The sequence below is a fragment of the Tripterygium wilfordii genome, chromosome 14 (assembly GCF_013401445.1).
Source record: "Tripterygium wilfordii isolate XIE 37 chromosome 14, ASM1340144v1, whole genome shotgun sequence".
Lineage (NCBI taxonomy): Eukaryota > Viridiplantae > Streptophyta > Magnoliopsida > Celastrales > Celastraceae > Tripterygium > Tripterygium wilfordii.
In genome coordinates, this window is record NC_052245.1 from 9561867 (window position 1) to 9616655 (window position 54789).

The 54789-nt window shown below is 36.5% G+C and overlaps 2 protein-coding genes and 2 non-coding genes across 4 annotated transcripts; 2 read left to right on the forward strand and 2 right to left on the reverse strand.

The window, feature by feature from the left end:
* Positions 1-12085: 12085 nt before the first annotated feature.
* On the reverse strand, positions 12086-20482 carry LOC120014197 (ribonuclease 1-like). The gene is made up of 5 exons (XM_038866118.1): positions 20392-20482; positions 12735-12976; positions 12616-12666; positions 12459-12510; positions 12086-12330 (listed from the first exon to the last, which is right to left on the reverse strand). Exons 1-5 carry the CDS (start codon positions 20480-20482, stop codon positions 12086-12088), a joined length of 681 nt encoding a protein of 226 aa, XP_038722046.1.
* Positions 19860-19966, forward strand: LOC120015799. The gene has a single exon (XR_005471819.1). It is a non-coding gene; the product is annotated as a small nucleolar RNA R71 (small nucleolar RNA).
* Positions 20483-23187: 2705 nt separating the features above from the next.
* On the forward strand, positions 23188-24255 carry LOC120014198. The gene has a single exon (XM_038866119.1). It carries the CDS (start codon positions 23188-23190, stop codon positions 24253-24255), a length of 1068 nt encoding a protein of 355 aa, XP_038722047.1.
* A 14675-nt stretch (positions 24256-38930) lies between these two features.
* On the reverse strand, positions 38931-39037 carry LOC120015802. Its single transcript, XR_005471821.1, has one exon. It is a non-coding gene; the product is annotated as a small nucleolar RNA R71 (small nucleolar RNA).
* Positions 39038-54789: the final 15752 nt, after the last annotated feature.

Genomic DNA, 54789 nt, shown 5'->3' on the forward strand with positions numbered 1-54789 from the left:
GAGTGTCTCCACTCAGCACAAGATCCACTTTTTCTATTTGGCACCCGCTCGTCCGCTTCGTGGGGAGGGCTTTCGTGGGTGCTATCCCTTTCACTTGACTTTAATGAGCCTTTGTTGCAAGGACTCGAGATACTCCGTTATGCTTCGGATCTCCGCTTCCATTTGTTCTTCAGTTGGTATTAACCCTTTTGCCACCACATTAATTGCTGGCGGATTCGCATCTACGTCAACGGTTGGATGACCATTTCCTCCATTTTCATTATGGTTGTTTCGTTGCTGGGGATTGCTTCCCTATGCTTCCAACCCAATTTCAGATCTCACGGTGGTCATATCAAAATTCCAACTTGATTTTTCATGGAAACAGATTGCTTCCACTGTGGTCACCAAAATGTAGTGAACAAAAATTGATCACCACGTTGGTCGAACACTCCTTGGCGTTGCTGGGGATGTTCGGCTACTTGCTCCTCCATGATTCGACTGCCCTCACTCTGAAAACAAAGGTGGTCAGTGAATCGATGATCGTTTTGCCCACCGAAGACACTCCGACGCTCAAGTTAGTCTTCAAGATAATCACCAGCCAAATGAATCACAAAATAGAACTTAAACTTTACCTTGAGGTCTTGCCATTCTTTATATAGTGGAGGAGTTTCATATTTTCACAACTCATTTGAATATTTGAAGAGATTTCCCTAAATCAATTTCGTGATTTAGTGGTAGGCTAATCCCAAAATAATGGGTATGTGGTTAATGGCAAAATCAACTAATTGGAGTGACCAATAAGATTTTACCACGTGTTAGTCTTTAGATATTCCTCACAGATACAGATTTGATTGTACATCTCGTGCGATGAGAATTGTGGAATCTGAGAATGCAAGGTTCCTTGAAAATGATGAGATTAGTGGGAGTAGTGAACCTTGAAACTTAGTTTTTGAGGAGGATAGCAATTATGCACCTATTTCTACATCTTCACATAAATTGGTTGAGTTCCATGATAATCATCAGGATTTGATAACTCAAGATCAACCAATTGTTGAAGTACAAAATCATCATGAGGAAATTCCTATAGATCTAGTAACTCAACACTCTCAAGCTAAAGATGTTGATGTAACATTAAGAAGATCTTCAAGAGTTAGAAAACCTACAATTTCTTCAGATTATGTCATGTATCTACAAGAATCTGACATGGATATTGGTGCTAAAGATGACCCCTATTATGTTTTCACAAGCTTTGAATGGAAATAAATCCACATTATGGTATGATGCCATGAAGGATGAATTGGATTCAATGGCTAATAACTAAGTCTGGGATCTTGTTGAATTGCCTAAAGGGGAATGGCCATTGACTGTAAGTGGGGTTTTAAAACCAAAAGAGACTCTTTAAACAATATTGAAAGATATAAGGCAAGACTTATAGCCAAATGAAGCACTCAACAAGAAGAAATTGAGTATCATGATACCTTCTCTCCGGTTTCAAAGAAGGATTCATTTCGGATAATCATGGTATTAGTAGCTCATTTTGATATGGAGCTATATCAAATGGATGTGAAAGTCAATGGAGACCTAGAGGAAGAGGTTAACATGAAACAACTCGAAGGTTTCATTTGAAAGAGAAATGATCACTTGGTTTGTAGGCTTAACAAATCTATTTGTGGGCTAAAACAAGCCTCCTATCAATGGTATTTAAAATTCCATAATATTATTTCTTCATTTGGTTTTATATTATTTCTTCATTTGGTTTTATGCAAAATATTATGGATCAATGTATATACCATAAGGTTAGTGGGAGCCAAATAATTTTCCTAGTCCTATATGTATAGACGATATTCTACTTGCTGCAAGTGATTTGGGTTTACTTCATGAGGTTAAGCGTTTTCTCTCAATGCAATTTGATATGAAAGATATGGGCAACGCTTCTTATGTCATAGGCATAAAGATTGTGAGAGACATATCCCTAAAGAACATTAGGATTGTCTCAAGAAGCCTATATCAATAAAGTTTTAGAGAGATTTCGTATGAAGGATTGCTCTTCTAGTGCTACACCTATTGTCAAAGGTGACAAGTATAGTTTAGAACAAAACCCAAGAAATGATTTGGAGAGGGAACAAATGAAGAACATTCCTTATGCTTCTGTAGTAGGGAGTTTAATGTATGCTCAGGTTTGCACCATGCCTGACATTGCATATGTAGTTGGAATGTTGGGCAGATTTTAAAGTAAGCCAGGTTTGGATCATTGGAGAGTTGCAAAGAAAGTCATGCGATACCTTCAAGGAACTAAGGACTACAAGCTTATATATAGGCAATCTGATCATCTAGAAGTTAGTGGATATTTAGATTTTGACTTTGTTGACTGCCTTGACTCAAGAAAATCAACATCAGGATATATTTTCTTATCATGTTTTGAAGCAACATCATAGGCTGTGTGGTTGATGAGTTTCATTTCAGGGCTTGAAGTTGTTGACACAATTTCCAAGCCTTTGAGGATTTACTATGATAATTCCACTGTAATATGTTTGGTGAAAAACAGTAAGAGCGGAAGTCGTAGTAAGCATATTGACATTAAGTATCTAGCTATTCGTGAACATGTCAAAATGAACAAAGTGGTGGTTGAATAAATCAGTACTAGATTGATGATTGCTGATCCGTTGACAAAGGGTTTACCACCTATTGCTTATAAAGGACATGTTGAGCATATGAGACTCAGTTCTATTATGTAATGTTTTATGTGATTGAGATTCTTGTTGTGTTTGTATTGCATTTTGTTGACTTGCAAAACTCCATTAATTTCATATTTGTCTTCTCTTATTTAGTTCTATACATGAAGTTTAGAGAATGACATCATATATGTTTGAATTTTGTTTGGTGACTCTGAATGAGCATTTGGAAGTTCATTCATAAAGATATGTGCCACATATGGTTCTCATTCAAAGGAGATAGTTGCATTGGGTATAAGAATATTGTATTTATGGAAAAACTTGGAGAATGTATCAGTATTGAATTCATACATATTAAGTGATGAATGGGCAAAGTGGGAGAATATTAGTTATGTTTTATTTTCTAAATTAAAATGTTATTTTGTAGCCCATTATCCATTTAATTCTTCACATCAAGTAGTCGTTTTCTAAGAGATTGCCTTGCATAGCGAGTTACCATCAGTTATAACCTCTCTTCTTTTGATGGGAATGAATTTTGAGGATTATATAAATGTGAAAACAAGGTCATCTCTAGTCTAACAAGAAAGTCTGTGATTTCTCCGTCAACTACATAGATTAAGGTCTTGGATAGACTAGACAAAGACTTCTCAATTCCTTTTCTAAAACTTGATATTGTGTTTTTTTTCTCATACTCAGAATCTGATTGCTATGGTTGGAGGTATGTATTATTGGGCTTCCGCTTTATGTTCATTGAAATAATTCATAATGATATTGCTTACACTATTTATGAAGGTGATATCATCCGGTAACATTAAAGTACAAACAAAATGCATATAAGAGAATTGCATACTTTATTTCAAAATAAAATAAAAACTTTAGGAGTTAAGAGTATCATACATATATGATACTTATTATTTCATTTCCACAATAAAGAGAAGAAACAAGGAAAATGATGTTTTAGTTTTTAATTATCATTAGCCTTAGGAAACCTTATTGAAGGATTTTTTTTGTCTCTCACATTTGGACATCTAGAAAATTCACTTGGGCAGTTTCTATTATATCCGTTGGGCTTGAAGCACATTGCAATCTCATCTAGTTGTGTATCTCCATCAGCATTTGTATTGCAACGAGTTTGAGGGATTGCTCTTAGAAATATGCTTAGAACATCTCTAATCTTGTATCCATGATAGTATTGATTATCGGCAAAAATGAGTGCTGTTTCAAACAAGAAAAAGGTTAATATGGGATGGGACACATGGTTAGCATAGGTGAAGTTAGGACTTAATGTGAGGGTGGTCGTAGTGACGGAAAAAGGATTTTATGTTATCTATTCATTATATCTTCGAAAGCACAAAAAAATAACACAAAAAAATAAAAATTTATAAAATATAAGAACTAATAATTGTCACATGTCTTCTTAATTATTTCAACCATGACCATGATTTTTTTACAACAAGCCCCCAGTTAAATGTAGCATCGACTCTGATGGTTAGGTTATGGGAATTTATTTAGACAATGATGATTAAATATGATCAAGCCGTTCAATAAAATTGAGAAGGGGGTTTAAATACGGTTATGGCCATAATTGAATGAAGATTACTTTAGCAAGAAAATAAATTTGTTGTGAAAAAGTTATAATAGATTGTTACCATCTTCGAGAGTTTTAAGAAGATCATTTGTTTCTATGAAATGTAAGCCAACCTTGAAATAACATAATGGTTTGTTGGGTAGTCAAACCACATCTCATGTGATCTCCACTCGTTCTTCCAAAAATCTTTGTTCCGTGTTCTATTTTTATAGTTCACAACATCTGGCCATTATTTCTCCATTTGAGACATTATTCCATTTGATAGGAATAGTTCTTCCTATTCACATCAATATTAATGTAAAGAAAAGAAAATTTTAGCGTAGATTGAAAAACGACATAAATTACATCTCCATCTTTGACCGTAATAGTATTTGGTTCTGCTAGTTGGATGTTGTTGCACGCTTTGTTTTCATCATAGGAAGGTACTGGAATATCAGGATAATACATTGGCCATATGCTGTGGATAGTAAAATTTCCTAGGATTGGTTTCTGACACTCAATTCCGTCATCAACTAATTTAAACCTAGAACAATATGATTTAGGCCATCGAAGGACAAGCTTGAAGAAGTCATATAGACATCCTTCTGCAATTTGATATGAAAGATATGGACAACACTTCTTATGTCATAGGCATAAAGATTGAGAGAGACATATCTCTGAAGAACATTAGGATTGTCTCAAGAAGCTTATATCAATAAAGTTTTAGAGAGATTTCGTATGAAGGATTGTTCTTCTAGTGTTGCACCTATTGTCAAAGGTGACAAGTTCAGTTTAGAACAGAACCCAAGAAATGATTTGGAGAGGGAACAAATGAAGAACATTTCCTATGCATCTGTAGTAGGGAGTTTAATGTATGCTCAGGTTTGCACCATGGCTGACATTGCATATGCAATTGAAATGTTGGGCAGATTTTAAAGTAAGCAAGGTTTGGATCATTGGAGAGCTGCAAAGAAAGTCATGCGATACCTTCAAGGAACTAAGGACTACAAGCTTATAGATAGGCAATCTGATCATCTAGAAGTTATTGGATATTTAGATTTTGACTTTGCTGGCTGCCTTGACTCAAGAAAATCAACATCAGGATATATTTTCTTATCATGTTTTGAAGCAACATCACAGGCTGTATGGTTGAGGAGTTTTATTTCAGGGCTCGAAGTTGTTGACACAATTTCCAAGCCTTTGAGGATTTACTGTGATAATTCCGCTGTAATATGTTTGGTCAAAAATAGTAAGAGTGGAAGTCGTAGTAAGCACATCGACATTTAAGTATCTTGCTATTTGAGAACATGTCAAAATGAACAAAGCGGTGGTTGAACAAATCAGTACTAGATTGATGATTGCTGATCCGTTGAAAAAAGGGTTTACCACCTATTGCTTATAAAGGACATGTTGGGCATAGGAGACTCAGTTCTATTATGTAATGTTTTATGTGATTGAGATTCCTTGTGTTTGTATTGCATTTTGTTGATTTGAAAGACTCCATTAATTTCATTTTTGTCTTCTCTTATTTAGTTCTATACATGAAGTTTAGAGAATGGCATTGTATGTTTTAATTTTGTTTGATGACTCTGAATGAGCATTTGGAAGTTCATTCATAAAGATATGTGCCACATATGGTTCTCATTCAAAGGAGATAGTTGCATTGGGTATAAGAATATTGTATTTATGGGGAAAACTTTGAGAATGTATCAATATTGAATTGATACATATTAAGTGATGAATGGGCAAAGTGGGAGAATGTTAGTTATGTTTTATTTTTTAAATTAAAATGTTATTTTGTAGCCCATTATCCATTTAATTCTCCACATAAGTTATTTATTTTCTAAGAGATTGCATTGCAGAGTGTGGGGCATGTAGGAAGAGGTAATTGCCCATCAGTTACCATCAGTTATACCCTCTCTTCTTTTGATGGGAAAGAGTTTTGAGGATATATATAAATGTGAAGACAAGGTCGTCTCTAGTCTAACTAGAAAGTCTGTGATTTCTCCATCAACTACATGGATTAAGGTCTTGGATGGACTAGACAAAGACTTTTCAATTCCTTTTCTGCAACTTGGTATTGTATTTTTTCTCATACTCAGAATCTGATTGCTATGGCTGGAGGTATGCATTCTTGGGCGTCCGCTGAATGTTCATTGAAATGATTCGTAATGATATTGCTTACACTATTTATGAAGGTGATTTCATCCGGTAACGTTGAAGTACAAATAAGAATGCATATAAGAGAATTGCATATTTTATTTCAAAATAAAATAAAAACTTTAGGAGTTAGAGTATCATACATATATGATACTTATTATTTCATTTTCACAATAAAGAGAAGAAACAAGGAAAATGATGTTTTAGTTTTTAATTATCATTAGCCTTAGGAAACCTTATTGAGGGATTTTTTTTGTCTCTCACATTTGGACATTTAGAAAATTCACTTGGACAGTTTCTATTATCTCCGTTGGGCTTGAAGCACATTGCAATCTCATTTAGTTGTGTGTCTCCATCAGCATTTCTATTGCAAGGAATTTGAGGGACTGCTCCTAGAAATATGTTTAGAACATCTCTAATCTTGTATCCATGGTAGTATTGATTATCGGCAAAAAAGAGTGTTGTTTCAAACAAGAAAGTGGTTAATATGGGATGGGACGCATGGTTAGCGTAGGCGAAGTTAGGACTTAATGTGAGGTGGTCGTAGTGACGGAAAAAGGATTTTATGTTAGGATTTTAGGTTATCTATTAATTATATCTTCGAAAAGTGCAAAAAAAACACAAAAAATATAATTTACAAAATATAATAACTAATAGTTGTCACATGTTTTCTTAATTATTTCAACCATGAACATGATTTTTTTACAACGTTGGGGTCTAAATTGAAAATTCAAGGGGTCTTTATGCAAATTATTATATAATTAGGGTTATTAAAAAAATTTAAGGAGCTGCCCCCAGCTAAACGTACCTTCGCCTGATCGTCTCTGATGGTTAGGTTATGGGAATTTATTGAGACACTGATGATTAAATATGATCAAGCCGTTCAATAAAGTTGAGAAAGAGGTTTAAATGCGGTTATGGCCATAATTGAATTAAGATATATTAATTTAGGAAGAAAATAAATTTGTTGTGAAAAAGTTATAATAGATTGTTACCATCTTCGAGGGTTTTAAGAAAATCATTTGTTTCTATGAAATGTAAGGCAACCTTGAAATAACGTAATGGTTTGTTGGGGTAGTCAAAACACATCCCACATGATCTCCACTCGTTCTTCCAAAAATCTGTGTTCCGTGTTCTATTTCTGTAGTTCACAACATCTGGCCAATATTTCTCCATTTGAGACATTATTCCGTTTGATAGGAATAGTTCTTCCTGTTCACATCGATATTCATGTAAAGAAAAAAAAATTTAGCATAGATTGAAAAACCACATAAATTACATCTCCATCTCTGATCGTAATAGTATTTGGTTCTGCTGGTTGGATGTTGTTGCACGCTTTGTTTTCATCATAGGAAGATACTGGAATATCAGGATAATACATTGGCCATATGTCGTGGATAGTAAAATTTCCTAGGATTGGTTTCTGACACTCAATTCCGTCATCAACTAATTTAAACCTAGAACAATATGATTTAGGCCATCGGAGGACAAGCTTGAAGAAGTCATATACACGTCCTTCTGCTCTGCCGTCAAATGCTATAAGAAAGAACATGAATACAAGAATGCACGTAAGAGAAGATGATTTTTGAGCCATTTTTCAACCAAATTGAGGTATGCATTATTTCTTAAATAAAATACTTCTTTTATAGCATGAAACCTTGCATCTTTTTCATCGTCCATATTGTCTTCTCTATTTCTTTCACATTATTGTCTTTATTAGCATGAAGAAAATGTCTATTGGATTTCAAAGAGGATAATGTGGCGTCGTCATGCATGACGCTTAGAGAGCTACAGTGTCATTATTTTTCAAAATTTTGTTTTTTGTTGATGTAATTTTTCTTTTTATTTTTTTTTGTTGTTTTTGTCTTGATTTTTTTTTATCTTCATTATTCTATATATGTATATATTCACGTGTGGAAAATTTGAAACTAGAGAATGGGTGTGCCCACTAAAGTACAAAAATAAGGGATTGTTTGTCCCTAAGTATTTTCCTCCAAGCTTCTGTTGAGAACGATGATTACAATAATTAGGAATTGATTTGTTGAATCCGAGTCCATGAACCCTACACCATGGAGGCTCTTTTACCTCATGAATGAGATCCTGTTACTCCAAAATATCGTTCCGTGATCATGGGGGGTAGAGTTTTGCCATACAAAATATTTTCTTCTGATTTTATATTTGCATTCTCCTTGCTAGAAGTTTGATTTTTTTTTTCTCTTTTTCTGAATTAATTATGTATTAAATGGTAGTTAATAAACTAGATGGCTGGTGAATCTAGACCCGAAATCACTTACAACTATTTTTTTTTCCTGTAGCTTTAATTATGAACTCTTTTTGGCCCTTGATGAGAACACGAAAATAAGGTGCTGAGGTGCATCAGCCAGTCAGATCAATAATTTGCCGCAGTCCATAGTACATGTATATATATTTGTTGGGTGTTCGAGGTAGGGAAAGACATTCAGAATTTCTAAATACATTCCATTACATTCTTTGTGTTCTCTCTGTTTTTAGGAAAATCTCACATCATTAAAGTAAAAATTTAATGGATAGGTTATAAGCCCATGATTTTCTTGAAATAAAAGCCATGAGCACTAAAATGCCCTGGAAGGTCCTCAAAGACTTTGAAAGCCTTCTATGATGGGTTAAGCTTGAACTTGAGCTTGAGAAAGTGGATATTATCTTACAATGATAGTTAAGTTTGTGCTAAAGAGTCCATTGTTATTTCCTAACATTTGGATAAAGCAGTATGAAAATATTAAAGAAACTTTTGCCATCTGTCTTGACGTGACTCCAAGGAAAAGTAGGCAGTAGAAAAATCATCAAGATAAAATTGAGTAGAAAGCAACTCGAGGAACCGACCAAGTAGTCTTGAAGGAAAGATGCTCTCCATCCCTAATCAGAACCCGAACAAAAAAAGAAGTAGTCTTCCAATGCTTGATTGAGAAATTTTAGTAAGTAGACTTAAAACCTTTCTTGAATTTAATATAGTAAAGATCGGGAGGATGAGAATTTTGGCACAAAGTAAGAAGGTGCTGAAGCACCGAAGAAGAGATACCAAGGTGGTGCGCCCCGGTAAGGCAAAGAATAGTTCTGAGAAATAGCCAAGAATTAGGTGTAATAACAGTAGGAGATAAGTTAAATTTATGGAAAAAGAAACTAAAGCATGGGGAAAAGAAATCCTAGCCCAAGATTGCAAGGCCCGGTATGAAATAACAAATTCACCAGAGCTCGAAAGAAATGGAGATTCGTCTCCAGCAGTTGGATGACAAGGCCAAGGAATTTTGTACTTTTCCCTGGTTGCATCTATTTTCTCCTGAGATCGAGTACAAGTAGGATACTTCGATTCTGATTCCTCTGGATTATCGTCCTTTGTCCAAGCATTGGGGGAGGAAGATCCCGAGGAGCAAGCTTTATGGGGAACCCAACAATAATTGGGTTGGCTGAAGAGAAAAAACCATCAACTCGAGGTGGTATGCTAATTCCAATGATTGAGGATGAAGACGAAGCTGAGTTATCGATATCTGATGTAGACGCACCAGAATCATTAGATGAAGAGGACATCTTAACTTACTTGGTAGATTAGAAGAAAACAGATATGTCGAAAGAAAAGAAGAGCTCAGTAAATCAACAGAACGCTGTGAAAGGTAAGAAATGAAAATTTTACTGTACTATTTATAATGGAGATTGAGATCAGATCTACGATCAGAAGAACATGCCTCTTCAGATTATTCCATCAAGAACGTTGGTCTCACCTTTCGACAAAGAGCCGCTGACTAATGAGGAGTAATGATGACATTATTTTATCTTAGCCAATCAGGCTACCCGAGTTAATAGAGTAGGGGACATGTGATAATACAAAATATTCCTCCAATGTGACGTTGACACATGTGACCATATTATGCGAAGAAGAATAAATTGGATCAGGGAGCACCTCGATCAGGCTAAGTGTCACCTCGGTAGAGATTTCATCGGATATCAAGAAGATTGCTTTATCGAACATACACCATATCTCAAAGAGAATCAATAAAAGATTCCAAAGAGATCTTAAGAGGATTCTTAGAAGATTCACCCCCGTAAATCTCTCCCACAATATCATAGGAGGATTCGTATTTCAAGACTCACATAAAACGGACCTTCACTCAAGCAAAACTCTCCCACTTTTTTCGCTTCGACTACTAGCTAAAGAGAGAGCTCTTAATACCGAGCTATCTCATTAGCCTCTTTTTTTGCCGAATTGACTTAAGCGTAGAAGTCTCCCCCTGAGGTACACCTCAAGATCCCGTAATTCACGTTCGTTACATGTGTAGAGAAGAATAGCTACTTTGTGATTCCAAGTATGATCCACTAAGGCTATAGCATATCTGAACAACGTACTTTTGAGCAACTAGTCAGCTAGTCTGATTCTGCACGTCATCAATTATATTTGGCAAATTCAGGTGGACCTTCAATGAATCCAAAATGATTCCATACAAAGGAAATACGCGTACCCCTGCGTCCACTTGGCTTTGGAGGGTTGTCTTATAAAGAACATTTATATAAGAAAATATATATTTAAATTCAATAACTAAAATTTATTTGCTGCTCTTATAAGCAACACTAATTAATAAAAGAAATATTTAATTTACTAATTTATGGCGCTTATAAAGCGCCGTAACTAAATCAAAGAAATGGCGTTCGGTCAACCGGGAAATCATTTCCACCATTAAATATCATACATTTTTTCAGCGATTTAAAGACTTTATGAAGAGCCATAATTATTTAAATTAACGAGGTTTTATCTACAGTGCCATAAATACATTAATGACACCATGTATTAACAATGTTTATGCAGCGTTTCTCAAAGCGCCAAAAAATTTATAGCGATTTTTGTGACGGTCTGATAGCTCCGACGCTGAACCAACTATTGCAGTGATTGATCCATGGCTAAGTAGGAAAACATCATGTCCTGTTTGCAAGTTATCCATAACTTGATTGCAATGGTCTCGGAGCTTTGGAAACCATGGAGCAGCTTTATGTCCGATATGCGGACCATATTCTCAAATTAAAGGTAATTATTATTGTTATTCCTACATTCAAAGCTATGTAAAAGAAATAGCAAATGACAGGTACAACTTTTTTGTTTTAAGCTTCTTTGATTACGTTGAGGAGATTGATTTTACGGAGTCAATAGTTTCACTTTTTGTAGTGATTTGTGATCTCCAACTCAATAGAGCTTCTAGATTTGGTCGAAACACTGGTTTTTGGGAAGCAAACCTCAAAGCCTTTTTATAATTTTGAATATGTTTCAGTGTCGAGGGATGACATCATTTTTTTTTTTGAACACGGAGGGGGGATTCGAACCCTAGTTATTAGGTTGATACACATGCACTATTCCTACCACTTCGACTAGTATCTCGGGTGTAACGCTTGTAAGTGCAATTTATTTTGTAGCGCTTGGGGCATTTTTTTTGTCAATGAAAGAGAATGCATACTTTATTTGAATATAAAAAACTATACGATTATTATACATATATGATTCTTATTCATGTCCACATACTTTATTTGAAAAAAGAAAATCATATATAGGAGTATCATACATATATGATACTTATTCATGTCCGAACTTTCTTTGAAAATAAAAACCTATATATAGGAGTATCGGACATATATGATACTTATTCATGTCCACATTAAGGAGAAGAAAGATGGAAAATGTTGTTTTATTGTTTTACCACCAAGGCTTGGGGAACTTTATTGAGAGTTTTTTCTTTCTCGCATCTGGACATCTAGAAAAATCATTTGGACAGTCTATATTCTCTCCATTACGGTGGAAGCATACTCCAATCTCATATAGTTGTGTATTTCCATTAGCATCTGTATTGCAATAGATTTGAGGGTCTACTCCTAGAAATGTTCTTAGAGCATCTTTAATCTCGTATCCGCTATAGTAATTGTTATCAGGAAAAATATATGCTGTTTCAATTTTCAAATAAGAAATAAAGTTAATGTGGGACACATGGTTAATACATATGATCAAATTCTTCAATTACGTTAGCAAGATTATAAATTTGTTGGGAAAAAAGTTATATACAGATTGTTACCTTTCTCGAGTTCTTTAAGGAGATCATATGCTTTTATGAAACTTAAGACAGTCTTAAAATAATATAATGGTCGGTCAGGTTTGTCAAAACACATCCCATGTAATTTCCATTGGTGCTGCCAAAATGATTTGTTTTTTGTTCTATTTTTGTAGTGTACAATATCTGGCCAGTATTTCTCCATATCAGCTATTATTTCATCTGTTGCAACCTGTTCACATCAATATTAATGTGAATAAATTGAAAAACCACAATGATTACGTTAAACTACACACTCACCGGAATGGTATCTGGTTTTGCTGGTTCGATGTCAGTGCACTCATTGTTTTCCTCGTAGGAAGGTACAGAATCGTCGGGTTCATACATTGGCCACAGACTGTGGATGGTAAAATTTTTTATGAATGGTCTTTGACAGCCAATTCTATTACGAACTAATGTAGAACTCGAACAATATGATTGAGGCCATCGAAGGACAAGCTTGAAGAAGTCATATTGACGCCCTTCTGCTTTGCCATCAAATGCTAAAACAAATAACATGAATACAACAATGCAAGTAACCGATGATAATTTTTGACCCATTTTCCGACCAAATAAGGTATGCATTGTTGCTCAACTAAAAACATCTTTTATAGCAGACAACCTTTCACATGGTTCATCCCCACATCCACATCTCTATTTCCGTCACATCAGTGTCTTTATTGGTGTTAAAAAACATGTGTATTGGATGTTAAAGAAAATAATATGATGTCATGCATGACGTTTAGAGAGGACACCTTGTCATCATTATTATTTTTTAAATTTCATATTTTTTGTTTATGTAATTTTTGTTTCTCTTCTTTTCCTGATCTTATCTTGATTCTTTTTATCTTCACTATGCAATATATTTAATTTAATAAATGAGATCAATCTATTAGTATTTTCCTCCAACCTTTTAGCAAATTATGCATTGTTACTTAAATTTCAGGTATATGGTTGCTTAAATTTCTACGTTTTGCTTTTTGTCTCTTGTCTATTTTTGTTCTCTTTTTGGGTATACTTTGTTTGTACACTTTTATTTTAATCTCTCAATTCTTATCAAAAATTGTTGTAACTTAGTACATATTTCTCCGTCATACTACATTGAGGGGGTTCTTTTTATAAGAGCAAATTAAACCCCACATTTTTCATACTCCACATCGACACTTATATTTGTGCCACATTTTTTTTATTTGTTTACATGAAAAAGCTACATTTGGATATTAGAGACAATGATGATATAATTCGTGTCATGCATGACGTCTAGAAAGATAAATTATCTTCCATTCCATTTCTATGTATCGACTATGACTAACGAGAAGTTGTTTTTCTAAAAAAAAAAAGGACACTGACACTCAAAAAACTGTTTCCATTTAAGGTATAATATACCAAAATCGTTTTGAAACTTTTTAAAAATCATTTAAATTTACAAAACCAAAACCGTTCCATAATCTTTTACCACCGGGTACTCGTTTACCATTTAACTTTAAATAATTTTTTATTTTTCATTAATGGTCGGAAAACCATTTCTAAACAGCAAACCCAAACCCTAACCCGTCCCAACGTAAAACGCAAAACCCGAATCATGTATTAAAAACATAATAAAATAACAAAATTAATAATTAATTATGATTTTATTAATACTAAGTATGACTTATCTTGCAATGTTATATCATTTGGACACTTCAAATTAGTATGATTCTATAAATGTATATGCTTTATCATGTTATAATTTAGTATCCTAGTTGTATACCTTTATATAGATGATTTATACTATTATTACTATAATTGAGTTTTTTATTATATAGTTCAGATACCCTAAATCTGACTCCAAAAATCAAACCTAATCCTAAAGCGTGACGAGTTTGAAAATCAAAATCAAAATCATTTATTTGGAGTTGCCATAGACAAGGATTCATTGAAGCTCTCTCCACTTCTTTTTTCTTTTTCTCGCTCGATTTTAAATTCGAATTCAAGATTTTGTTGTTGTTACTGATAAATTTTGAAGAGATTTGATGCACATCTGCATTCAAAAAACTGCACCAATTCCTATTATTAACATGTATGAATGCCCTAATTCATTCCCCTTCGATGAGAAGAGCTGCTGCTTTATTGTAGGTATGATTTGGGCATTTTTGATGGGTTCTCGACTTCTTGGTTGTGATTTCTAATGCAGAATTAGTTCATTTAGTGATTGTTAAAAAAATGTCAAAGGTGATAAAAATACTCTCAATGCGATATTGCCTAACATTCATAGTAGGTTATATGATCTTGTGTGAATATTGGTGAATAAAAAGCATCAGTAAGAGAGTCGCTCGAGTGACAATTCTGGGCGCTCAAGCGACTATGGCCTGATGCAACAATTAAAGACATAGAGTTTGTTGCTCAAGCGACTTTTCCAGTCGATCGAATTAGGCTGCAAAAAACATTAGATATTGAGTTGTAAACACTGGAAAAACGCCGAAAACATAGAGGGAGTGAGAGAGAGCTTGAGAGAGAGAGTCTCAATCCTTGTAATTGGTGAGTTTCTTAATTGTAATTTTCTCCAATATGGTGAATACTCAATCTCAATTGTCCATGGATGTAGGCTTTTGTTGTACACATAAATCTCTTGTATTCTTTATTGTTTTCATTTAGTTCTTTACAATTATTCTAGCTTGGATTTGTCTATTTGTTTGGTCAATCTATTGTTTTCTTTGTCTATGGGTTGATTTATGCACAATAAATTGGTATTAGATCTTGGGTTGTGATTCTCATTTGGGGATTTTTGCGTTCATAGTTTTCATTGGTTGTTTCACACATGAGTTTTGTGATTTCTACTTTTCGATTGATTGAATATTGGATTGGTAGGAACATGACTGAAGAGAGTAAGTCTAAGACTGCGCAAGATGCAGCGACATCTCCTACATCTGGGTCATTTTATGGAGGTGCTATTTCCAATGCTAGATTTGAGGTAGAGAAGTTTGATGTTAAGAGCAATGATATGGATTTAATTGCAAGTGCACTAATCGCACAAGTAATAAAGAGATGAGTAAATTATCATTCCCATGAGGATATGTTGGCAATAGAAATCAATGTCAAATCAAGTAACAACTATGTAAATTGGGAAGCACTAGGGTACTTAATTTCACCTCACATATCCAATTCAACTCCCTTGGTCCCTTAATCCCTAATTCATCTCTCAATAATGACAATCGATTTCCCAACCTATTCAATGTTCTATTCCTAGATACATCAAACGTACTTTCAATATAAATCCATGTTATTCCTAACAGTCAGATTAATATATGAAAAACCCATTAAGAACTATGGAAATCATGTAGCGATTCCATAAGTCACAAACTTATATTCCTATGGTTCATGCACCCTATGTCATCTATGGCTTGAGGCAAACCCTAGATATCTCCTTCCAGTCTCAATCTAGGCAAGAAAGCTTTTAGATGGTGATCAAGCATCCAAAAGTATTAAGCACACCTATAGACAATCAATAAGAGAGAGAAATCAAGAAATAAATAAACCAAGTTTATTGAATCCTCAAGGTTTGGTTACATTAAGACCCTAGAAAAGAAATCTAGCCACTCAAAGAGTCAAGATACATCATCGAGCAATGGAAATCAACCATAAAAAATAAGATAAAAGAGGAGAGAGAAAACCTCATTGTGAATCATCTTCTTCTCCAAGCTCCAATGGTGGCCTCCAAGGTAGAGAATGAAACTCAGCTCCAAAAACTTCCCCAAAACCCTATTTTATGCCCTTTTATACTTTCTCAAACTCTTATGTCGTTTCCCAAACAAGTTGGGGGCGTTTTGACTTAAAAACATGTGAATTCAGAACTTTTTCGTGAAACAGCGCGTGTTGTGAATAGTAACTCCGATCGATTGGCACAATGTTCCGATCGATCGGAAATGCAATCTGTCTCCACAAATTTAAAGTTGTTTTGGTGGGTCCGATCGATCGGGAATGGCTCCGATCGATCGAAAATCGGTTTTGGAGTCCAAATCTTCATTTTGCACTCTTTTCCTCCATTTCTTGCCTTGACACCTACAATATGCAAATATAGCTTTCTTAGGCAATATCAACTCCTAATCAACTCAAAATGGGATGAACTTATATGTAAAGGATGCGCAAATGTATGTATATATTTGGTACGTCAAGCACCCCCCCACTTAACCTTTGCTCGTCCTCGAGCAAATTGAGAATGAATAAAGGAGGGAAAGAGTATTTTCTGTTAAGCTCAAATGAAAAATAAAACAACTAAGACCTACTCTAAATAACAACTAATCTATGCCACTTTCGCAGGGCTCACGATGTCATCAACAAGAGTATAAAATGGATTCTCAATTGCAACCCGATCCACACTAACAAACCAAGCATTAGGACATTCAAACCAATAAAAGCATTCCTTCAAGAATCTTATCTCATCCACTTTGCTTAAAAATTCAAGAATTAAAGCACATAATGGATTTCACTTGATATTTGGCTTCAAAGTGACATAAACAATGGCCATGTAGTCTTCCAAGAATCAAAGTGACAACAAGAATCAAAGAGCAAATACAATGAGCATTAATTCAAACTTCATTCTTGTTCACATTTTTTTTTCTTTCCTTTTCTTCTCAAAGGTGACTTGTGCAATGTTCAACCTCCTTAAGCTTTCTAAATGACTCATGTAATGAGCTTTCGACCAATGACTCCCAATTCAATTGGCTTAGGGCACTAGGTGTTAAAACACCCCAACGAATCTAATTACCCGAGTCAAAAAGGCTACGAGGTTAAACTAGTCACCAAGGTACTCTAACATTCATTTCCTACCTTCTTACGCGAAACTCATTGCTTGCTAGACAAGAGGTCCGGTTACTCAGCAGAAAACTTATGAAAGAAACCATTTATTTCATAAACACAATTTTTTTTTCTCTTTTCTATTCTTTTCTTTTCTATATATTTTTTTTCTTTTTCATTGCTCAAGTAGTGCTACTTAGAATCAAATTGATCTCAAACAACCACAAATGCCAAAGTCAAGTCATATTTCATACCCCACAATCAAGTGTTCCATATCACAAAAACACAATGGACAAAACAATTTTCAAGATAGGAAAACTCAATTGGGAAGAATGTCCATAGCAAGATCCATCCATGCTTCAAAGATCACAAAATTCATCCAAATACACTCAAGAATGACATGACATAAGGCATTTGAAGTCAAAATTTGTTATTTCAAGCAAAAACTAGAAAAACCTAAATTCCCACCCCCACACTTAAAATATGCAATGTCCTCAATGCATAGAATAGGTGAAAATAGAAATAAAAAAATAGAGATAGAACAATAAAACCTGGGTTGCCTCCCAAAAGCGCTTAGTGTCATGTCATGTAAGGAGCATAAGCTTTCATTACCACCGTTTCCTTAGGAAAGACATGTTTCTTCATTTTCTTAGTCTTCATCTTCTTCTTTTTCTTGCTCTTCTTTTTCTTCTTCTTGAGATCTGCAACTTGAGACTTTTGACCTTCAATTTCAGCTTGGGAGGCTGCCTTGAGAACGTCATGTTCAACTTTTGAATCTTGGCATAGGAAAACTTCCATCGGAATATATGGAGCTTCCTTCTCAAGAGTGTTGGGAATGACCATATCAATATGCTCCACTTGGAGGCATTGTTGAGAAACCTCCTCTTGCCTTCTATTGCCAAATACTTTAAAAGTGATTTGGTCACCTCCCGCACCTCTCAAAGTACGCTTCCCTTTTTCAACATCTATCAAAGCTCTCCCGGTGCTCAAGAATGACCTTCCCAAGATTATGGGAGTAGTGGGGTTGACTTCCATATCCAAGATAAGAAAATCCACCGAGAACATAAGCTCACCCACCTTTACAAGAACATCCTCTACTATGCCAAGAGGGTACTTTATAGATCTATCCGCCATTTACAAAGACACCGTGGTTGGACTAATCTCCTTCATCCCAATTTGCTTCACAACCGACAATGACATCAAATTGATACTAGCTCCACGATCACACAAGGATCTCTCAATCAAGGTGTTACCTATAGTGCACGGGATTGTGAAACTTCCTGGATCTTCTTATTTAATTGGGAGCTTCCTTTGCACAATGACACTACACTCTTTGGTTAGTTGTATCTTTTCATGCTCCTTCAATCTCCTCTTTTTAGATAAGATCTCCTTCATGAATTTGGCATAGCAAGGAATTTGCTCTAAGGCCTCGGCGAAGGGGATGTTCACTTGATGCTTTTTGAATACCTCCAAAAATTTAGAGAATTGATCATCATTCTTCTTAGTGCTCTTCAATCTTTGAGGAAATGGAATTAGAGGCACATAAGCCTTGATTGGAGGTGCAGGAAGTGAACTATCAGGCCAATCCAGCTCAACTGCATACTGCGTAGGCATATTTCTCCCATTTTTTTGACTTTTCATCATTTCTGGAACTGGCCGATAGATCGGGATGGGGTCCGATCGATCGAAAATGTCCCCTAGATAATTTTCAGCTTCTTTTTTGCACTTCTCCTCCTTCTGCAAAATTTTTACCTTTTCGGCATCTAGATCAAAAGCATTTTTAACCATCTTACCAGTTTGGAGAGTAATTGTCACGCATTGCTCCTTCTCTTTCCCTTTTGGATTCACCTCCGATTGGCTTGGCAATGTACCTCTTTCTCTATATGACAAAGTGTTAGCTATTTGCCCCATTTGTACCTCAAGATTCCGGATGGAACTCCCATAGTTTTGCATCAAAGTTGCATGAGCTTGTAGAGTGGCATCGATTTTGCTCATGTATTGCTCCGTCCTTGTCATAAATTGGGAGTATGAGTTGTAAGTGTATCTAAGCCTCCGGCTAGCTTTGAGAACATCTCATCAATATCCATTTTCTTCTCTTGAGGCTGCACTAGATATTGAGGATTTTGCACATTTTGAGTATTGCTCCAAGAGAAGTTGGCGTGATTCCTAAATTCCGGATTGTAGATGTTGGAATAAGGATCATTGCGGGATTGATTGAAGTTACTTCCCCCAATGGCATTCACTTGCTCACTAGAGTTAGAAGAAGAAGCAATAAGACATTGCCCCGTAGGATGGCGTCCACAACAATAATCACAAGAAATATAGGAATGTGTGCTTTGCATAGCATGCACTCCTTGAGCTTGATATAGCGTTAATGCCTCAATCTTCTTTGTCATAACAGTCAAGGTAGACATAACTTCGTCATCTCTACAACTTCCCCCTTGTTTTGGATTCCCCCTCACCAAGGACTAAGAGTTAGTGGTCTTGACCACTTTATCAAGTAATTCCCGAGCCTCCTCTTGATTTTTGGTCATAAAAGAACCTCCCGCAGCCGCATCAATAGTCTCCTTAGTGTGCATGCTCAACCCATTAGAGAAAGCATGGTACACCACCCATCCATGATTTGGGCAACTTCGAATAATTCCTTTAAAGCGCTCCCAGGCCTCATAAAATGATTCAAGATCCTTTTGGGCAAAGGACATGATATCCACCCTAATTTGCACCGCCTTGCCCGGAGGAAAGAATTTTGTCAAGAATTGCTCCGCCATCTCATCCCAAGTGGTGATAAAATTGGGAGGCAAGGACATCAATCATCGCTTAGCCTTGTCCCTCAAAGAAAATGGGAATAACCTCAACAATATAGCATCCTTGGAAGCTCCATTAATCCCAAAAGTAGTGCACACATGCAAGAAAGAGCGAAGATGTACATTGAGCTCTTCATTAGGAAGACCATAGAAATTCATTGAGTTAGAGATAATGTTGATGATAGCCGACTTGATCTCAAAATTAGTAGCATTGATAGGAGGATAGCGGATGCTTGAAGGATTTGTGTCCCAAGTAGGCCTAGCACAATCCTCAAGAGAGCGAGGATCAAATTGCCTAGGAGGGCCTTCAACCTCATCACCACCATTTCTATCATTAGCACCTCCACCATTACCATTGCCTTCATTAACATTTACACCACCACCTAGCTCACCAACATTCCCCCTTCCTTGATTATCTCTGACGCCTTCCATTTGATTATTAATAAGCTCCCGTCTAAGATTGAGAAGAATCCTTTCAATCTCTAAATCAATAGCAATTAATTCTGGATTAAGAAAACGTCTTCCCAAGCTCATACAAGAGAAAGAATTCTGTAGAAAAATAAAAACCAATTACGACAATTGAAAACCTAATTTGACACAAAAAACAATTGTCTCAATCCCCGGTAACGGTGCCAAAAACTTGATATGGATTTAATTACAAACGCATAAATTGCACAAGTAATAAAGAGACGAGTAAATTATCGTTCCCACGAGAATATGTTAGCAATAGAAATCAATGTCAAATCAAGTAACAACTATGTAAATTGGGGAAAAGGATTCGTGATTGGTTTTGTTTTTAAACTAAACTAACGCAAAGAGCAAAAGAGCAATTAAGTAATCACAAATCTAATCAAAGATGGGAAGCATTAGGGTACTTAATTTCACCTCACCTATCCAATTCAACTCCCTTGGTCCCTTAATCCCTAATTCATCTCTCAATAATGACAATCGACTTTCCAACCTATTCAATGTTCTATTCCTAGATACATCAAATGTTTTTTCAATATAAATCCCTATTATTCCTAGCAATCGGATTAGTATATGAAAAACCCATTAAGAACTATGGAAATCATTTAGCGATTGCATAAGTCACAAACCTAGATTCCTATGGTTCATGCACCCTATGTCATCTATGGCTTGAGGCAAACCCTAGATATCTCCTTCTGGTCTCAATCTAGGCAACAAAGCATTTAGATGGTGATCAAGCATCCAAAAGCATTAAGCACACCCATAGACAATCAATAAGAGAGAGAAATCATGAAATAAGGAAACCAAGTTTATTGAATCTTCAAGGTTTTGTTACATTAAGACCCTAGAAAAGAAATCTAGCCACTCATAGAGTCAAGATACATCATCAAACAATGGAAATCAACTATAAAAACTAAGATAAAAGAGGAGAGAGAAAACCCCCTTGTGAATCTTCTTCTTCTCCAAGCTCCAATGGTGGCCTCCAAGGTAGAGAATGAAACTCAGCTCCATGAACTTCCCCAAAACCCTATTTTATGCCCTTTTATACTTTCCCAAACTCTTATGTCTTTTCCCAAACAAGGTGGGGCCGTTTTGGCTTAAAAACACGTGAATTCGAAACTTTTTCGTGAAACTGCACATGCTGTGAATAGTAACTCCGATCGATCAGGACACTCTTCCGATCGATCAAAGTTACTATTCACAGCACGTGCAGTTTCGATCGAAAATGCAATCTGTCTCCACGAATTTAAGGTTGTTTTGGCAGGTCCGATTAATCGGAAATGGCTCCGATCGATCAGAAATCGGTTCTGGAGTTCAAATCTTCATTTTGCACTCTTTTCCTCCATTTCTTGCCTTGACACCTACAATATGCAAATATAGCTTTCTTAGGCAATATCAACTCCTAATCAACTCAAAATGGGATGAACTTATGTGTAAAGGATGCACAAATGTATGTATATATTTGGTACATCAAGCAACTTAGACAGGCAATTCAATGTTGAATTATTTGAATGAGTACAACAAAATATTGGTTGACTTACAGAACTTAGATGTCAAAATTCAAGATGAAGATAAAGTTTTACTACTTTTAAATTCGTTGCCTGTCTAGTGTGATCATTTAGTCACAAATACTCTGTATGGGAAAAAGGCTATTAAAATTGAAGAAATTTACAATGCATTCAATAACAACGAGTAAAAAAGAAAAACAAGCAGGTTCAAGAAAAAATAAGACCTTCAAAAGATGAATATGCCTATTGCAGACAGAAGGGGCGTTGGAAGAAAGATTGTCGAATTTGAAAAACAATGAGAAAAAGGATTCCAATGCCAATGTTGCACAAAACAGCAATGAAGATTCTAAAGCGTTTATTGGTTCAACACTAATTAGCAACGTTGATGAGTGGATTTGGGATTCTGGTTGCACCTATCATATGTGCTCTCATAGGTTTTCAAAATTTGAGAAATTAGATGGTGGAGCTATTTTTATGGGTAATGATTAGACTTTAAAACTGAAGGGAAAGGGAGTATCAGTTTGAGACTTCATAATAGAGTCACTAGAGTGCTGCACGATGTCAGGTGTGTCCCTAAGTTGAAGAAGAATCTTAATTTCTTGAGTCCTTGGGAGGCCAAGGGTTATGTAATCACTTTAGAGGGTGGAGCCTTAAAGGTGATTTTTGATTTACTAGTACTGATGAGATGAGTAGGAGAAACAAGGGCGGAACTGGGGGGGGACTGCACTGGGCTGTAGCCCAGTGCAGATTTTTTTTTTTTAAAAAAATATACTTATACATATATATATACATTAATACATAAATAGAGGCTAGGCCCATTAGTTATTCTCTTTCTTATTATACAAGTTATGAGTTAATAAACTAAGGCCCACTATCAATTTCTCTCCCAATTCTTAATAAACCAAGGCCCATGAATGATAACCCATGACCATCTAAGAAGTCCTTCAGCCCTTCACTGCTTCACAGTAACCTGATTATCCATATGCATATTATGTTCATTGTTTTGCCCATCGACTGCAACTAGCATTAGTGGCAGCAGCTAAGGAGATGCCTTGCATTTGACAATTCTTTTCACATTTGACTTCCGTTGTTAATCTTGTGGGTTCTTCTCCTAAACGCATTAGTGAGTTACAATCTACTCAACGGGATGAGATCACTCTCATGTTGGCTACTGGAGAAAGACAGTCTGGTAGAGGAGCTAATCAAATGAGTGCACTTCATCGAGCTGGAGCCACTCGTTGGAGCTCTCACTATGACTCTGTTAGGAGCTTGATAGAAATGTATGGTGCATCATGTAAAGTTCTTGAACATCTCAGTAACGATGGGGCAATTGGATCTATACGTGGGGAAGCTAGTGGTGTTTGTGCTGCAATTATGACCTTTGAGTTCATATTTCTCTTGCATTTGATTGATAAAATCATGGGAATCACAGATTTACTTTGCCAAGCTCTACAACGTAAATCCTTGGATATCTTGAATGCTTTGAGATTAGTTTCAACAACGAAAGCTCTCCTTTCCAGATTTAGACAAGATGAGTGGGATACATTTTTTGAGAAAGTGAAGTTATTTTGTACCAAACATGACATTGATATTCCTGATATGGGTGGTCGTTATAGAGTGCGTCGTTCATGTCAACGACAAGATCCTATTACAATCGAACACTATTATCACTTTGATGTCTTCAATGAGGTAATTGATTTTCAGTTGATGGAGTTAAATAGTAGATTCAACGAGAAATCAGTGGAACTTCTTACTCTAAGCTCTGCTTTGGATCCGAGTGATTCCTTCAAAGCATTTAAAATTGACGACATATGCAATCTTGCAAGCAAATTTTATACTCAAGATTTCAGTTCACAAGAAATCCATGCTTTGAGATGTGAGTTGGAGCATTATCAGTATGATGTAATACTTGATCCTGAGTTTCAAAGAGTTTCTACACTTTCTGAATTATGTCACAACTTAGTTACGTCAAGAAAGTCACATAACTATTATCTGACTGAGAGATTGATTCGTCTAGTATTAACTCTTCCTGTTTCGACGGCGACTACAGAACGGGCATTTTCAGCCATGAAGCATGTTAAGACAGCTCTCCGTAACAAAATGGATGACGAATTTCTTGCAGATTGCATGGTTCTTTACATTGAACGAGAACTTGCTGAGAAAGTCAATTTAGATTCTGTAATAGATGATTTTTATTCCTTGAAGTCTCGTCGGGCACAACTTCAATAGATATTATCTCATATTGTGTAAGGTATTTTGTTTCATCAACTTTAATTGTGTATTTATGCTAATGTTTTACGGTTATTTTATGCGTTAAATAGGTGTAATGTCATAAATAACTCTAAAAAAAATTCCAGGGGCGCTGCCCCTGGACCCCCATCAACTTCTAGTAGCCCCCCCAACTCCAATTCCTGGTTCCGCCCTTGAGGAGAAATAACTTTTATTTCCATAAAGGAGTGTAGTTATTGGTGGAATGGTTGTAGTGTCAACCAAAATAGTTAGAGATTGTTTAGATGCTTCTAGACTTTGGCATATGAGATAAGGGCATGCTAGTGAGAAAGCTTTGCATGGGCTTGTTAAGCAAGGTTTGCTCAAGGGTGCCAAGATTTGCAAACTGAATTTTTATGAACAATGTATATTAGGAAAACAGACTATAGTCAAATTTATTACAACAGTCCATTTAACGAAAATAATTATAAACTACATGCATAGTGATGTTTGGGGACCGATAGATTCCATCTTTGGGAGTTTTATGATGGTTTGCTACATTCATAGATGACTACTCACATAGAGTGTGTGTATTTTATGAATTAAAAGGGTGAAGTAATGGATATCTTTCTTAAGTGGATAAAATTAGTAGACACTCATACTAATGGTAAGATCAAGCGTTTGAGGTGAGATAATGTGAGTGAGTACACATTAGATCCATTTATGCAAATATCTCAGGATGAGGATATTGCTAGGCACTTCAAAGTGAGAGAGACTCTTCAACATAATAGGGGGCCGAATAGATGAATCGTAGTTAGGTTGAAAAGGTGCAGTGTATGTTGTCAAATGTAAAATTGGGCAAATTGTTTTGAGGTGAGGCAGTATGATATGCAAGTCGCCTTGTGAATTTTTTACCTATATCAGCTTTTGAAAGAAAGACACCAATGGAGGTATGGACTTATAAACCTGCTATTGATTATGATTCCTAGTGTGTTTGTAGTTGTGCTGCTTACTACTATGTGAAAGAACTCAAATTGGAACTTAGAGCCGAGAAAATAATATTTCTTGGCTTTAAAGATGGTGATAAGGGATTTTTTCTTTGGTGTCCAGAGTCAAAGAAATTTTTTTTGAGTAGGGATGTGATATTTTCATGAGTTTTGAGATGTTGTCACAGAAGCAGTAGGTTGTTGTTAAGAAGAGTGAGGTTTCTATTATGGTGGAGGTTGAAACCTTGTTAATTGTAGATAGGCCAGATGATAGTATTAATAGGTTAGATGATGATGATAGTTCTCACATCCCTCTAAGCAACAAGCAGAGTCGATTGCGTGAGTACACTCAGGAGGGAGATTAAGAAACTTGTGAGGTTTATTGATATGGCGGCTTATGCTCTTTTAGTTCTTGACAATAGAATTCTAGATGTGTATAGAAAGGCCATTTGAATACCAAAGAGTGATAGGTAAGAAGGCAATCGATGAAGAGATACAGTCTCTTTACAAAAATCAAAATTAGGATTTGGTGCCTCTTCCAAAGGGCAAAAAAGAAATTGGCTGTAGTGGATCTATGTAAAGAAAGAAGGGCCTATTGAGCATAAAGAGTGTGGTTCAAAGCTAGATTGGTAGCTAAAGGCTACGTTCAGAGAGAGGGTATTGACTACAAACATTGTCAAACTTTCATCTATTTGAATTTTGTTGGCTTTGGTAGCACAGTTTGATATTGAGTTGGCATATTTAGATGTGAATACTGTTTTCTTGCATGTTGATCTATAGAAAGAGATTTTTATGACTCAACCATATGGTTTCAAAGTGGCTGAAAAGGAGATTGGTGTTGGCAGATTAAAGAAGTCTTTATATGGTTTGAAGCGGACGTCTAGACAGTGGTATAAGAGGTTTGACAGCTTCATGATTGGGAAAAAATGCATCAAAAATAACTATGATCATTGTGTGTATTTTTATAGACTGGGTAACGATTCCTTCATTTACTTACTTTCTATGTTGATGATGTTTTGATAGCATATAAAAGCAAGGTAGAGATTTGTAAATTGGAGGCGTAGTTGAGTTCTGATTTGAGATGAAGGACCTTGGTAAGGCCAATAATATCTTGGTATAAAAGTTGTTAGGGACCGGATGAAGAGTATTGTTGAGCTCACGTAGAAGTAATGCTTGAACAAGGTGCTACAACGTTCTAGTATGGATTGCAAATCAAAACTTATAAGTACCCCCTTTGACTCCTCATTTAAAATTGATTGCTTTATTATCTCCACAAACAGAGGAGGAGATGGAATATATGAAACACATTCTTTATGCTAGTCTGGTTGGCAGTTTGATGTATGCTATGGTGTGTACTAAGCCGGACATTTCACATATCGTTAGTATGGTCAATAGGTATATGCATAATCCACGAAAAGTGCATTAGCATTCACCTAGGTGGATTTTACAATACATTTTGGTCGCTATAAATGTTGGTTTGCATTTTGAGAGGAATGATCAGATTGGACTGCTATTGATTATTTGTTTACACTTGCAAGAGTACTTTTTGTCGGAGATCGACTTTGTAGTCCACTGTTGCATTATATATAATTGAGGCTAAATATAAGACAGTGATTGAAGATATTAAGGAGGCCATTTTTTTTGTAGGTTTTAGTAAAAGAATTGAGGATTTTTCAATAGAAGATCTAGGTACATTGTGACAGTCAGAGTACGATCTACTTGACGAAGAATTAAGTTCACCATGCTTTTACAAAGTATATTGATGTTCACTTTCATTTTATCAGTTAAATTTTGAATGAAGGCAATATTTGTTTAGTGAAGATGGGTACTACTGATAACCACTTAGATATGCCAACGAAGTTGGTGATTAGGGTGAAGTTTCAATATTGTTTGGACTTGATCCATTTGCAGTAGGCTTGAGCACCTTTGGGTGGATGGCAATGTGGTGTTGATTGGAGGCATGATATTTGTTTGATTGGAGTTGATTATTGTTTGTTGGCATTTTGATTGTCTTGTTTCCCATATTCTCATTGAGGTGGAATTTGTTTGTAGCAATTCAGTAGGTGGCTCGTTTTCACCACGGTAGAGATTTGTGGTAATATTGGTGAATAAAGAGCACTAGAAAGAGAGACATTCGAGTGAAAATTCTAGGGCTCAAATGACTATGGCTGTGTTGCAACAATTAGAGACAAAGTGTTTGTCACTTGAGCAATTTTCCCAATCGATTGAATGACTTTGGTCTATTCACGATTTTAGTTAAAAATAAGTCGCGAAAAATATTGAGGATTGAGTTGTAAACAACTTGGGGAGAGTCGAAAACCCAAACGGAGTGAGAAAGAGCTTGAGAGAGAGTTCAATCCTTGTAATTAGTGATTTTCTCATTTGTAATCTTCTCCAATATAGTGAATACTCGATCTCTGCTGTCCGTGAATGTAGATTTTTGCCGAACCACATAAATTTCTTGTGTTCTTTATTGTTTTAGATTTAGTTTTCTACAATTGTTCTAGTTTGGATTCGTTTATTGGTTTGGTCAATCTATTGTGTGTACTATCTGTGGGTTTATTTTTGCCCAACAGATCTAGCCCAACATATATCCCCATTATGGTTAGCCAAGCCTGGTGGAGTTCGAACCCCATGGGACATACTTTACCAGCCAGCTATTAACATCCATATAACTAGTGCGAAGGGAAATAACTGGAACAAATGTTCCATGCCTAATTATATAAAACTGAATTTGAAGTATCATTAGCGGATTTAGTCAAACAATATCCAAATGAGTGGGCCTATAATTTCTTATAGAGGTTTAAAATTGAAATAATATAGTGTTTGTGCTTTTTTAGAAAAAGGAAAGCAAATCTTTTCTGAATGTCGTGACAACCATTTTCGAATAGTAATTTGGTATCAACACCTTCTCCGCATTAAAATGATCGATATAACCTCGTAGTGGCTCTCCCGGACTTTGCTTGATCTAGTAAAGATCGTCCTAGATTTTTCACAATCTCTTGCTGCTAGCGAATTGTTCAACAAAATATAATTTAGCTAGGCGAAGAAGGATATGGAATTGTTGCGCAAGTATATGAACCATGGTAGTACTGAGCCGATCAGATAACATCTTTTCCTTACTGATGCGTAATTGATGGACATCGACATTTAGGCCTTGAACTTGACCTGAGAGGCTTGCCAAGTCCCTATTGAGCACCAACAAAGTGTCAAAGTTCTGCAAGTAAAAGAAATAATGGAATCTAAGTTCAAAAATTGGTATGATAGAGCGTACAACATGCGATTACCTAAAACATAATTGTTGCGGCAAATCAGGAACGCCCTTCAGTCAAAGCTTGGTGAAATGTTTCACGTCACTTTGGAAAACCATATCGACAGTGGACTTGGGGGATCAATAAAATCATTACTTTCGCTGGGGAACAAGAAAACAAAAGAAACAATTTTAGTCGATATCCTCTCGTAGCAAATTCTTTTCTTACTCTTGCAAACTTCAGAGGCTGGCGGATGGTCGATGACAACAATGGCAAGGTCTGTTGAGCCCTCATTGGTTGGAGGATTTGATGTTTCAGCAAAAATATCCTTCCCAACATTATTTCTTTTTTCCTCATTACCTGAGCTTTTTTTCCTCTCAAAGGCATCATCAGGATTATCAAATGTAACTGGGACAACCATTACATCATCCTCTAATCTGCGCTATTCTAAAGTTAAAAAAAGTGAGAACGAGATTTGGTATCCCAAAAGTTCAAGTGACCTGCGAGAAGTTAATATACTACAAAGGTTATTTAAGTAGGGCATGGGAATACGTTCTTTAATCTACTGAACATGTTACCACAAAGTACTCTAGAGCAACCTTCTTTCACTTAGGATATACTCTCGACCCTTTTCTTTTTCAATCCTTTGGTAAGTTTGGCAAAATGATCTACGAACTTGAGACAAACAGAAACCGACAGACCACAACAAGATTATAAATAAAAGAGAAGCTAAGAAAATTCACTACCTGATTGCCAACAAGAAGGGATCCCATAGGCCTTGTCAAGGCCAAAAACCATCTCTTACCGAACCCAAAAGTATATATTCTTCCATCCGCGATTGTTCGACGTGAGCTTGAGTATCAGATCCTCCCTTTTTGGAAGAAGATTGAACATATATCGCCTCTTCTAAGAGTCATGCTCTTTCAAATAGTAAAAATTCAGCAATTCACGAAGGCCAAAGCAATGACCTCAACGTTGGCAAAGGCATTTGATCGGCAGAAGAATCCTCCATCCATTTTGCATAAGCTGATTGGAGCTATCTGGAAGTGAAGCAACCGATCTTGAAAGAATCTCGTAGCACCAATTGATACTACGATCTCCCAATCAATATGTTCATAGTCCACCGGCGCTCTGATCTCTACATCCTCGGGGAACTTGATGGCATATCTGAGCATGATGATGTCATTCCCCTATAATATCGACAGTTTGATCATTAACAAAAATTTCAAAGGTCTACCCCCACCTCAAAGGAATCTGGCCTATTCTTTGGAAGGGGTAAAGCCTGACCCCCACTCGGACCAGATTGATCGACAACAATTGCCAAAGGTAAACCGAACTGAACGTGGGTAGCACTCAAACGAGTGATGATTCTTAGGGGAGTCGACCAATCACCGCTAAAAATTCCTTCTTCTTGTTCCAATTCTTCACCCCCCACCCAAGTCATGGTAAAAGAACAAATGGGAGACTTTTCCACTCACACAAGGTTCACTCTCACTTGACAGACGAACAACGACCATATCCCTTTCTTGAGAAGAAGATGCAATCGCTGTCGTCGACACTAAAAGAGGCCAAAAAACCTCCGTAACCCATAGACAACTTATCAAAACTCAACTCAGAATGTAAAAACAAACCAAATCTAAAAAAGAACAAGGGAGATGAATGCAAAACTCAAAGAGGAATCACCTAAAAGGATGATTTTCTTTTACGAAGAAGCAACACCAAAACCTAGAAAGAAGAAAATCATTCCCGGAGAAATAAAGTAGTCTCCAAGGAAAAACCAAAGAAAAATGCAAAGTAATAACCTTTACAAAACCCCCTCCTCTTATAAGAAAATAAAGGATGAATCTCAAAAGATCTAAGGCACGACGAGTGACATATAAAAAATGCTTGGAGAAATTGAGAAGTCACGCCTCGATAGACCAAGAGATGCACATCTCACCGCAGAGGAACTGACAAGTGACATGTAATTAATGAAATGGGAAGCCTCCAAAAGCCTAGTTTCTCAAACCTTATGTGAAACGTGGTGCACATTAAGCTCGGCAAAAAAAGAGGCGATCATCATTGAAGGGCTCAATAAACATCAGTATCCTAATGTCGAGCGAAGTTCAATGTAATGGCAACCCATCTTGGCCATAGAAAATTTCTTAGATACAATGTTGGGGCCTATGACATGAGATATTGTTGACCGAATGATCCATTCCAACTATCGATATGTAATTTACGAATGGTACAAACATCTAAACCTCCATTCGACTGGTTTTCATGCGATTGACAAACCGCTTCCGAACCTAAACATTACTCTCAAAGACAAGGTACTTGTCTTCAAGAGTGGGGGACAAATTGTATTGTATGGGCCAAAATTCGCATATGCCATATAGTCGAGTGGATATGCCCACGGCCTATCCTACCTTCTCTGCAAGGTCCATGTGAGCCATACAATTGAGACCACAAGACCACAACCTAGACTATCTTCTCAGCAAGGTCCATACGAGCCATACAATTGAACCCGCAAGATCACGACCTATGTTATCTTCTTGGCAATTCCTATGCGAGCCATATAGTTGAGCCCACAGACCCACGACCTAGGCTATCTTCTCAACAATGCCCATGCGAGCTATACCCATAGGCCCACTATTTAAGCTATCTTCTTAGCAAGGCGCACGGGCCATACAATTGACCTGCGGCTCAACAAACCCACAACCTTGATCACAATCAACTCAACAAGGGTCCATGGCCTCTACTGCATGCCCATGAGTCTTCGGTTCAAGAAGCTCCTTCACCAGCCCGCAATTTAACCAAGGCTAAGTTTGCCAGCTCAATGTCTATGTGTCCACGATGGGTCACGTGAGCCAGAGGTCTATAATATCAGAGGTCCCACCACATTAAAATGATCCAACTTTTGGTGATATCTTGCTCACTCTCTCTCTCTAAAATCTCTCACTTCTCTCACTATAAATCTCTCAGCCACCAACTAATTTGACCGTCAAAGCTTCCCCTACTGGTACCACATTGGTGTCAAGTTTCTTGGTTTGTTTCTAGTGTGAACTTTGCTGGATTCTTGAAGGCTCTGTTGACATTATTTGATTGTAGATTCTCATGTCTACGTAGCTGGGCAAGATCAATTCTTTCTTAATTTCATTATCATCATTAGAAATATTACTTGTAAAACAATCATGATTTCCATCTTCTTGTGAGGAATGATTCATTAAATTAATAAAGATTGCTTTGAAACGACGACTCCTGATGATGAACTGATGTCGACGATGACGATAGATCCATTATCTACTCGTCCATGTACTGTGATGTATTCATGGCACATACAGACACGGGTAGAACGTTGATAGAATTGAGAGAGGGACGATATTTGTGCGCTGGTAAAATAGAGCCAAGAGAGAAAAATATTCTTTTTTTAGTTTACGTCATATAGGTATGCTAATTCGACATGTCACATAGACTTGGGATGGATTGGAATACTTGTTAGGATACATATCATTTTTGTTCTATTCGTCCCTTAATTAATATCAATCCAAGCAGACTCTTAATATTATGAGCTTAAGTTTCGAGTAAATGTTACTTTTGATCATTGACAGATAAGCCTTGTTACACTCAGTCCCTTACATTCCAAATGTTTAAAATTGATCATTGACTTTACTAAGTCGTTTCAGGGTCAGTTTTTTAGTAGCCCAATTAGTCAATATTCTAACGTGGTAAAAAATCATTTTTCAATTAACTTTTGCATAGGTGGAATTTTTTTTAAGAAAATACATATGGCACAATTACATCAACTAACAGACTTTGAGAACTTACAATGATGTAACAAACGAGTCCTTGACATGGATGGAGCAGTGCGTTCTAGTGAAGGCTGGGCTGCGGTTGGTGGTGTTATTAGATTTCTGCTGGGAAGTGGCTAAGTGGGTTCTTAGTTAATATCGGGAGTTGTTCGGTTCTGCATGTTGAGCTATGGGGAGTTCTAGTTGGCCTTCAAAAAGCTTGGGTTCCGCAAGGTCATGTTGGAGGTGGATTCTCAAGTAGTGGTTAATCTTTTAAATGAAGAGATTGTTACTACGAATGTTCACTCTCATTTGCTCATGTGCATTAAAGGTCTTCTTTGTCAAGATTGAGTCATTCATGTGAGGCATGTTTATCGTGAGGCTAATTTCTATGTCGATAGTTTAGCCAACCTTGGGTTCGACTTGGCCCAGGGAGTTCAATCCTTTTCTTATCCTCCTGGTGTAACTATTCCCATTTTACGGGATGATATTGTAGGGGTATTCCACACTAGATTTTGCCCAATTTAATAATATGCTCTTTCTATTAAAAAAACAAAAAAAAGAAAAAAAAAGTCCCTGACAAAATGGAACTGTAACAAAATATTCTATATGACACCTTGTTATCATTCCATAATTGAAATAAACTTCCATCAGATGTTTGAAAGTAGCGTTAGCTTGTTCCAAATATGCCCAATTCACCCACAACCTAAGAAAATCTCCCTGAGCACGGCCTGCAATGGAGCCAAAGGCGGTGGGCATGCTTCAAAGGCTGTGAAGCACGAACACGGACACGACACTGCACGGATACGCCGACACGGTAATTCTCAAAAGGGAAAACTGGGGGCCGGTACACTAGATTGTACTTATTGGTAAAAAGATACAACCATTAAAACATCTTTTTAAAAAAGTCTAATGGAGACATGCTTTTACAAAAATAACCTCATATTTCATTTCCCTCTCACGAAATCTCACCTCTCAAACCGCGATTTTCTCTCTCCTAGATTTCTCTCTCAACAACTGCAAAAAACCTCCATTTCCAGACCTTAAAACCTCCATTTTCAGAGATTTTAGATCCATAACGACGCTACTTTCTCAATCTCGAGTGATACTATACTGATTTTCTAAAAAATGGTAAGTACATTACATACCCAAAGCTTCTTTCGATTAATTGATACTTTGGTGATACTATCTGAAATTTGTGCACCGAAAACCTATGTTCGTTTTCAAATCATGTTTATATGTCTTCATTTTAAAAAATTTTGGTTAATTTCTAATACATTTGCTAGTTAGGGTTTGTTGAACTCTGTTAGGGCTTTTGATACAATAATGTTTTTTTGTGCATTTGAGGCTTTCATGTGGTTAATTTTCATGTATTTTCCTTCAACATTTTCGAATTTTTGTTTGAATAATGTTGTTTTTGGTGCAGAAGCTACTTTTTTTTTAAATTTTGCTAAACTGATAATATAGTGAAAATTTTGTAATTGCCGCAAACAATTGGTACTATAGTGATACTAAATATGTATTTCATTAAATTGATATCAACAAACAATTTGTGAGAATGTAAGTGGTTGAGGGATTTTTGATTTGCTTATTGGTGAATTTTAGGACAGATATGGCATTTTTCTTTGGTATTTTGATGAACTGATACAATAGTGATACTTTTAAACAGAAGATCCAATTTAGTGTTCCATTTATAGCTGTTTCTAATAAAATGATAATAAAAATATTGGAATGAAAACTTGTTTGCATTACATGTCTTGCTGGTTCAATGGTATCATTTTAGTGGATTTTTGTTGTTGGTGATACTATAGTGATACATCTCTGCAGCTGTAAATGTGTATTTCATGCAATTGATATTTATTTTCATGCAATTGTGGTCCATTTGCATTACCTTATACCATTTGTATTACATGTCTTTCTGGTAAAATGGTCTATCTGATACTATAATGATACATAATTTAATGAAATAGTAACCGATACTATACTGATACTATATTGATGTTTTTTTACCATTTCCTGAAGTCATGTCCTTTCCTGAAAATTTAGTTTTATTCAAGGATTTTCTGGTTCAGTGCTCTAATTTTAGTGGATTGTGGTTTGCTAAATAGTGTTTTTTGGTGCAGAAGTGTGTTTTCTGGGAAGTTTGCATAAATGATACTATACTGATACTTTTCATCAATTGGCTATATATCAGACCTTGTATTGCACAACTGATACTATAATTATACTTTTGTTCAGGGGGAAAGACAATTTAGATCAAGCCTCCATGCATTTGTCACACTTGTTGATGACTTAAAGTTAACAAATAAGCACACTCTGCATCTAAAGAAAACACCTTTTTGGCGTCTAATAGATGTAGTCATCAACAAAGAAATTACAAAAGCAGATTGTCGGATAGGAAACTCTTATTTGGGGAGCATCATCGACACATTTGACAAGAAGAAGAAAGAATTCAAGATAATGGAAGGTTTATCAATTTTTCCAGCGATGATTTGAAGAAAGTGTTTGGAATCGACGACGGGACGAAAAAAATTCAAATAGGGAAGATAGTGAAGCAAAGGAAGGACAAGAAGTCTTCCTTCATTACAAGAAGATTGAAGGAAACAGAAAGACTAAACAAGACAGTCATAACAAAACAAATCAAGAAAGCTGTCGAAGGGAGAAACAAGAATGACGAAGAAGACGTTTGTCGATTGATAGTAATGTTTCTCCTATCTTCCTTGTTCGTCCTGAACAAATCCCTCACGTTAACATGGTCATATGTTAACTATGTTGAAGTGATAGATGACATGAAAAAATACAATTGGACTGCCCACATCTACGACTACTTTTTTTCATCACTTTGTGACTCAAGCTCTACAAATGTTGTGGGATGCGTGATTGCATTGCCGGTACGTAAACAACAAGGTTTATTCTTTATAATGCTTTAATGATACAAACTTGAAACACAATAAATAATATTTGCACAACAATCTATTGCAGTTCTGGGTAATGGAGCAGTTCAAAATTGCGGAACCCAAGCTTGAGAAGGCAACAATCTTATGTGCGAAATGGGACGTAAGAGATCTGACCAATGTCTTAGAGAGCAACACAATGCAAAACTGATATTGAAGGAGGTGAGAACAATTTAAAAAACAAAAATTATACATGATAAAGTGATACTTTTCTGGTACTATAGTGATATAATTTTTAGACTAAACTGATACATTATTACACATATGCAGGTTGATGAAGAAAGTGTTGAAGAAAGCCATGAAGAAAGTGATGAAGGAACTCACTCTAGAGATGAGGAAAGTAATGAAGGGCATGATCTAGAAGATGACATTAATAAATTGAAAACAAATTTAGCAACTTCAAAGGAGAGAGAGCAAGAACTACAACAACAGCTCCATGAGAGCAAAAATGAAAACAATAAGTTGAAAGAAAAAGTTGCTGATCTAGAGGAAAAGTTAAGGAAACTGTCAGCTGTAATGGAAAGTGTTTCTAAGGAGAAAAATGAAATCTCAGAGAGGCTAGATACTGAGTTAACGAAGTATGAAGTTCATCAATTTACACAAGCCTTAAGGGCAACAACTCCACAAAGCAACTATGAAGCAGGAACTTCAACAACTCCTGTAAATAAATATATCCATTAAATTCTTTACACAATTATGGTACTAAATTTATATGACACTATACCGATACATAACTAATAGTTGATTTATTAATTTGTCATTGAGTAGGCACCAGCACAAGCTGCAACAACACTTCCACAGCCATTACCTCAATCAAAAGAAGCAAGAACAGAGAAAGAAAGTGGCAACAAACTGTCAGAGGAAGAAAGTTTGGTATTACTTTATAAATATTCTTTTTTGAACTGATACTTTAGTGATACTATTTGTAAATTTTTTCTATTGTATTCTAGTCACAGGCTAATGTGGAAAGCCCAACGAAAATTGTTTCAGAAATCTTAAACCAACTACCAACAGAGGAGAATTTAGTAATTTAAACTTAAACTTTACTCATTGTTTTATTGTTAAATCATACTTTTATGAAAAATGACTGATACGAAATCTTAAATGCAATCATAGGCTATTGTCTCGAGTCCTTTGGCAAAGGCATCACATGAAGACAGTTCAAGAGAAGTCTTCAAAGATAGTGGAAGGGCATTATTTGATGATATGCCTACATTCCAATTGGTATGTTTCATACACATTAATTGGTATTTTCCAATTTACTAACTTTATAATGTGCTTCAACAGTTTTCTACACCAATTCAAATCAGTATACCTGAGGAACAAGCATTAACTGAAAATGTGTCGCCACCATCCAAGATTGCAAGAATAAAGGCAAAGGACAATAGAAACAGAAACAGAAATGATGATTTTAAATACACTTTCAGTTCACCAAAAAAGAAGGCAAAAGCAAGGGTTATAAAGAAAGGAAAGAAACAGGTATAATGTGCTTCGACTGATACTATAGTGATAATAACTGTAGTACAATAACCTCATTAATAAATGTCTTCATTTTACAATACTCTCAATTAAACTTTTTTACAAGTTTACTCAGATGACGATGAAGGAAATGAAGAAAATGACTTCATTGTTGTCGATGTTGGCAACAACAATGAAGACAACGTCAATGTTGAAAAAGCGAAAAAAGTTTCCAAAAATCAACGAAATTTTGACAAAGCACGGTGTACATAAGTACAATAAAACATAAGTCAATGAATTAATTGATACTATACTGATACTAATTTCTATTTCTACAGTGTTCTTATTTTTGGGGAGTAGGGAAGACATTCAGTGCATGTCAGTATGGATGACGTGGCTCAAATCCTCTGTGACAAATGCACATCAAACAATGTAAGAATCTGAAACCAAAAAAATTAAAAACATACGTAAAAAAAATCTGACTTCGACAATTCCAATTTTTTCAGGTGATTGACTCACATGCAAAGATCTTGACAGACAAGTACTATGTCAGACATCAAGACCCTGGAAGAAAAGAAGATAATAATACATTCCATGTGTTTGATTCTTTATGTTGGGTAGGTCCATTTTAACCATAGTTTAATTTACTGATACTTTACTGATACATTAGTGATACAATACTGATTTAACATTGCTAAAATTGAAATGGCAGACATACATCAAGAGGGATGATCAAAAAGGGTTAAGGGAAGAAAAGATAGACAACATTTTGAAGAGTGTAACATTATTAACCCGTTATTTGATCTTCCCAATGAATTCCAATGGGGGTAAATGATTTGGGTATAAATCTTGTGTTTCTATGTTTGATTGCAATTTCTTCATGCTTGTGGTGTTTGGCCAACACTTTAGGTTTTTGGATGAAATTGTTTGGAGAATTTGCTTAGACAATAATATGTCAAGTAGATTATGCTTCTTGAAACACTTGATTATGAATGTGTCTCCCTTTAATTAGGTGACAATTTGTATGAATTCTAATCTCCATAGAACTCCATGAATTCCTATGCATGTTTAGACCAATAAGATGGCTAGAATGTATTTAGGAATATCCGACCTAGACCAATAAGATGGCTAGTAATCGATTTTAGAGAGATTTGGCTTAAGTGCGCTAAAACCGACTTAGGTACGGATTCGTTATGCCCGAATTAGCAAATATGTGTGTGAATTTGTGTCATTGCAAGTTATTTCCCAAGGGGGATTCCAAAGCCTTGGTGTTCATCTCATTCATCTTATTTGCATTAGTTACATCTTTATTCTAAGAAAATACCAAAAACACTTTGCTATTTGCTTGTCTTAGTTTAATTACCCAACCAAACAATCTTGAGTTGAACTTTACTTTTGTTTGCATTGTCCATACGTACATACAAATATACATTTGGATTAGATATAACACCGTCCCTGTGGATTCGACCCTTGCTTATCATTGTGCTGTAGTCGCCGACTAGTACACTTGCTAGTAAGGTTAATTTAGACCCAACAAGTTTATGGCGCCGTTGCCGGGGACGGTTGCTTATATTTGATCCATTCTTGTTTATATACATAGATACTTACATACTTAGTTTAGCTCTTTCTTTCTTGATAATTAGTGATCTTTATACTTTTCTTTCTTGTTTGTAGTTCATGCAAGGAAGGCGTTCTCAAGATACAGAAATTCTTCCTGTTGATCTAGACTTGGAACGTGCACGAAGGAACAAGAGAGACAAGGATCTTCTTGAGGAGAAATCTTCCACTCGTTCTATTTCTCTTACATCCAGCTCTAGTTCGTCTAGTGACAAAATTTTGGAAGAACATTCTGAACAAGCGAGCATGGCTGAAAATCGTGAAGAAGTTGGCAATAATGCCAACAATGCAAATGCTCCTGTCACCATAATGGACTACTCTATGCCACAATTCTCTACTAGACAATCTTGCATCGTATTACCAACTATTCCGCCAAATCTCTCTTATGAGCTTAAATGCCATGTGATTAACATGCTCCCATCATTCTCAGGAGCGGAAAATCAAGATGCTAGTGATCACATTGATAATTTTCTAGAGATTTGTGGCACTCAAAAAATTCAGGGCATATCTGAAGAGTTCATACGGTTGAAACTATTTCCTTTTTCTCTTAAGGAAAGTGCTAAGATCTGGTTCAAGACTTTGCCACCAAATTCTATCACTTCTTGGGATCAACTTTCTGCTAAGTTTATTCAGAAGTTTTATACTCAGTCAAGGACACAGAGGCTTAGAGATCAGATTTTCCATTTCAGGCAGAACAAGGGAGAACCACTCTTTCAGGCTTGGGAGCGATATAAAACTCTATTGATTGGTTGCCCACATCATCAATTCTTGCCATGGCAGATTATATCATACTTTTACCAACATCTGGCTGATGAATGCCGCCATAGGTTAGATGCAGCTGCTGGAGGAAATATTATGGCTAAGGAACCGACTGAGGCCAATGAAATTATTGAGACTGTGGTGGCAAATTCCTCACAATGGGATAATCGTGATCTTGATGCTCCTAGACACATGGTTTATGAGGCTAGTGCTTCAAATTCAGAGATGACATCTGTGGCTAGGAAATTGGATGCGGTAGTGACTTTGCTGAGCAGAAATCTGGAGCCTTGTGGCATTTGTGGAGGCACCGATCATCCTACTCATGTATGTTCTAGAAGTGGGACATTTCCTGAAGCGGAAGTCAATGCAGTTCAACCTTTTCATAGGCAGCAGAATGATCCCTTTTCTCACACATATAACCCAGGATGGAAGAATCATCCCAATTTCTCCTATGCTTCACCCCAGAATTTCAATCAAGGGCCCAGACCTTGGCAAGCTCCACGACAAGAACCACCTTCTCAAGATGCAAGGAAGTTTACCATGGAGGACCTTATTTCCCAGCTTGCTCAATCACAAGTCACAATGCAACATTCCCAAGCAGAGATGAGCAAGTCAATGACTCAGTTGCAACAAACTGTTTCCAGTAATACTCAATCTATCGCAAAGCTTGAAATGCAAGTAGGACAACTTGCTCATGCCTTGAGTGAAAGACAGCCAGGAAAGCTGCCGAGTCAACCTGAGGTAAATCCTAAGCAGTATGAGGATGCTAATGCTATTACTGTTTTGCGAAGTGGGAAAAATGTGGATAACAAGATTGAGTATAAAAAGCTTGAAGGTGAGAATCATGATGAGCCTATAGTGGTGGAGCCAAGTGCTTCCAAAATACCTCATGTTGAGAAGGAAAAGCCGGAAGTAGAAGAGTATGTTCCAAAAGTGCCTTTTCCATCTCGTCTTGCCCCAGCTAAGAAAAGCAAGTATAATCGGGATATTTTTGAAGTTTTGAAGAAAGTGGAGATTAATATTCCACTCATTGAGGCAATTAAGTCTATTCCCGCATATGCAAAATTTTTGAAGGAGTTGTGCACTAACAAAAGGAAGATAGGTGATCATGAAGAAATATTTCTCTCCGAAGAAACGAGTGCTATTTTACAAAAGAAGCTCCCGCCCAAATTAAAAGATCCGGGTAGCTTTACCATTCCTTGTATTATTGGAGAGAAAGAAATTGAAAAGGCCTTGATGGATCTTGGTGCAAGTGTAAATATCATGCCTTATTCTGTTTACACTACTTTGAAGATAGGTGAGTTGAAACCAACTTCAGTCACTCTCCAACTAGCTGATCGCTCTTTAATGCATCCTTTTGGGTTAGGTGAAGATGTTTTAGTAAAGGTGGGTGATTTTGTTATTCCGGTGGATTTTCTGGTGCTTGATATGGAGGGTGAACCTAATCCGACAAGAGATGTACCACTCATTCTAGGCCGCGGTTTTATGGCTACCACAAAGACCATTATAGATGTGGAAAAGGGCATGCTCACAATGACAGTCTTTGACAAGACCATTGAGTTCAAAATCTTTAAGGCTATGAAGAGTCCGGATGTCATTAGAGAATGCCTTCATGTTGATATGGTAGGCCATGAGAGAGTGAATTTATTGACAAAAACGGCTTCAAGTGATGAGGTTGTGGAATATGTGGTTGGTGATAGCATTGAAAGCAAAAGGACCTCATCATTGCCAATATCCAACTAGCTCGTGGCTACTTCTCTTGTTACTAGCAAGCTATCTCCAACTTTCAAAGGCGTGCGGACAAGAGCAAGGAAGTTGAAAAAGGCACGGTCCAAAACAATGTTGAGAGGTAAAGCAAGTGCTCCTTTTGAGACATTGAAATTGTCTATCCATGGTACTTTCACGATAACGAATTCTAAGATAGAGAAAGGGTGGAAATTTGTGGCTCGCCAACTTGAATTCTGTGGGCCAAATGTTTCGGGGATTCTGAATGGAAAGTATCCTATGCACCATCCTCCTTGATTTGTTTTCCAAGAATTGTTGTGAAGGTGTTGAGGCTTGTGGTGATTTCTCCAAATCAGGTTGTCTCTCTCCTTATCTAAAACAAGTGTTGTGTTTAAGCTTTCTCCCTCCCTTTATTTATTTGCATTGACGACCATGCATGTTCTTAAAGTTTGGGGTGAGAGTTTGCTTAAATTGTTAAGTGTTGATGCATACTTGATTGATTTTGTAGGTACAACTACGTCTGGCTGAAGACATTAAACTTAGCGCTACTTGGGAGGCAACCCAATGAAGAAAGTTTAAATTTCTGGGCATTATGTTTATAGCCAGACCACGCCTAGGCGCGTATTGTGCACGCCTAGGCGCGTATTGTGCACGCCTAGGCGCACCTTATACACGCCTAGGCGTGTGTGTTTAAAAAAAAAAAAAAAAAAAAAAAGGGTTCATATGCAAAAGAGGGTGCATGAAGATGTTGAAGAATTGTGGCCAGGCCCGTACCCCAATCCACTCGATGCATGACTCTAACCCCCAGGTTGTATTGTTTTAGCTTGTCCTCTTTTTAGTGCATTATTACATTGTTATGTTTTGCATTGAGGACAATGCATTCTTTAAAGTGTGGGGTGGTGGACTACATATGGATTATCTTGTGCGAAATTTCACATGATTTTTGTAGTAGCTGAATTTTGAAAAAAAATGAAAAATTTGAAAATTTTCAGTGCTTGAATTTTGCATATTGATGGGAGTTTTCTATTGAATTGAGTGCTATACTGAAATGCAGCTGATCTTGGTTTGTGGAACCCATCTTATCCTTCTATATGCTTGTCGTCTACTCTATTGGATAATCACTTGAATTCACTTGCACGAGAATGTGTGCTTGTGGGGTATGACTTGGGTGAATAGGTGTTAAATGTGGACTTTCTCTAAGATGATCTAGAACACCATGTTAGTGATATTCTTGGCATTAGTTAATTACATGCATGTTAAAAAAAAAAGAAAATATAAATAATAAAATGATGATGATTAAAAGCATGTTCCGCTCTTGTGATCTTGCTGAGTAACCGGGGCTCTTGTCTAACCAACTTGAGTTTCGTGTAAAAAGGTGAGGCAATCATGATGAACATACTGGGCTAGCTTAACTTCGAAGCCTTTTCAACTCGAGTGATTGATCCGAGGTGTGCTTTATCACATAATGCCCTAAACCAACTGGTTGGGAGTCATTGGTTGAGAACTCGTTACATGGGTTGACTAGAAAGCTTAAAGGAGTGAGCATTGCACAGTCCTAGTAAGATGAAAACAAAAAAAAAAATATAAAAAAAAAAGAAGAAGAAGAAGAAGAAGAAGAGAAGTATGTATATAAATAAAAGTGCCTTGGTATTACTAATTGACTGTTCTTGGAATTCTTGGAATGTGACTATGTTTGGTGCCTATGAACTCTTGGAAGCCAAATATTTATACATTTCTTCTTTGCACGCACTTAATGTAGTTGAAGTAATAGAGTAGAAGGATAATCTTCACTGAGTATATGGTTTGGATGAAGTGTGGGGTCTCCACATCTTTTTGATTGGATGGCATTGATGTATGTTGTTTCGATTCTAGAGATTTCCCTCCCATATGTTTGATTTGAGTTATCTTGAAACGTTTGTGGGTGTCGTTCTTGTAAGCCCTCAGGAGACAAAACTCCTCCACTAGGGACACCTAGGGGTTTAAAGGCTTGTTGCATATGCTAAATGCAATCGCGATTCCTGCGTTAGTGAGTTAGGATGTTAGTTGGTAGATGTACTTTGTTTAGTTTTACTTGAGTACAAGTAAGGTTTAAGTGTGGGGTGTTTGATAGGTATGATAATACCTATTGTTTTGGTAGAAATATTCCCCTCTTAAGCTTACTTTAAATAAATAATGAGTGTATTTATGTTTTGATTTGTATTTTTGATAGGTTGATTGCGGTTTGGATGAAAAGTGATGAAAAAAGGGCTGAACTGAAGAAAATGTCCACCGACCTTCGTGTGTTCAAATACTTATAACTTTTTGTCACGTTATCGGAATCAAGCGAAATAAAAGGCATTGGAAACTAGACATCTCAAGCTTTCCGTAGACGCTAAAATCGTGCAAATCGGACGTCGTATGGAGATTTTGGAATCATTCCACGCCTAGGCGCAATATTTATGCACGCCCAGTATCACTCCTGCACGCCCAGTCCAGCGAGTTGGGGCGTGAATTTGAAGTTGTGCACGCCTAGGATTGCGCCTAGGCGTGCGCCTAGGCGTGGTGCGCCTAGGCGTGAATACAACGCGCCTAGGCGCACAAGACAGTTTTTGAGATGTTTTAATTCGCGAACTTGCCGAGCCGCACGAGATTTTTTAGACCTAGAACTGATTTTCTGGAGAGCGAAACCAGAGGGGGAAGGCGACTCTTGGAGCTAGGAGGAGAGATTCTTCAGCTCAACTTGGATTTACTAAACTAATTGGGTTTATTCATGATTTTCTCATCTCTCCTCTTGTGTTTTTCTCTTATTATGTGTAACTAAACCTCTTTTGCCAAGGCTAGGATGAAGCCTTGGGTTGGATGACTTTGTTTATGACTTGATTTACATATATATGAGTTGATTTGGGTATAAATTTTGTGTTTCTATGTTTAATTGCAATTTCTTCATGCTTGTGGTGTTTGGCCAACACTTTAGGTTTTTGGATGAAATTGTTTGGAGAATTTGCTTAGACAATAATATGTCAAGTAGATTATGCTTCTTGAAACACTTGATTATGAATGTGTCTCCCTTTAATTAGGTGACAATTTGTATGAATTCTAATCTCCATAGAACTCCATGAATTCCTATGCATGTTTAGACCAATAAGATGGCTAGAATGTATTTAGGAATATCCGACCTAGACCAATAAGATGGCTAGTAATCGATTTTAGGGAGATTTGGCTTAAGTGCGCTAAAACCGACTTAGGTACGGATTCGTTATGCCCGAATTAGCAAATATGTGTGTGAATTTGTGTCATTGCAAGTTATTTCCCAAGGGGGATTCCAAAGCCTTGGTGTTCATCTCATTCATCTCATTTGCATTAGTTACAAGTATTTGAACACACGAAGGTCGGTGGACATTTTCTTCAGTTCAGCCCTTTTTTCATCACTTTTCATCCAAACCGCAATCAACCTATCAAAAATACAAATCAAAACATAAATACACTCATTATTTATTTAAAGGAAGCTTAAGAGGGGAATATTTCTACCAAAACAATAGGTATTATCATACCTATCAGTAAACCATTAAGCATTCATCCAAATCACTGGACAATATTGGTGTTGGATGGTGAAGCTTCTGAATGGACTCATTACAATAGCAATAAGCCCAGGGCAGGGACAAAAGATTATTACCTGGAGGATGCAAGGACTGTGGTAAAATTCTGAAACTTGACACTAATTTCAATTATAAGTATAAAACTATATGTATAATTGTATGGCTTACAAAACTGCAGAAACAGTACGTGGAAAAGAAAATGAAAGAACATTACATAGATAGAATGGTTGAACGTGGATTAGATGTGGATGTCGATAGCCTTGATACCGAGTACAATTTCCCATTGGTGTCAGCAAAGAAATGCCCTCAACAACGGACTGGATCGTAAGTTAAACTTCGAATGATAATTTATTTATATTTTTTCATACCAACAAAAAATTAAAATAACCAACAATTTGAAATGTTCAATATTGACAGGGTCGACTGTGGCATACATGTATGCCACATCATGGAGTGCCTAATTACAAAAGTCCCCATTCCTGAAGATATGACGCTTACAGAAGTCACACAATACAAGTGTCAAATGACTTCAAGCTTTATAAAGGACTACACTCCATGATGCACATTCTATGATCCACACTTCTGATAATGTCTCTGTTGGAATTCTAAATGCATTGTAAAGTTCATGTAGTAGATGAAACTGGTACAATTTTGGTACCAACACTATTCAGTTACGATATTCAGTTAGACTGGTTTGCTTTTCTTTTTCGGGATTTGTGGTACTATGCCATAACGATACTGATACTATGCTGATACATTTTCCTATTGTATTAACATATGCCAATTTAGATATGATAATCAGGTCTATGGTACTACACTTGTACTTTACTGATAGTATGCTGATATATTTTCTTATCATATTAAGATATGTCAATTCATATATGATAATCATGTCTATGGTGCTACACTGATAATTGAACTGATAATTTGCTGATACATTTTCATGTTATACTAAAATATGTCAATTTAGATATGATAATCAGGTATATGGTACTACACTGATATTTTACTGATACTATGCTGATACACAATCATATATAAATGTGATACTATGCTTATACTAAAGTTCATATTACAATAAAACTCCAGAACGTACCAGTTCATATCACAATTAATAATAGAATAAGAATAATAAAAAAAATCTAAGCTAAAGGCTCCTTGCAAGATTTCCTATTGTGGGTGCCTAACTTTCCGCACCTACCACAACGAATCCTTCGTACCTCCTCACCCCTAGATCTGATGCGCCTCTTTCTAGGCCTTCCAGGTTGCCTCTTTGTAACAGGAGGTAAAACCTCAAAGTTTTCATCCTTAAAATCAACACTCAACGAAGCAGGAATGGGATGAATCGGCTCTTCATATGACTTTCGGAAAGCTGAAACATGGAAATAGTAGGGAACAAATTCTTCAATAGGCCTGCCACACCTACTTATTGCCTTGACCGCATGCACACATGGGTAACCATTAAGACTCCACATACCACATGAGCATTTACATGAAGAAATATCTACACCATGGGGAGGATCTGAGACAACTTCAAATTTGCTATCAGATGCTCTATGAATAATCCAAGGCCGACATTCATCGACATACTTCTGCAACTTTTCTACCATCTTAGGGCACAAAACCCCACTCCACGAACCTAGCAATTTACACAAAAAACAATAAATAAAATCAAATAATAGATCATAAAAAACAATGTACAATCTTCAACGAAGAACACAAACATTAACAACAAGATATATTACCAGATTCAGTATTCCTTTCATAAAACCAGTCCATAAGTTTAACTCTGATCTTATCAACCATCTGAGTAATAGGCAAATCTCTACAATCAAGTATCCAAGCATTAAACGATTCAGCGGCATTGGAATACATCTCACCATATCGACATCCAACGCTATAGGCATTCGTCCAACACTTTAAAAGCAAATCCGCCAAAAAGTTGTCAACAATCACCCCACCCTCATTTTTCAGTTTCATCAAATTATCGTTAAGTATTGAAACACTAGGAGCATGTGCACACTCCCGAAACAACCATACCATCCGTTCCCTTTGTTTGTTACTAAATGCCCCACGACTAAATTTATCTCTCAAATTCTGTTTCAAATGTTGTAAACAAAAAAAGTGATTGGCACTAGGAAATGCTTTTGGCAACGCTTCCATAAGATCAAGGTTACGATCAGAAACAAAAGTAATAGTCCTGGAATCACCAACCACAATATGTAACTGCTCCAAGAACCACAACCAATTAACAAGATTTTCCGCATCTACAACCGTAAAAGCCAATGGAAACAACCCTGCAACAAATTTGAGAGACAAAGTATCATATCATCATTGTATCAATAAAGTATCAGGATAGTATCAGAATAGTATCAAACACTGATAATGTCAAATTCAAAATTAAAAGAAGTTTTCACCTTGGTTACCATTCTTTCCAGTCGCAGACAACAATATCCCTTTAAAACTACCTTTCAAAAAAGTCCCATCAAGAAACAGCATGGGACGACAGTGAGAAAAACCATGTATGCAAGCAGAAAGACCAACAAACAAACGCTGAAATTTTTTTGAAGCTTCATCAAGTTCTAAAACAATATGACTCCCGGGATTAGTAGACCTAGCTGCATTAACATACCATTCTAACTGCTTGTAGGATTCAGAAGAGCCACCAAAAATAAAAGATTTTGCTTTCTCCAAAGCACCCCAGGCCTTGTCATAGGAAACAATACAACCATAGCTTGAAAGACAATGAGAAACAACATCATTCGGGGTCAAAGAAGGTTTACTCCTCACAATATCAACAATCAAACCAGATATTAGCTTCGAACTCATCCTTAAGCTCGTGTCCCTCCTCAACAATACAGTACAAGTATGCACATTACACAACTTCCTAATGTAGAAAACACCATTTACTTTAGACAAAGAACCACGAACGAACCAATTGCATCCTTCAGAATACTTGTTTGCACAATGGTCATCCACCCTCTCCTCATTGTTCCTCAAATAAACAAACTTAAACCCTCTTTCAATCGAATATTTACTTAAAGAAATCCTAAAATCAGCTACACCTCCATCAAACCCCTGCCCAACATGAGTGATAAAACTAGCCCAAGAAGACGAAAGCAAAGGACGAGAATTAGAAGAAGAACAAATTCTACTACTAAAAACCTCCTCACTCTCATCAATAGTTTCAGCATCACCAAAATTATTCACATGGGCATTTACATTTGACACACTAGCAACACTCCCAGTCAAACCACCAATGTCAACTGTGACAACAACTTCCACAAGCTGCAAACGTAAAACAGAAATCAACGATATCATTGTGCGAAATTCTTCATCATTCCTCAAAGAGCACCCAGTATACGAAGGTATTGAATAAAGCAAATGGAAGTTGTTAGAATCCAAACAACTTCATTTCTCAACAATACTACGCAACAATACATTATAATTAAAATCATCTGAAACTTTGATCGGCAACACTTGATCACCATACTTAACCATCAGAAAAACAACATCCATCATGCTGCAAGCAAATAAGCAAACAAAATAAAAATATCAAAATAGTATCATTAGTTACCAATAGTATCACAAAAGTATCATTATTACAGACACCTACAGTATCATAAAATATGGAATAAATAGTATCATCATCAACAGAAAAACCAACGTAATAAGTCTAAAACTCCCAAAAGTATCATAATATTATCAACTTAACACCACCACAACAATAAACAAATTTCAATCAATGTACCGTGTAACAAAAACCGAAAACTACAATATAAAATATGAAATACAAATGAAGAAGAACAGCTCACAACAATGTGCTTCCAGAATGAGTAGAGAGGTAGATTTTGATGAGGAAGAGAGGAGCAGCTCGGCCAAAAATGGAGACAAGAGCAACTCGACAAACAATCCAGATCGAACAACGAAGAAGAATGTGATGAAGAGAGGAGGAGCAACTCGACAAACAATCCAGATCGAGCAACGAAGAAGAAGGCGATGAAGAGAGGAGCAGCTCGACCAAAAACGGAGAGAAGAGCAGCTCGACCAAAAAATTCAGATCGAGAACCAAGAAGAAGGCAGCTGCGTAAACCAAAAGAATAAGAAGAAGGGTATTATAGGTATAAATCAAAAAATATTTTAAATTAGATGACCAAATTACCCTTAAATTGTATTTTTTTACAATTTTGAAAATACCCAGGTCCTTTTTACAATTAAGTTGTCTCAATTGCTATTAATGCCAATTGTCTGTTCTCAAAATTATAACGATACGACACGGCAAATAAATATTTAATAAATATATTTTTAAATTTAATTCATATAAATATCCAACTATAAATCATTAAATCAAAATACTATAACATCATAATAATCATAAGATCCAAAAATAATTATCAATTTCATGCATCTAAATCTTCAATTGGATTTTTTTCGATATTCTCCATCATTCGATCATCAAAAATTGACCATTTAAAAGGGTTAGGAGTGGTCATTGTCTATTTTTAATAGGGTTAGGAATGCTCTACTTTAAAGTTGACCATTTAAAGTTGAATATTTTTATTTTGAAGTGTCGGACATGTCTGCACAGCGTGTCCAAAAATAATTTTTAAATATTAAATAAAAACGGAATTGCATGACACGGTGACACATGGCCGACACGTGTCGTGCAAAAGCAAGTGTCGGACACTTGCATTGGCTATCAATGCAAGTGTCCGTGCTTCCCAGTTCAAAGGTCTTCAATAGCTTACGGACTTTGAGATTGTGTGCAGCATAGTGGCAGCGGTCGCCTTCGAATGGGTGGGTATGGTCGGTGATGTGGGGTTTATGACCCGCTAAAAGTATAGCGATTCCAAACCCAAATTATACTCGCAAGTGCACGAATCAATTGTAGTACAGAAGTGGCAAATACGAGTGTCGTACCCACAGGGACTGAATATAAAATATCTGCAATTCCAACTCTTTGTAATTATCAATGGAAACAAAATAAATAAGGATTAACACAAATAAACAAACACTAGGGATCCGATTTCACCAACTCTAATGTATTTAAATTATTTAGCCGACAATTATCATTTCATTCATGCATGTCAAAGATCAAGTCCCCTAATTTATGTAATAGTCATGGGCATCTGACTTACCACGCCTATTCTTAATTGCAACCAACCATGAGCATTTGGATTGGCTAAGACAATCAAGAATGCATTAGGATTTATGGTAACTTATGTAGTGATCACAAAGATCCTAGCATATGGCATTTATGTCTAGGTAACTCCGGTATTAATTGCAAGAAGCTTGTCTCAAATTGGACATGGGCATTTGCCTCAATTTGCATCATGGTAATCAAACCTAGATGGTAGCTAAGCATCAAGATTTAATTATCAATAAAGAATAGCTAATTAACACTTGAATGGCCAACCATGACAAAATAAGTGGAGTCACCATCATTGCATTTAAGTGGAATCACCATCAATCACCATCATTGCATTTAAGTGGAATCACCATCATTGCATTTAAGTGGAGTCACCACCATTGAATGTCCAATTTGTACTATAATGATGGTGATGCATGGAATGATGTCAAATGATTTTGACAAATCATATGGTGGGCTTTCAAATGATAATCAAGAAATTGATCAAGATGGTAATGGACACAAGCATATGGGCTCTTGATGAAATGAGCTAGCAAATGTTGAACAATTGGTTGGTATGAATTGGGCCTGAAAATATAAAAATAAATACAAAGTGAGTGAAAAATGATATTTGCATTTTAGTGGTGTAATAATCACTTTAAGCCCTAATTATGTGACAAATGTCTTAATAATTCATTATTAAAAGTGTATATTTTTGACACTTATCAGTCGGCCTCGTGTCTGTTGATTGGTGGTGGTGGTCACCGGTGGAGGTGACTCGTGTGGCCAGAAAGGGCCTTTTTTGGATAAATTTTAGTGACTTCATTGCAACCTTCCGACCAAACCGGAGGTTGTTGGCAGTTGGGCTAGGTTGGGTTTTGATGGTGAAGGTCCAGGGAAGCTTTTGGTAGGTTGACTGTCTGAAATGCTGGCTGAACGACAAAGTTGCCATTGAAGGCGACGATGTTGCTCACAGAATGTGTATTTTCTAAATGACTCTTGTAACAAGCGTTCAACCAATGACTCCCAATCCAGTTGGCTCAGGGCATTAGGTGTAAGGACACCCCAACGGGTTTAATAACTTGAGTCAAAAAGGCTACAAAACTTCGCTTGTCACATGGGTTGATGTCTTGATTTTTCTACCTTTTTACGCGAACACTCACTGCTTACTGAGGCAAGAGGCCCGGTTACTCAGCAGAAAAACTTATAAACACTCCCATTTATTTATAATTGTTTTTTTTTTTGTTTTTTTTGTTTTTTTTTTATATATGAATATATACATGTATCCCAAGATATTAATATTCAAAGAATTCCAAATCAACTCAAGAAAATCACAATGTTCATAATTAATCTTAAATTTCATACCCCACAAATATGTAATTCTGTGCAATTGATCCAATTATTAAATAGAATAGGTGAGACAAAACTAAAGTCGGAAAAAATCCACAAGTGATTATGGGTTTTCAACTCAAATTGTTATCCATACTTCAGAAATATTCAGACCAATTCAGAAATATGATACAAATATGACTTCCAAATCAAAATTTTATTTTATTTTATTTTTTTAATTTTTTTTTAGCAATCATTAAATAGAATAGATATTTAACAAACAAACGGTTCTAAGACTCAATATTCCCAAAGCACCGCAAACAAACAGAATTTGTCTCAACACCAGGATCCTTGAGACTGGATGCTAGGTTACTATCAACCTAACTAAAGAGATGTACCCCGTAGCAAGGGCAAAAGGCTAACAAGGCCTTACAATAGGTTGTCATTCTCTAAGAGTTTCTGGTCGGCTCAATGGAACCCAAGCCAAGGTCAACAGTCCTTTGTATCTCCACTTTGGGGCTTTACAATTATGGACATTTCGTCCAGTCCATGCTTAGGACTCCTAAATACCTTATCGGTGGTTGTTTCCTGGACAAACTACTAATTACTTAGCTGGTTGAGTTGGCATCCCTCCAAGAGATCAACTACAAATGTTTCAAGCTTGCACCTAAGGTAGCACAGCACTTGCCTCCTCTATCTACATTTTTTTTTTTTTATCATTTAACAGTTCCTCCCCCACTTAAAATCTTGCATTGTCCTCAATTGGAAAAGAAGAAAAAATATATATATATATAAAATATGAAAAATATATATGGAAAGCTATGGTTCAGAGAAATACAACCTGACAAAAAAATTTCTGGTCGTTGCATTGCCATGTTTTTACTTTCGTATCATATCCATGAGTGCAGCCAACATGTGCTCCAGCCTGTGTTGTCCATCCTCTAGTGTTTGTAGCCCCATCTCTAGCCGGGCTATTGCTGCTCATTTACACGCTCGAGGAAGACTTCTTTTTTTTTTTTTTTTTTTTTTGGTTTTTTTTTTCAACTAGATAATATAAAAAAAATAAAAATAATAGATGAAAAAGAAATATGGGTTGCCTCCTATAAGCGCTGTATTTATTGTCTGGGCAAGACAGAGTGTTTCCAACACTCAATTACCTGGATCTTGGAGAGTAATGCTGGAGACAGTTCTGTCAAGATTAGCTTCCAAATAAGGTTTGAGGCGATGGCCATTAACCTTGAATTCGTTTCCCGTCTCCAAATTTTTAATGTCAACAGCTCCATGGGAATATACTCGAACAACTTGAAATGGACCATACCATCTTGAACGTAACTTCCCTGGAAAAAGTTTGAGACGAGAGTTAAACAAAAGTACCTTTTGACCAGGAGAAAATTCTTTCATTGCAATGTGTTGATCATGGTATCTTTTTGTCTTTTCCTTGTAAATCCTCGCATTTTCGTATGCCTCGTCACGTAGCTCATCAAGTTCATTGAGCTGCAGTTTCCTCTTCTCACCAGCTGCATCATAATCAAAATTCAACCTTTTTATTGCCCATAATGCTTTGTGCTCGAGCTCCACAGGAAGATGGCAAGCCTTGCCAAAAATCAAACGATATGGAGACATGCCAATTGGAGTTTTATATGCAGTGCGATATGCCCAAAGAGCATCATTCAATTTTATACTCCAGTCAGTTCTTTTGATATTCACAGTCTTCTCCAAGATGCGTTTAATTTCTCGGTTAGAAATCTCAGCTTGTCCACTAGTTTGAGGATGATAAGCAGTGGCAATCTTATGTGTGATATTGTACCTGGCAAGAAGTGTAGACACACTCTTGTTCAGAAAATGCTTCCCTTCATCACTGATTATAGCACGTGGAGTGCCATATCTTGGAAATATTACACCCTGAAGTAACCGAATTACCACCTCACTTCTATTGGTTGGGCTTGCAACAGCTTCAACCCATTTGGACACGTAGTCTACTGCCACCAGTATATATTCATTCCCATGAGACTTGGGAAATGGTCCCATGAAATCTATTCCCCAAACATCAAAGATTTCAACCACCAAAATATTGTTGAGTGGCATTTCATTCCTGCGAGAAATGTTGCCAAGTTTCTGACAATTTTCACAGGTAGAGCAGAAAATGTGGGCATCCTTGTGAAGAGTTGGCCAATAGAACCCTGATTGTAAAATCTTTGCAGAAGTTCTCTGAGTACCAAAATGACCACCACAAGCGAATGTATGGCAGAATTGTAAAATACTCTGTTGTTCTTCCGGTGGCACACATCTCCGAATGATTTGATCAGCACAATGTTTGTATAAGTAAGGCTCATCCCAAAAATAATGCTTGGCTGTGGAGAAAAATTTCTTCTGTTGTTGGTGAGTCCAATTTTTGGGAATAACACCTTTTGCAAGGTAATTGGCAATATCAGCATACCAAGGTATCTCAGTTTGTACAGAGAAAAGCTGTTCATCAGGAAACTTTTCATTCAATGGAAGCTCCGTCTTCTCACCATCGTTTGCTTGAATAATATGAGAAAGATGATCTGCTACAACATTTTCTGCTCCTTTTTTATCTCTTATCTCTAAATCAAATTCTTGGAGTAATAACACCCAGCGAATCAATCTCGGTTTTGAATCTTTCTTAGACAACAAATATTTGAGAGCCGCATGATCACTATAGACAATCACCTTTGATCCAATCAGGTATGATCGAAATTTCTCCAATGCAAAAACTGCAGCCAACAGTTCTTTTTCTGTTGTTGAGTAATTAAGTTGGGCATCATTGAGAGTACGACTTGCATAGTAAATGACATGTGGTAGCTTGTCAACTCTTTGCCCTAACACGGCTCCAATTGCATAGTCACTGGCATCACACATGAGCTCAAATGGTAAACTCCAATCTGGTGCCATCATGATAGGTGCAGATGTAAGTAATTGCTTCAATTTGCTGAATGCTTGCAAACACTCGTCATTAAAATGGAAAGTGGCATCCTTGGAAAGCAAATTGCACAATGGCCTGGAAATCTTCGAAAAATCTTTGATGAACCGGCGATAGAACCCCGCATGTCCGAGAAAAGACCGCACACCTTTTACAGAAGTGGGAGGTGGCAATCTAGAAATAACTTCAATTTTTGCTTTGTCAACGGCAATCCCCTTCTCGGAAATAAGATGACCAAGAACAATGCCTTCTCGAACCATAAAATGACATTTCTCCCAATTAAGCACCAGATTAGTCTTCTGGCATCTCTCCAGAACCAAGGCAAGATTGCACAGGCAGGTATCAAAAGATGATCCGAACACGGAGAAATCATCCATAAAGACTTCAATGATGTGGCCCACCATGTTAGAGAATATACTTGTCATGCACCGTTGAAAAGTAGCTGGTGCATTGCAAAGCCCAAATGGCATTCTTCTATATGCAAATGTCCCAAAAGGACATGTGAAAGTTGTTTTCTCTTGATCCTCTGGTGTGATCACAATTTGATTATAGCCAGAGTAGCCATCAAGAAAACAATAATGGGAATGGCCTGCCAGTCTTTCTAGCACCTGATCAAGAAATGGTAAAGGAAAGTGATCCTTTCTTGTGGCAGAATTCAACTTTCGATAATCAATACAAACACGCCACCCTGTCTGTTTTCTTGTTGGGATGAGCTCATTGTTCTCATTAGTAATTACCGTGATTCCAGATTTCTTGGGAACCACTTGAACAGGACTGACCCATTGGCTATCAGAAATAGGATAGATGACTCCTACATCCAACAACTTCAATATTTCAGATCGAACTACCTCCTTCATCGATGGATTGAGGCGTCTTTGTGCTTCACGTGAGGATTTTGAATCTTCTTCCAGTAAAATTCGGTGCATACACATAGTGGGACTTATGCCTTTGATGTCAGCAATGGACCACCCAATGACACTTTTGTATTGTCGTAGCACCCTCAAGAGACTTTCTTCCTCTGAATCAGTAAGGTTAGCAGCGACAATGACAGGTAATGCTTCT

Bases quoted from the DNA above. Each gene is read 5' to 3' on its own strand.
- LOC120014197 (XM_038866118.1), bottom strand. From the start codon at position 20,482: ATGGAAGGCGTCAGAGATAATCAAGGAAGGGGGAATGTTGGTGAGCTA. The intron at 12,667-12,734 runs GTGAGTGTGTAG...TGATGTGAACAG, and splicing joins CAAAACCAGATACCATTCCG to GTTGCAACAGATGAAATAAT. The intron at 12,331-12,458 runs GTAACAATCTGT...AAATTGAAACAG, and splicing joins CCTTAAAGAACTCGAGAAAG to CATATATTTTTCCTGATAAC.
- LOC120014198 (XM_038866119.1), top strand. From the start codon at position 23,188: ATGTTGGCTACTGGAGAAAGACAGTCTGGTAGAGGAGCTAATCAAATG.